Below are 71,557 nucleotides of genomic sequence, written 5' to 3'. Positions count from 1 at the left end.
TTTTTTCTAGGGATAATTACCTTTTCATCGCCTGAACTATCACCCATTTCCACAATAACCCCCTAAACTTTTTTTTGGTACACTATGACCCCCCTGAACTATCAAAATGTTACGATCCGACCACATGGGTTAAGTTAAGTCAAGTTGAGTCGAGTCAAATTAGTTATTTAGCTATCTTTCTGTTTTGAATTTTATTGGATAATCCGCTTGTGGATCCGATCTATTAGGGATCTTACTCCTATAAATAGGAGTGGACATGAGGTGATAAGACTCATCATTGAGAGAAATATGAGTTTAGCCAGTTACTATTCTCGTCCTTATCTTTTTACATTAACCGTTGGATTGTCTTTATCTTCATAGGAATAGATCATAACCATAGATCTCTTTCAAGCTTCTAAACCCTAGCCACCTCCTACCTCCAACAGCCACCCTACTACACGGCCGTCCACCACCCTCCGACGACCGCCACAATGTCGGATATTACTATTTTTCCCTCCCTAACGTATCTCCACTATTTTATTTTTATCATTTTATCTTGACCTCCGATTTAGGTGAAACCAAGGCCATTATAATTCTAACGAATGAGGCTACCTTCACCTAAATTTTCATAATCATCCAATGGACAGATCGTTCCATATCTGGTCCGAAACATTGGTATCACAGTCGATGTTCCTCAGAAGAAGGTTAACACGCGTTCCAAGGCCAACGAGGAGGCATCGACCATGGAGGACCATGATCTCATCTCTGTTCTTGTGGGAGTTAATCTGGCACCCCCTCCAATCCCAGCAATTATCGACGAGGAGCCACCGGCGTGGGCAAATGTTTTTTTTAAAGCATTTTCGAACGAGTTGAAGGAAAACACGAAGGAGAACAAGAAGATCCAAACTGTCCCCAAAGACTCGATCTAGGCCTTGACGGAACCCTTACTAGTTAGCCTCCATCGACCTGCGCTGCCAGCGCCGCTTGCCACGATGGGACAAAGCCAAACTCAGCCACCATTATCAACCCGTGAGGGAGGAGATGAGTCGGCCCAAATCGCGGCCTCAACCCTTCCTCCGACCGCGATGGGGACCCCTCCGGCCCTACAGACCTTCCCAAATGCCGTTGCCACACTGGAACCACCCGCAACAGCGTTTGTGAGATCATCTTCCCCAGCCACAATGGGAACTAGGGCCGAAAACCCTAGCTTCCCACCGGCGGCTGTCTAGACGCTCACGGCCCCTACCGCCATAACAGATCTCTTCCATGAGGCCCCCACACCCGAGCCCAGGCTGCCTTTCGCGCTGGCACTAGCTGGAAGACCGCCAGCCGCAGCGGTTTGTGCTGCAGCAAATCCAAGACTGGTGGTCGCAGGTCCGATGCTCCCACGGTCACTAACAGTCATGGCTGGCTTCCTAGGGCCTACTACCGGCTAGTGGTGGCCGCCATAGCCACCGACGACCGTCGGGTGGCCAAACCCAATAGCCACAACCGCGGGAAGCTACCTCTACGTTAGGGTAGCTCCGCCATAGTTTTCCGCTACCACTGCTCCATTGCAGTGGGGCACTGGTCCCTTCCGCAATTGCCGGGGGTCGGTAGACCGGCCGGCAACATGCGGGGACCGCCGCTGCAACAACTCGAGCCCGAGCTCGAGTTTGGCCCTCCACCGCTGCTCACCACCGTTCCACCGCCACGAGGACCAGCCAGGGGTCGACTGTCGGTGATCCCCGACCGAGCCTAGCCGCCGCTGCCCCCCATGCAACCTATGGCGGCACCCCTAGGCCAAATTCCAAATTCAGCCCTAGGGTTAGGTTATTGGAATGAAGGAGATGAAATACACAAATTTTAAGGCAGGCCAAATTTTTGCGAACCGGTTCGACTACCTCGTGCGAACCAGTTTGGAACCCATGAACAAAACCCCGAGAACGAGTATGAGCCTGAGGATGAATAGTGGAATGAACCGGTGGGCCTGCGTCATCAGGCTGAGCCGAACCTACGTGCAGCCCGGGGGAGACATGAGCCAAACTCGTGGGCCTATGACCCACGAGACTAGCCTCGACCCCGAGATCACTTTGCCCGTGATGACAGACCACATTTTGGGATCCAAGCTCGGACTATCAAGCTTGATTTTCCAAAATTTTCTAAAGGAAACCCGCTAGATTGGTCATATCTAGCGGAGCAGTTTTTCACGTACCATGGCATGCCCGACCATCAGAAGGTCTAGCTAGCCTCATTTCACTTGCAGAGCATGGCGATTAGGTGGTACCAGTCGACTAAGCGGACTCGACCATTTGAGTCTTGGCAGGACTTTATAGATGCAATTTGTGTTCGATTCAATCCGACTCTGTACGAGTACTTTTAGGCCATGTTGGCTAAGCTGACTAAGTCAACAACAGTTCGAGCTTACCGGGAAGAGTTTGAGCGGATATGCAACCGAGTCACTAACTGGTCTGACTCGGCCCTGAAGAGTACCTTCATTAGTGGGCTCAGGCCTAACATTCAAGCTGATGTCAAGGCTTTGAGGCCCACTACTTCTGAAGAGGCCTTCTCCTTAGCTGTTATGATGGAGTCCAAGTTGGATCAACTGAACCAGATCTGCAAAGAGGAGAGAAGAAAGGCAGCCTAAACCCACGGCCCATTAGAGATGGCATCTGCCCGACTTCAGACTACACCAACGGCTCAGCCTAACAGACTGATGATCACACGCCGCTTTGTACCCAACGACTTGGAAGAGTGCTGAAGAAAAGGCTTGTGTTTTTACTGTGATGACCGATTTACCCCCGGTCATAAATGCAGGCATCAGCCAGCCCACATCATGTTCCTAGGCGGACTCGAAGAAGACGAACCCGAATCTACTGATTGGCACGACAAATTATATGAGTACAAGGACGCGAGAGACTAGTCACCTTGAGGACAAGGTGTCAGAAGTGTGGTCGATTGTTACGATCCGACCACATGGGTTAAGTCGAGTTAAGTCGAGTCGAGGCAAATCGAGTCGAGTCAAATTAGTTATTTAGCTTTATCTTTCTATTTTGAATTTCAAATAAATCGGATAATCCGCTTGTGAATTCAATCTATTAGGGATTTTACTCCTATAAATAGGAGTGGACATGAGTTGATAAGAATCAGCATTGAGAGAAATCTGAGTTTAGCCAGTTATTATTCTCGTCCTTATCTTTTTACATTAACCGTTGGATTATCTTTATCTTCATAGGAGTAGATCATAATTGTAGATCCCCTTCAAGCTTCCAAATCCTAGCCACCTCCTACCTCCAACAGCCACCCTACTACACGGTCGTCCACCACCGTCCTTGGCCGTCCACCTCCCTCTGACGACCGCCACAACGTCGGATATTACTGTTCTGCCTTCCCTGATGTATCTCCACTATTTTATTTTTATCATTTCATCCTGACCTCCGATTTAGGTGAAATTAGAGCTATTAGAATTTTACTCACGAGGCTACCTCCACCTAAATTTTCATAATCATCCAACGGACGGATCGTTCCAAATCTAGTCCATAACACAGAAATATCTCACTCTCTTGGCACCGTTGACAAAATCGGTGAATTGACCAAGTTGCCCCTCCATTCAATATAGCGGGTTAATTATGTGGTAGAGCTAAAATTAAATATAAAATTTATTTTTTAAAATGCCTTCATTGCCTTCTACCCTAATACCCTTTTGCCCCAATTTTTTTTTCATTCTCCTCTCTCGCACCCCACATCGATCTCCTCTGAGCACATCCCACCACCCCGACGCCTCCTTATCTCATCTCCACCACTCTGCGCACCTCCTCTCCTCTTTTCCTCTCCTCCCTCCATCTCAAGCACACTCCACATACCTCCTCTCCTCTCTTCCTCTCCTCTCTCTATCCCAAGCACATCCTCATCCCGAGCTGTCCTCATCTCTCGTCTCCACTACTCCAAGCAACATCTCTACCCTCGATTGTCCTCCTTTTCTCTCTTCCTCTCTCTCCTCTCTCTATCTCGAGCACATCCCTACCCCAAGCTTTACTCATCTCTCGTTTCCACTATTCCGAGCATATCTCCACTACTCCACGCATATCTCCACCCAACGTAACTGCTCTCAACTATTTGTAGGGGATATAAAGGAGAATAGACGACAAAGGGTGTTTGGTAAGATGTTCCCTTGCTCAGAACCCTTAATTTATTTTATATTCTTTCTAGGGCATGAATTTTTTTATCATGGCCCCCAACTGTGCGCATGTGTGTAATTATAAATTGGTGTTAGGGATATGTTGCCCAAACCCTACCATTGTGGTCCCTCGCCCTTAATTATAATGTTAACTGACAATCACCTTTGTTCACAGTTGTAGAAATGGTCCCATGGTATATTAAAGCTTTAATTTCTGCTCCTCTTTGGCAGGCAAAGATATTTTTTGACATATTATGTGGTCCCATGTAATGTAATGTGATTTAGATAGTTAATTTTATTATTCTTTGAATGACAAATGGCTGATTGCAGACATAACTTTAGGATATTTTATGGAGGTAAGATGCTGCATGATCCCAAGAAACACTACTTGGGTGGAGAGATATCATATTCTTTTGTGGACCTAGATAATTAGTTATTGAATTTATAGATATAGCAGTTCAATTTGGTTGCCCACCTATTTGCAGAATATATTATCTGCTGCCAGGGACATCATTGGATGAGGGTTTAGTGGAGATAGTTCATGATAAAGATGTTCTTCATATGTTTAGTTCAATTCCAGATTCACAAAGTATTGATATGTACTTTGTAGATAGTACTGTTAATATGGAAGAGCTTTTAAGTCAAACTACTACAACATTGACTACTTTTATTGAAGAAGAATCATTAACTCAAGTCATTGCTGTGAATGAATTAGCTGTAAATGAACCAGCTGGGAATGAAGAGAATGTGAATCAAGATGATGAAGATGATGAATATAGCACTGATGATACAGAATGTGATGACATCCCTTGGATAGATAGCTCAAGTAATGAGGAAAATTAAGAAGATGATAGCAGTGGCGACATGCGTAGCTTGCATGGTTCTGATGATGAATGTGACAAGTCTGACTTTCTAAAATTTAGAGGAGAAAGAGATATACAAGAACCCAACTTTCAAAATGGGATGAAATTTGCCACACCCACCGAGTTTAGGAGTTTCCTAAGGGAATATCATAATAAGGAAGGTTATGAGTTTAAGTTTATTAAAAATAAAACAAGAAGAATTATGGTGGTATGTAAGAGGGGTTGTGGTTTTAGATGTCAAGCATCTCCTATTGAGCACACAAGTACTTTTCAAATTAAAAGTTTGAGAGGTCCTCATACTTGTGGTAGGGTGTATACAAATCATAGTGCCACAAGTACTTGGCTTTTAAACAAATATTAGGATAAATTAGTGGATAACCCGGAAGGAAGTGTTGGATCCATTAAGAGGACAATTTTAAGGGATTGGATGTTGGATGTTTCTACTAAACAAGTATATAGGCTAAGAGGAAGGCTGCCATGTTGAGATTGAGTGATTATTGTAAAATGATAAGAGCAAAGAATCCAAGGAGTGCTGCCATGTTGAAGGTTGATAGGGCTATTTTGGAAAATGCCACTGTGTTCCAGAGATTGTTTGTATCATATGCTGCACAAATCAGTGGGTTTATTGATAGTTGTAGGTCCATAATAGGTCTAGATGCATGTCACTTAAAATGACCTTATGGTAGCCAACTTATTCATGCAGTTGGTAGAGATGGAAACAATCAAATGTTTTCTGTTGCAGTTGCAGTCGTTGAGGCAAAGTGTAGAGATAGTTGGACTTGATTTTTGGAGAATCTAATTTTACTAATTATGAGGCCTGAAGAGAAAAGGTGGTGTTTTATTAGTGATAAACAAAAGGTATAAATTCACTATTTACTATTTTTGTTTTTTGTTTAAGTTTATGTTAGTGTTTACTGTTTATTGTTTTTATTTTCTGTTTAAGCTTATGTTAGTTTTCTATTTTTACGGTTAGTTTAATATTATTTTTTACATGTATATAAGTTTTCACATGTATATAGTTTACTGTTAGGTATGTATGTTAGTTTTTACATGTATATAGTTTACTGTTAGGTATGATATTTACATGTATATAGTTTACTAGTACTATTTATATGGTTAGTTTATATTAGTTTTTATATGTTTACTTTATATGGTATTTCTGTTACTGTTAATGAACTAGCTAATTATATGTTTGCATTATAGGGCTTGGTCCAAATATTTGAGAACTTCATGCCTAATGTGGAGCATAGATATTGCATGCGTTATATGTATGCAAATTTTAGTAAAATTTTTAAAGAAAAGAAATATAGGGACCTGATGTGGGGAGCAGCATCAGCTTACACAGTCCAAGATTTTGAACATCAAATGGAGTTGTTGAAAAATAGGAACAATGATACATGGAATTGGCTGATGAAAGAGGAACCATGCTATTGGTCAAGAAGCATGTTTAACACAAGAGCTAGATGCTCAAGAATTGTAAACAATTTAGTGAATCATTCAATGTTTACATTAAGAATGCTAGGGATATACCAATTGTCACAATAATGGAGATAATAAGAAGACAGCTGATGTTAAGATTCCAACATCTTCTTGAAGTTGGAAAATAATTTAATGGGAAATTGTGTGCTAAAATTCAGAAAAAATTAGAGAAAAGGAAGTCACTTGCAAGACATTGTCTTCATAAGCAGTAGCCTCAGTTCCAGCAGCAACATCTCCATCATTAGCAGCAGTAGTTCCTGCAGCATCTTCATCCTCACTTCCAACAGCAGCAATACCAGTACCAACAGTAGTACCAGAAAAGAAAATTGCTGAACAAGGCAACTTGTACCAAGCACAGGTACTTGTTTACATTAGCAGTTTACTGTTTACTTATAAAAATAATTTAAATTTTATGTTTTTTGTAGCCTTCAAGAAGGAGCCTAAGCCAAAAACAGCTAATAAAGGACAAGGTACTTGTTTAACTTTAGCAAAATTTATTTTATACACTGAATTTTACTTCATATGTATCAAATACAATTCAATTGTCATTGAACACTCGCAGGTATCCGCAAGCATTATTAGAAAGGGGTCTGCTCATGGTAAGCGCTAATCTTGGAGTCATGATATTGTTGGGTACTCATTAGTGAAGTTGGATGTATTTTGGATGATATACTTGATGTATATTTTGGATACTATTAATGTATTTTGGATGGTGCATAATATAATTTAGATATACTTTGTATGGTGGATTATATATTTTGGATGTACTATTGTATGTATTATATTGGTACTTTGGATGTATGACATATATCTTGGATGTATGACAAACTGGCCATTAGTGATAATTGTATGACAAGTTTGGATTGAATGTTAATGAATGTATGACAGGTTTGGATGTATGGCAGATTGGACATATATTTTGGATGTATAACAGACTGGCCATTATTTTGGCCTTGTTTGTAACCAATAATTTGAATAGTTTAGTTTGGTTTTATTAGGATGATTTATCTGAATAATTTGATTTGGATTGAATATTAGTAGTTTAGATTGAATGTAATTATTTGGCCTTGTTTGTTACCAATAATTTGAATAGTTTGATTTGGTTTCATTAGGGTGATTTATCTAAATAGTTTGGTTTGGATTAAATATTAGTAGTTTGGATTGAATGTAATTGTTTGGCCTTGTTTGTTATCAATAATTTAATAGTTTGGTTTGGTTTCATTAGGATGATTTATGTTAATAGTTTGGTTTGGATTGAATATTAGTAGTTTGGATTGAATGTAATTGTTTGGCCTTGTTTGTTACCAATAATTTGATTGATTTTATCATTTTTAAACAATGTAACCTGATGGCTTGTATAGAAATGAAAATTACATATTGCAATATCAACATCATATTACACATTTGATACATATTACAGTACTAACATCATAATTCAGTACCAACATTATATTACACATTTGACATATTACAAGATGAGAATTTGTTTTACAAATTGCATACCCAGAAAATAAAAGCTACTACAAATAAGAAAATGATAAATATCCTCTTTTCCTTTCTCTGTCAATCTTCAATGATAATTTCTGATTATCTTCATCTAGTCTCCTCAACTGGTTATGTAATTCAGTGTTCTCCATTTGTATCATTTGTATGTCTTCTTCTCTCTTTTGTAGCTCAGTATTTCTATTCAATAAAATCTTTGCAAATTCTTTTCCTCTTAGACAAATAGAGGTATCAATCCAACAAAAAAAAATTCACAACCTAATCTCTGCACATATTTAAAATTTAGGTGAAAACCTAACTTAAAAATCAAACTATAGATATGAAATTTAACTTTGAAATAGGCACATCTAAGGAATCTCTTGCTATGATTATTTTCCGTGAAGCTTGTTTGAAGTGCAGCGATCATTCTACAGTAGCATACCACTTCGGTTGAAAGGTACGGCCTTCTTTGACTATCAATGCTACCGGTTAGAGAGCTTAAAGATGCCATAAAAGTGGGAGATTGAAGGGTAGGAAGAGAAGCTTGATTATGTAGGGTTTGGAGGTGGGAGGTTGAAGCTTGAAGAACGAAAAAAAAATTTAACGGAGGTGGGAGATAGGGAGTTGGAAAGATTGGAAAAGGGGATAGGATGCAGCAGACTTTAGAAGAAAAATAATGGGAATCGGGCTCAGCTAATATTGGAGAAGAAGATAGTTTTAATTAGCTATCTAAAGGTATTTTGGTCATTATAAAAATCTATTTTAAGTTGTCATATGAATATAAGGGTATGGCAACTTATGAATGTAAATGGGTAACGGAATCCTAACAGAAGAGGTCAACTTAGATATTTCTAATAGTTTAGGGGTCATAGTATACCAAAAAAAATTTAAATGAGTGATAGTTCAGGGGGTGAAAATGTAATTATTCTTTTTTTCTAAAATGCACACTATAAATATATTATATGACATATTAAAAAGCATATATAAAAATGCAAACTAGCACTCAAATTTAGGGAAGAATCTATGCAACAGATTGGAGAAAGACTGTTATGAAGTCAAAGAGAGCTCGTGAGTCATCTCAGCACATACGCATGACCGCCCAACAAATCGGCTGTGGAATAAACTATAAAATATTCTTTTATCACTCTTTTATTTTATTTTTTTTGTGAGAAGCTATATAACAAAATGATAGAAGTTAAGATGTATGAATAAAATAAAAATAAAAATCTTGAACAAGTATTTGAATGTGTTTATGAGATTCAAAGGTTGTTTGTTTATGGTAAAGAGTTTAGCCATGCACATAGATTGGATACATAATTTTATAGGAGACAACTCTTTACATTGAAGACTTCTCTAGATCCACAGATATGTTTACCGTATATTCAATATTTGTCTCATGCTTTATTTTTATATTTTCTTTTATAGGTTGTATATTATTATAATTTTGCTTTGTTGTTAAGGTCACTCTTATTGTTTATGACTTGTATATTTGATTTAATTATTAATTATTGTTAAACTTGTTCAACATACCCTTTGCTGTGCATAAAAGATTATTGATACACTGGAATACCATTTTTTTATTTGCAACATGGAAGCTGTATAAACTCTGTCAAAGGAAAAAGAAAATGTCTAACTTTATATTGGTTGGATGAGGAGACTACATAGACCCTTATTTAAGAAAGCTAATAAGCTAACAAGGAAACACGTACTAAGATGTGCAACATAATAAAGAGAAAAATTATAAGTTTGTTGTTGTTAATAAAGTTTTGTTATGTATATGGACAAGTAGTGCTCGATCATATACACATAATAATGACTGAGAAATGATTAAAACTCTTTGAAGTTAAGTCATAAATAGGTCGATTCAAATTAGTGTGGTGTATTATGCACATTTAATCCGCATTCATTTAAAGAAGCGAATACCACATGCGTAGGCACTGTTGTGTTGTGTTCGAATATCTAGTAAAATCTACTATAATATCTTAATAATATATTGAGAATATTTCGAAATTAATTATGATAGTATGTATCATAATCTAATAGATTATAGTAGAAGTTTACCATATATTTTAACACTTCGTCTAAAATGATCTTCCTTTCTAAAATAAATTCACTTTCCAATTTTGCTTTATACTAATTTCACTCTCTACAACAAAATATGCTCTACATTTGATTTCAATTTTTAACTACACTAAATAAAAGAATCGATGTGACAAATGTCATTTTTTTCACTAACATATCTTATCTTGTCGTGTATATATATTTCTTTTTCCTTTTTTTTGCTACAAATTCCATTTCGTGTGCATTTTGATAGAGCTGATGACCCAATTACCTAAGAGTTTATAGCTTCCAAATCCGTGGATTTGGTACAACCAAGTTGTCATAGTTTTGGTCGAAAGATGTTTCTAACTGATTTGACTCAGTGACTAATACCTAGGCCATAGTAAATTTCTGCGTCGTCGTTTGGTAAGATGTGCTCTCACTATTTTTTTGAGGAGAAAATCCATATATAATTCATTAACCAGATGGGTTACAAAGTCTATTTCTTACAATATTTGTTTTAAAGAGTGAGACCAACAAAGTTATGAGCTTGCGTGTTGTTGACCCTACTCTATCAAGAATCTTGATAATACCAAACATTGATATATATATATATATATATATAGATAGATAGATAGATAGATCTTTCAAGGTGTGTTTTTATCATAGTTATTAACTATAGTGACTATGGTAATACAATCACGAAAGACCAAACAAGAGTAAACTAGGTCTTTTACGTACAATTTCCTAATGATATGCAAAAGGGCCAAAGCTTTCCTCGTTAAGGCATCCTTGTAATAGACAATGTCGGACAACTTTGTAGTTTGTGGACTTGACCTCTTTGCTGCACATAAATATCCCTACTTCTTTATGAAAATTACTATAACACCCCCCCAAAAAATTGAGGCAAGGAGGCGGGGCACATGTTCTACACGTGCCCTCCCTCACCCCATCTTTCCCTCTGACGACGTGCGCGATGGGGGGCCTCGAGCAATGGGCCACCTCCCATTCCCTTCTCTTTCTCCCTCTTTCTCCCCCTCCACTCTCGATTCACTCTCCTTGTCCCTCTTCTCCTCATTCTACCACTTTCCACCCTCTTCACCATTTGACTATCGTCATGGTTGTCGTTGCCGTGGTCGAAACCGGTGAACTCATTGTTGTTGGTGAGTCTTCCTCCCTCTCTTCCTCATTTTGAAAGTCGGTGCTGGTGTGACATTTCGAGCACAGTGTCCTTCCTTTCCCTTTCTGCCTGAACGGTCTAGCGTTAGTTGGCCGTCAGTGAGGGCCTTCTCTTCCCCTTGTGGGGATAGTGTCTAGCGGGGATAGGGGAAGAGCCCCTCCTCTCTAGTGTAGTGCCCCAGCTGGTCAGGATGATGATTGCTCGCTTGGGTTAGGTGGTGCCAGCTTGAGTGTGCTAGGGCTTGGGCTGGGCTTGGCCTAGCCTGAGCACATCGAGGCGGGTTGGGGTGGAGCCAGCTCGGGCAAGCTCGGACTCGTGCTAGGCCAAGCCCAACTCGAGTATGCCGGGTCGAGCTGGGTGGTGCCAGCTTGAGTGTCATGGTTTGGGGCTGGCCTTGGCCCAGCCCGACAACCCGAGCCCCTTTTTAATATTGAGTTGGTCATGGCCCGAGCCAGATTTTTTGTTGCCGAAATTCGCGACATTTGTGGGATTTTTCTTCCCTCGATTTCCTTCTTTTATTATTATTATTATTATTAATATTAGCATTATAAAATCTATGATATGCTAATTTATTTTCCATTATAAAATCTATTTGTTTAGTATGCTGCTTGACATAACTTCTATTATTTTAATTATTATGTGCATTCATCAGCATGCTTAGATATGATAACCCTTCTTACGATTACATTTTGCAAGTCATGTTTACCTTATCATGCCATTAGCACACATGTCATTAGCACACGAGCATAACCATAAAGGGAATGATCTCTACACCTCGATAGTATCCGACACTTTCCTAGCTAGGGTTAGGGGTGGTATTTATATTATGACATAATAGGGCCCATACTAGAGGTTTTAGTCTGGATTCTAGACAATTAGGCAGTCATTTTGCTAGGCAATTGGCAATTTATTATTAATTGATAAGAGTCAACCCTTTATTGTGTTTAAGTTAGAGAGAAAGTGTATGATAACATAGAACTAATAGTACATGATGACGTAGGGTAAGCGCGTCCGTGAGTCGCTCATGAATTTTCGCATGGTGATGTGATAATGTGGAGCCGCAAGCTCATATGGTCATTTCGATGTGCGATGCTAACTTATATTATGAGCTTACGATTAGGGTCCCTAATTTGTAGTGGCAGATGATCGGTCATGCTATTCACCGGGTGACTGGTAGACAATTCTATCGCTATGGTCTACTCTCACTTAGGGGCCGCTATGTTTTATTGAGCACAGATTGTTGTTGCTACTCCTATTCCTACAGAAATTGCATGCGTCCTTGAAGAGTTCAACGACGTCATGCCTGCCAAATTGCCTAACGGCTTGCCGCCTAACCGAGAGGTGGACCATGTCATTGAAATAGAGTCCTGTGCTAAGCCACCAGCTAAGGCGCCTTACCGAATGACACCACCAGAGCTCGAGGAGCTGCAAAGACAATTAAAGGAGATGCTGGATGTAGGCTTCATCCGACCTTTGAAGGAGCCATATGGAGCGCCAATCTTGTTCTAAAAGAAGAACAACGGAACCTTGCAACTATGCATCAACTACCGGGCTCTCAACAAAGTGACGATCAAGAACAAGTACCTAATACCACTGATTGCAAACTTGTTCGATCAACTTGGCATAGTGAAGTTCTTCACCAAGTTAGACTTGAGGTCATGTTACTACCAAGTGCACATCATGAAGGGCGACGAAGCCAAGACAACATGCGTAACTCGGTATGGTGCTTATGAATTTCTTGTTATGCCTTCTGGACTAACAAATGCTCCAGCCACATTTTGCACCTTGATGAACAAGCTTTTTCGCCACTTCCTTAACTACTTCGTCGTCATCTACCTCGAAGACATCGTCATTTATAGCTAGACTCTCGAAGAGCATGTTGAGCACCTACGATTAGTCTTCGACGTCTTGAAGGAGAACCAACTGTACATAAAGCTAGAGAAGTGTTCTTTTGCCTAAGGAGAAAACTTCTTGGGGCATTGGATCAGCGATAGCGGTCTTAGGATGGACAAGGCAAAGATACAAGCACTCCTTGAGTTGGGGACACCAAAATCAACGATGAACTTGTATTCTTTCTGTAACACCCCAATTTAAAAAGAAAAAACATGACACACGGGCCGAGAACGTGCGTTAGACCCTGCTACCCTCCCCCCCCGTCCTCTTTTCTCCTTTCTTCTTCTTCCTCTTCCTTTGCCGTGCACGCCACCCTCCCTACCTCCATTAATCCCCTTCTCTCCCTTCCCACCGCACCGTTTCTCCTCCACCTCGCTACCTCTCTCCCTCTCCTTTCTCTCGGGTTGCTCCGAGTGCACGGATCACGGTAAGCCTCTACCTCGTCGTTAAATTTTGGTAGCTAGCTCCCTTTCCCCTCACTATCGTCCTCGGCGGCTGACAACCCTGCGTCCGGCCGCTGGTCTGAGAGCTCCGATGGAAGGGGCTCTTTAGTCGGGCTTCAGACCTTTGAGTTGGGAGGAGGGACCTCCATGGCCGCCGCCCATAGAGCACGCCTCGCTGCCCCGTCGGCCACCCCGGCCGCGGGGCGAGCTTCTCCCGCTCCCTTATAGGCGGGGAGGACAGGCGATGGCTCCTCCGCGGCATGGGTTACGCCCGTCGAGCTGAGCCGGCCCTCCTTTCCTTTCCTTTCCTTTCCTTTCCTTCCCTTCCCTCCCCAGCGTGGGTCGCGAGCCGCCGACCTGAGGGCGGGCTGCTGGCGGCATGGGCTACCGGCAGCACCGGGCCTCCGCTTCTCGTCCTCTTTGTCTCCCTCCCTCAAAGGGGATGGGGGGGGAGGGAGATAGGTGTTGGTGGGTTGTAGGCTGCAGCCCACCAAGCCTAACCCAAGGCCTAGCCTATTTGGGGCCATTTGGACCTTATAACCCTGTTTATCTACTTCCACCTGATTTATTAGCCTAACCACTCCCCTAAGGACAAATTATTAGCACTTAATTAGTGTGAATTTTAGGATGACATAGAACTCACCCTAGGGGACGCTTGACTCATGTATACGCATAAACATAAATTCTATAATAAGATAATTAATTATATTAGTTCGCTAATCTTACGTATGGCTTTACTTGCATGAATTAATAGGATTAACACCGCGTGAGGAGGATTTTGGGATTTCGGAGGAGCCGGTTAGCTCACGAGATTTAGTGTACTGTGGAGATCCTCAAGCGAGTAGAGTTTATACAAGTCTAGAATAATGTAGTTATAGTTATTATATTTTTCATGACACTGTAGGAAATGTCGGTATTAATACATGCATCTAGTGTACCATGATATATCTTGACATGTGCAGTTATTGATAATTTACTCATCATGATATTATGAGAATGTTAGCATATGCATTAGTGTAACGATGCTTTACATATATCCTGTATGATAGACTCTTGCATAAATATCTGTTGTGAATATAGAATGTGATGATCATGATGACTATGACATACCTTATACACTCACAAACACTACACCACTTCCACCTATCATTAGTGGTCGGGTTCTGATTAGGCAGTGCCCCTACTCACTCAGCCTAGGGTTAAGGGTAAAGTGTATCTTATATGACTATACTATTAGTGGCCTACACCTGAGGTCGGGAGCCTGTGTGCCATTCAGGTAATTATACTGCATAGTCAGGACTAGATTATGATTATAGAAGAACGTGATTGTGAGGCGGGGATATATCTCTAGTGGTACTCGACGACGTAGGGTTAGGGCGTCCGTTGATGAGTCGAGGGCTCCCGATTCTCTCACTGATGGTTATGTGATGGATAATTTTCTTGAGAGTATCTACCATGTGGTGAATGGTTCAGTGAGCTATGATAAAATATGATTAATACCCTGATGAGCACGAGATGACTGAACTACTCTTTTATTGCTATGCTTAACATGTAAACATTATAATTGAGATTGGTATGAATAAAAGATTATATCAAGCATGATATCTATGTAGACTTATCCTAATACGTTTAGGAATTGGCATGTTCCAAGATAGTAATGTGTAGTCCTTATTGATTATATTGATTTAGTAACTCATGATAAGTTATTTAAACAAGCATATTATTATTACTAGCAACTATAGGCATGCATTGGATATGCATCTGTGATTTTATTGTTCACCTCTTAGTAATATTATTTCAGAGCTATGGGACGTTGATGCGGGTAGCGAGGAGTAGCTGCCTTTTTATTTCAGTATGTCTATTTGTTGTATTGAGCCCCTGCGAGGACGTTATGGTTGATGTTGTATTTTGGATGTGTATCTTGAAGGCTTGTTGTGGCCTGTGAAACTTGTATCCGGACTCTTATAGTTGAGTTTATTTATGGTATGAACTTGTGCTGTTATGTGTCTTGTGAAATCCATGTCATGTGATGTACCGCTGAATGATGTAGAACGCCGCTGCACCGTTCAAGAGAAGGAGATGATTGTGGTAGTGCATTGCTTGCGGACATGGTGTCATTACTTGTTGGGATTAGAGATCATTGTGCGAATGAACAATATTGCAATGAGCTATTTTTAGGCTCAGAAGAAGCTATCCCCAAAGTAAGCGCAACGGCAAGATTTTATTGCTGAATACGACATGCGACTCAAATACAAATCATGCAAGGAGAACCATGTGGCCGATGCCTTGAGTCGAAGAGCGGAGCTAGCAGCGGGTGCCAACTCCAAGGAGATCTTCTCAGTCACATTTGTGTGGGCATGTGCGAAGATCCAATGGCAAAGGTGCTATCCAGGCTCATTGCGGAGGGCAAAACATGACGGTTTTGGCTCAATGATGGGCTTGTTTACACCAAAGGACAATGAATATACGTTTTTAAATGGGGGAACTTGCAAAGAGACCTCATGAAGGAATGACATGCCAAAAATGGGTGGAATATCCTGAGCAAAAGCGGATGTTAGCATTGTTGGAAGCTACGTACTTTTGGCATCGAATGCGTGACGACATCAAAGGTTATGCAAGGACTTATCTTGTTTGCCAACAAGACAAGGTGGAGCACCAATGATCAGCTGGTCTTTTGGAGCATTTAGCTGTGCCAAATCATCTATGGGAGAGTGTCTCCATGGACTTTATCTCAGCTCTACCCGAAATTGGAGACAAAGGCTCGATTATGGTGATAGTTGACCATTTCTCCAAATACGGGACACTGGTCGCAACACCAACGGACTGCATTGTGGAGGAAACTGCTCGCCTCTTCATCACCAACATTGTGAAGCTTTAAGGCATCCTTAAATCAATCGTCAGCGATAGAGATCTAAGGTTCATGAGCAAATTCTAGACCGAAGTCTTCAAGATCCTTCGAACTGACTTGCAGTTGTCCACTAGCCTACATTCGCAAACCGACGGGCCAAGCGAGTACATTAATGATCTACTTGAAGAGTATCGAATGCATTATGTGAGTGCCAATTGGCGAGATTGGGTATATCACCTTGATATGGCCCAATTTTGCTATAATATGTAGCCGTTCAATTTGCCGGTGATCTCAAAGAGAAGAATGACCTTGCGAAGGCCTTCTTAGATAAAGCTGTGGGAAGAATGAAGAAGTGGACTGAAGCCAAGTGAAGGCATCTAGAGTTTGAAGTGGGCGATCAAGTTTTTATCAAAATTCAATCGCACTAGTTTAGGGCCTTTCACAAGGTTGATCCACAGGGGACTTGTTCGTTGATAAGAAAGTGGACAAAGTGGCCTACAAATTAGATTTAACTCTAGATCTCAAAATTAACCCAGTCTTTCATGTTGATTGCCTTAAGCCTTATCATGTAGATTTAGAAGACCACAGTCGCAGAGTGTTGTGGTGTGCCCTAGCAACGATGACATTCGCTCTTGAAAAGAAGTTGAAGCCATCTTAAACTCTTGAACAATGCGACATCGAAGAGCCCTACCAACCACTGAATACTTAGTGCGTTGGAAATGATTACCAAGCAGTGAAGCAAGTTGGGAAAAGTTGGACTTGTTATGGCAATACAAAAGTCTCATCACAGATTTTTAGAATCGTCGCGCAGCTAGGATAACTATGCATTAGGCGGGGAAGAATGTGACCCTTCATCGAAATTTTGGTTGAAATCATAGTACCAAAGATATTAGCAATACAAATGGCTAGGCTGGACCCGAGGGATACTATGGTAATTATGCAAGTTGACCTTATCTACTGTTATATAGGCCTCAAGCTTATCCATTGCTCGATAGATAAGCCTCTTTGATCTTATCTTTTTCTTTCTAAGTATTTAGGAAAGATATTTGTTAAGGTAACTTAGTAGCTAAAGTTTATTTTTTATATAAAGGCTTGAACCCACTACTTGTATATTATCTAAAGTTTGAGTAAATGAAAAGAAGTGAGATTTCATCGAATTAGCTTTTCTTTGTGTTAGTAAAAAAGTTTTCTCTTTTTTTTTAAAAATTTGTGTATTGACTTCAGTTCAAGATTTACTTTATCTTACGAACAAGTTAAAGTGCCACACGAACTTGTCAAAATGCTCAAGAACATTAAGTTCATGATACAAAGCTTGCCTCTTGCCCCGGCCGTAGTGCTATAGCTAAGAGGCAAGTTGTTAATGAATGGTCTTATTGGCTCTAACAAGCCCACACTTGATTTTTGAGAGGAACACCAAGTTAGCTTGAGTGCTTTGGAGGATAATTATAAAATTTCGGACTGTCAAGGCTTCTCCACAACCTCGAGCCAATATTTTCATATGGAGCCGTTTTTAAGGTCGTGTAACGCTGGTTACACTAGAGGAGTCGACTGGTTCAGGTTGAAGCTTTGTTCAGATGGAGTGAAATCTATTTGATTTTCTTTTCTTTTAAAAGAGATGAAAGGAGATTTCCTTGCTCCCAGAAGCAAACTGAGGCCTACTTACTGGCCTAGGACTGACGCAGAGCCTTAGTGAGCTCCCTGTCCACTCCGAAGTCTCCAATTTCGAGACTTTAGAAGACGACACTGTGTTTGGTGCACATCCTCACCCGCAGCACGTGCATGGGGTTCGTCTCCCTCGGTCATCCTTGCAACAGCTTATTTATTTATTTATATATTGATCTAGGTAACCTCCTCGACGCAGTTTATTTTTGTTGCACAATGGAAGAGGCAATAGAAGCCGAGGTCCTATGCATCCCCAACTGCAGAAATTCGCTTCAGTTGGGATACTTGGCAGTCCTTGATTAGCTAATAAACGCAACCAGCAGTAATTAACGTAGTTTCAGATTCAACGGTGGGCCGCCAAGTAATCCGAATTCCAAACTGCAAGCTAATTTCCGAGTCCTCCTGTGACCCGCCTTCCACGTTGCTCGTTCCTATTGGCTTGAAAACAGGACAGCATATTGCTAGTCAATCAACCCATCAACATCACTTTGCGAAGTCGACAAAACCATCGAAGAAGATGACGACCGAACTCCAACTCCCCCACCTATATCTCTCGACAATTCTAATGACCTCTGTTACTCCTCCTTCTTCTCTCCTCTTCTGATCCTCCTCAAAACCTCAATGGTGGGTCACATTCTGAGGTTCCTCCGATGTTCCACCATTGTGTCGGTCTCTCTCAACTTCGCCGTCGCCGGCGCTGGCGCCACCCTCTTGGGGACCTTCCTTCTCCGCTGCGGCCGCCGCGAGGTGGTTCCAGTCATTGCCGCCTCGGTCACCGCGGCCGTTAGGGTGGTGGAGATGGTCGGGACGGGCGTCGTTCAGGGGCTCGTCGCTTCGACCATCGTCCGCCGTTCGATTGGGGCTCCACTTCAGCACGACGACGATGGACGAGTCGTCACAAGGGTAATTTAATTGATCCTGTCTTCGCTTTTGCCCATATTAACCTTTGAGAACTTGGTAATTTATTTGATTACTATATAGTTCTACTGTTCAAGGGAATAGTTCGTGCGTGACGCCTGCCAGAAAGGGTAGGAGTGAACTGTGGGAGTTTAGCTTTTCACCACCTATATTTAAAAGTTATTGCAAAATCTTCCTTTTCACACCCGGAATTCAGTAAGGCAAATTGCAATTTTAACCTAATGTTTCCGGATATTGTAATTACCCCCTTCACTGTGTCACATAATTGCAACATTACACAAAACTACCACCTCTTAGTCATGGCACTATAAAAAGATTTATTTTATGAAAGGGAATTTAATAGTTCTTATGAACGGATAATAGATCATTTTTATCGCATATATTGTTGAAAAAGGAGGTGTTGATTTGTAAATGTGAAAAGGAAGAAGGTTATTTTAAAATAGGCTAAATTACAACTCCAAAGAATAAAAATTATTTAAAAGTAATTACAACTTATAGAGATGTGCAATAATGCAAATAATTTAAAAGTAGATTGTTTACTTTTATTTTTCAGGGTCAGGAGTATCAGAGTATGAACAAAGAACAAGGGTAATAATATAATTTAGCCTTTTTAAATAGGGTAGTATGAAAAAGCTCGTAAAATTTCTTCTGTATCAACGATTGGATCGGCTAATCTCGATCGTCGATTTGGAGAATTTGAAGGAAAATATAACTAAAGATTACTGAAGCTACATTACCGGCGCAAGTCCGACGACTCCTCCAGTGATCCTCCGCCGTCCGATCTTCTGATCTTTCCCGCAACCAAATCCGTCTTTGTATTCCGAGACGTTTACTCCCCCTCTCCTGGAGGCGGGAGAGACGCCCTTCGCCTAGAAAACGTAGTCGACTTCCATCCAAATCGATCCAGACAATGCAATCCATCGCCGAATCCCCCCTAATTTTGTAGCATTCCCTGATTGCCGTTTCACGGAGCGAGGCAATCATGAGGGATTTGGTGGTGGTGGAGATGGCGGCATTGTTCTCGAAGCTGAGGACGGTGAGATGGCTGTCTCTCATCCTAGTGTTTGCTAACGTGGGTTTGGTTCTTATGGGTGGGATTTGGGTGGGTTCGTCCTCTCCGAGCTGCTCGGTTGGAGACAAGCTTCCGATGGTTTTGGTATCACTCGTCGCCGGCATTAGGATGGTTTACATGGTTTGGGCGGGGAGGGCGCAGTGTTCGACAGCTGCGGCGATCGTTAGTCACGTCTCCGACAGCTCCGCCGGAGCCGATTCTACCGTCCGCCGTGAGAGACGGGTAGTCTGATCTTTGAATCACATTTATGATCATGTCCATATGATTTTTCTCTGGAAATTATGCAATGGCATCTTTGATATGAACTTACAGTCTTTCTTGTTCGGTGAACAGATGAGATATAAAAGGTGGCTTTGGTGGACGAGATTTGGAATGATAATTACTGCATTGCAATTCTTTGTGGCACTTTATCTTACATGCATTTTGGCGAAAGACCTTTCTTCCGGTGGATCTTCAAGAATGTGCTTCTCTGGTATGTCGTCTGACTATAATTATTTGTTCAGATAAGTGCTGTGTATTAGCTTGTGCATCATTATACAGTGTAACTTTAATATGAAGATGACTTTTACTTTCAAGATATCATATTGGGGCTTATATGTTATTAAGTAATGCAGTTTTCTTTTCACTAGTTCTGATGAGGCACAATAATGTTAGGAATTAAGATGGATGTGTCATTAGGCAGCTGAGAAAGAAGTACTAGTCCAATCTAAGAGAGCTTTTTACAATTGTCCAAACACACCTACTGTAACTTCTTATATACCAAGCCTCTTAATCAATATATATGCTTGTTTGCCAATCATTTCTAGAAGTAAAATTTCCTCATGTCATATACCATATATTTATAGCCAAGACATACTTTTCGCCTTTTTGGTGAGCTAACACTTTGCCACACTAGTTTCTAACAATCTTTGTCCGTGAAAGGTTATAGAAACTTGAACGGCTGGCTATGAATGATAAATGGAAGAAAGAGAAACTAGGAATAACTGCGCTTTGGTAAAATCTGGATTGACTTCATTTACGCAGAGATTATAATTTTATACCTATCCTATTAAGTATCGAGGCAATTCTCTACTTAACCATAATATTGCCTTTGTTCCAACTTGTATAAAACTTTTAGAAAAGACTACATCATAGCTACCCGTTGATGGGTTCTTGATTATGTTTTTAGATCCCAATTCTTTTGTGACTTCTTTGGTTAAATATTTTCATTTGTTAGCTTGAGGGGCAAGATTAAATTTATTAGGAAAACTGAAAATGATTTTTTTATAGAATACGTGAAGAAAGTATGCCTATCTAGAACTCTAGATGTTACTTAACTCATTATCTGTAAAGAATTTATTGCTGCAAAATATGATGGCTTCACTGTTATGGGATCATAAATCTAAATATGCCTCTCGACTTGATATTTGACAAAAATCACATTAGGCTTTATATATATATATATATCTTCCTTCTGCTTTCCCTTCTAATGTTATTATACAGCTAGAAGCAAAATCATCTTGATTATTTTACTTTCATATTTTTTTTTGTGTTTCAATGATTCATTTTTCTAGGGTATTGTACCCCATAATAACTATTAAGACCTTATATTTCTTGGCCACTTTTGAAATCTTTAATGATCTTTTCTAAATATGAATTTGCTCAGAACTGATACAGCGATGAAATAATTTAAGATAAGAATTGCCATGATAATGGCATGGGGCATGCTGACCCTCATTTGGCATGGCACATTCCTCCTTACATGCCTTGTGTGTTTAGGCATGCACAAGCATGCTGCTAGCACACGGACACAACTTTGGCATGCTCTTAGAGCTTAAGAAGTTTTTAGGGTTAATTTATTGCATTGTGATACCCTCAGCTATGATTAATTTCCAGCACGTCAAAAAAAGAAAAGAAACAAGGGACTATGAAGCATGGATACAGATAGGAAATACAGGGATACAGAGATACGGATACGAGGATAGATAAATTTATAAAAGTAGTCTACAAATATGGCATGGATACGTCAATAAATAAATAAATAATATATTTTCAATCTATTGGCAACTAATATAACATATGGAAAAAAGTTATTATTCCATAAATGATAAGATAAAAGGAAAGAAAGCTACAGATTTAGTATTTACATGCCTAAAACTTTAGAATAATATTGTAACAGAAGCTGATATGAAATTCAAAATAGTAGTAAAACTTTGAAACATAATTCAACTATTAATCTACAATTAAATTGAATCTTTAAGTGGCCTTCAAGTTATATGTTTAATTCATTATTAAATAAATAAAGCCTTAAAGTATCATGAAAGATTAGATAGTCATATATATACATATAAAGTATATGTTTTGTATCATCGCTAGGCAAAAAAAAGGGAAAATGATTAGATGATCAAGAAATATATTGGACCTGTATCGGAAAATTTAAATTAATTATTTTAATTCGGATACTCCTTCAGCCATACTCGATACATATCAAGCTGTATCGCTGCCGTATTGGAGGGGCAAATGAAGTATTTGTGCTTCTTAGACCCTCCTAAATGTCATTAACAGAATGGTAGAATTATAATTCTTCCCCTACTTAGAAGTTTGACTTGATCAAGTGGCAAAAAGAGTAAATAGATGCACACCTTTCATCACTTCCATCTCTTCATCTTCAACCCCAACTATTGGCATCTCAACGGCCACCTTTACTTGAATTAGCACTGGGTTTCAACTTGCTGCTCTACATACATGATTTCCTAGCCACTATTTATTTTCCATGCTATATTTGCTTTTCCACTTCAAAACCCACCTTTAATCTCAACCCACATCTCATTCCCACAAACAGGATGGGGGAAGAGAAGAAGGTAAAAAGAAGAGGAAGGAAAGAAGAAGGAAAAATGGAGCGAGAGGGAAAGAGATGGAAATACATTTTTTACGGTCGCAATTGTTAGTTTATAGGTGTACTGAAGTTGATTTCTATAGTTCTTATTTTTCTTAATCTCTAATACACTAAGTGTTTCCTGATGTTAATCTACTTATCTCCACTTGTATAACGAGTTAATGATTGTAAATTACAAAAACATTGTTAAAGTTACTAGAAATCTCATGAATCTTTTGATTCTCATATTTGTGCAATGAAACAAATACGTGCAATTGTAATGGATCTGCTAAAATAAGTAACTTTCGCTCATTGCCAGTGCTTGTAATCTTTTGGCTTACACGTGTAGTGGAAACCTCTCCCTTCTCAGTCCTTTATATTTGTGGTTACCTTTCTATATTTAGACAATGGACAACAAAAACTCTTCTATCTTATGACCATCATTGCACCTTACTGATTTGGATATGTTTCTAAATTCTCTTAGGGCAGGATCCTGAAGGCAGAGGCTGGAAACTCAGATTATCAGTCTTTTTTCTTGTCCTTGTATGGCTTGTGGTTATCATTCAGTGTTCAACAGGTTCTGACGTATTAAGATGGAGATCATTTTATGCTAGTCGTGATGCTGCATGGAAGGCTCATTACAGAGAGGTTTTTGATCATGGTATTCGTGAAGTTTTATGCTGTATGGGACGCACGAAGTACCTGTATGTTTCTTTTTTCAAATTGACTGATATATCATAAACATCTTAATAATCATTCTTCAATTTTTTTATTTGACTATTTAGAAGCGTCCTGGAAGATGATGAAATTTATTCAGTGGCAAGGTTATTGGGTGACCTCGTGGCATATCGTGCATCAGGCACAGGACATCTAGAGCTCTTGGCAGGTTCATTTTCGTTTTCTATATACAGGACTTGTCTTATATCATAATAAAGCTCTTTTTCTCTATTACCATGCCTCAGTAATTGAGCTCTTCTTAGTGCATATTTCCTTATTATCTAACTTGACATTATAAGTATTCTATAGATAAGTGCCTGTGAAGTACTGCTTTGTTTTCTGAAACATAGGTTCTTATGATGTAAATGAAACATACAATTATCATCAATGAGATTCAAATAAGGTTTATTGGGTTCAAAACTTCAAGAGAGACCATCACAAGTAAGGATTCTTGTGTTACACTTTGTTGGCCAGAATGAACAAACCCGTATCATGTCAGTAACTTTTGGTGTAGATTGATGCCTCCTATATTGAGTGAAAAAGAAGGGATTGAAATAGGGATAGAGACGAAATAGAGATGAAGGGAGACATGGAGATACAAAGGGGTTGACTAATGAGAAAGTTCTCATCACCCATTCCTTAGGAACCTACATGGTTTAAGAAGAGAGGAAAAGGATGATGCATCAATGTACATAGAACATGATGAGGTGTTTATGTTTGGTTTCTTAAATCTAGGCTAATTTTTTTTTATGAGCCCGAAGACTAGATTTGGATTGAACAAAGGGCCAACCCTCTCTATATATAGAGGCACTTAAGCTCCACCAAATTTTTAGCTATCTAATCTAGGTTTCAAGCTATATGCGTCGCCGAACATTTGTTCTGAATCAAACGCCGTCGAGACCTACTCCAAGCCGTTGCGTTGTCAAACTGTTCTTCTAAGCTAAATGCACTGCTGAGTCATTAACTGAATCAAGCCGAGCCACTAAACTACCAATCACTAAATAATTTCTCCATAATATTATTTGGGGTTGGAGTTGAACTCATGACCTCTTTGGTCATAGACAAGATACCTACCAACTCTATTGGAGTTGGTTAGTAAATCTAGGCTAATTAATTAAGGCTTAATCTATTTTGAGACTAACGTCTAAACCAATCAGGTTAGAATATCCTGTTAACTAGATTTGGTGGGACTAATATTTCAATCATCTATATGAGATGTGACCTCAGGATCAAAGAGTTGACACTGAAGCAGGTGTCCAAGTAGCTAGGTCTTGAGCATGTGCAGGAACTTCTACTGGGAAAAGATAGCATCATTTGTTGAGGTCTAAGTCATGATTCATTTGTTCATGCTTCAGGTGAATCATGAATTTCCATCCCATGCCTAGCACCGTATCATAGGCACAAGTGGGCATCATGCTTTGTTGGCACAACGTGCACCGGGACATGTGCTCTGTCGAGCTATGCTGGCATGACCTTTGATTACAACTTACAAGAACTGGTACATACTAGTAGAAAGCTTGGCTATTGGTACATACCAGAAGACAATTAGCAACTGCCTATTTGCTATACTAAAAATACCTAACTGTATGGTTCCTTGATCCATAACACTTGATTCCAGAATAAAAAAAGAGTCAATTAACAATTGTTTATTGATAACTTACGACCATTTAACAAACTCAATTTTTTTCTTAGGGCTTGCACTGTTGCAGAAACATAAGAAACTTCCAATCACATACACAGATATTGTGGAGGCACCAGAAATTCTTATTCAAGAGGCTGCTCTATTTCATCAATTTGCTGAAGCTTCATATACAGTATGTTTTTCAAGGCTCCAACCTTCCTTCTATTTCATATTAGTTCACTTGCGTGGCTCTTGAACTCATTCTTTATGCAGGGACCTCTGTTAGATTTTGGAAGGAATCCTATTTTGTTTCCATGTGTGTGGCTCTACAGACAAGAGGCTTTAACTCCCTGGACACGTAGCAGGTTGATAATTTGTTCTTTGTGAAACTTCAATTGAAATTATGCTAATTGGTAAAAACATCAGGTGTTATAGTTATATAGTAACACCGATAATTTTTAGTGGCACCGTACCCGGATAGTCTCCATCATTGTCCAAAATCCATTTCACCATACTTCCACCATAAGATGTTATATATATAAGGATTATTGTGCCAAAGGCATGGCATGTGCCGATCAGCATGCACTAGCATGTTTTGGGACGTCTCTAGTATATTTTAGGGTTTTTGCCTTTTTTGTTTGAATTTATATATTTTAGCATACATTTGAATAACCTGTGCTTATTGGCATGGGTCGGGTGTCACCCAAAATCCAATAACCCATTAAGGGTTAGTTTTAACAGCCACTTTACTAAAAAAAGTGGAGGTGAGAAAAGGTGGATGAGAGGAGAAAAAGAGGAGACTAAGGAAGAAATCAAGATTTCTTCTTCAAATCCCATCAACAGGTAAAATTTACTTTATACTTTAAAAATTAATTTGGAATGGACAACTAATAGGACTAACTCAATTATCTTTCGTAAAGGTCTTTCTATGAAAATACCCTTTAAAATATAGGAATCAAAAGGAAAAATTGATTTCCTTCAAAAAAATTTCCAAACTTTAGAAATTTTAAAATTAATATGTCAAATTCATTCATATTGGGTCAAAAGTAGTATAGTCATACAGTCTGTGTAGGGTGTTAATACTTCATCAGCATGGCAAGGGTTAGTTGGCACAAGGTATGCTAACCGACATGTTCATCCTTGTATGTATGTTTGTTACTATGGAGTATGAACATCCAAGTGAAACACAAGGTGAGAATGCAACTTTTGAGAGGTTTTCATTCCATAACTAATGGTTCCCATTGCTATTGAGATGTTATTTATTTCTTGATTCTAGCAAAAACTGCCAGTATTTGCAAGATGCGCTATTTAAGATTCTCCTTTAGGAGTTACCTATGGTTAGATAATCTTGATAGTATGTAACTAATAAAGGAGTTCCTCCACACAATCTATTGAAATGTTCTATGAAATATGAATGATATATCCCATAATATCTTTGTAAGTATTAGTCAATAAATCGAATAGAATAGAGTGATGGTTCTTATATGCTAGTACTTCAGGACAGTGATCAGGATTGCTATGTTAAATAGCAAAACATGGCCTGGGCCACAGTGAGCCTTGATGTTTCTCATGTGATTCAATAGCTTATTTTACTTTCTAATAATCTACGGTGACCAAAAGTATGTGAGTCTATTTTCACGAGTACTCTTTCTTGTCTGTTTCATGATATGGCTTGATACTATAGTTTGTTTTATTTCAAGGCGACCTGTCCTTGAAGGTGATAACTGGTGGAGAGGTCATGCGGCAGCTTTTTTAAAGTATGTTGATTTATCCCCGGAAGCTCTTCGACAGGGCCGTGTTAGTCAGGTAGGAAAATCCTTTTAGTAGAGTGATACATCACCTTTGGTATCTGCAATGTTAGCCTACTTGTTGGTTATGTATGTGCAACATAATTCGTTCAGGTATCTGATTTCTTAATGTATAAAACAAAATGAATACAAATTAGATACATCTCAATATTGGGAATAAAGCAGCTTTGAATTCTGCTAACTATAATGTGCCATTTGAAAGGATGAAATTGAGGATCATCTATTAATAATATGTTTAGATATTTCTTGTAAATGATAAATTCTCCGATATGTTTTGTTTAGTGATGTGGTGTTTGACTATTATGGGTTGCAAACCAGAAATCTCAAACTTATGGACATATGTACAAATTACTATGAGCTGTCACCCTATGTATCTTATTCTATTTTGGTCCCACAAATAAAATAGATGTACTGGAACAAAGCTTTATGCCATATCTACATCCTTGTATCATACATATTTGCTGATATACTTGTAAATTTGGGAAAATTTCGACATTGATATTTTGATTACATGATTTTGTAAAAGTCACTGGTGCCAAAGCAAACCACTAGAGGTCCTTTTTCTATAGCTTCAAAATAATTTGTCATGGTATGAATTCTCTCCCTTCAAAATGTTGCTTTTCAGCTGTAAAGCTAAGCACTTCTTCATTATAAATAATGAAATATACTTGCATTATTGACCAGACCATTATATTATAGGATTTTGAACATGTTTCCCTGAAAGGCTGAAACCTCTTTTGTACTGATCATGTAAGCTGGTTGCTGCACATGCATGTGTGTGATTATTGAACAATAATGTGAGATCCTAGTTTGTCCTTACAAAAAAATTTGCAAACTGAAGTTGTACACTCCAGTGTCAAAATGGATTGCCTCCAATGGTTGTAAATTGGTTGCTGTTTCAGTTAACTGTACTTATCTCATGCTAAAGGTCTGTTAGATTCTTAAATAATTTTAATAAATTGTAGGAAAAATGCAACTTCCATAAAATTTGGCTCTATCTACAGTTGCTTAAAACTTCAAAGAAAAAAAGAACAGATAATAGAGAAGTCATGATGGAAATAACTTCATATTCTGATGTCTTTAACCTTGCACTACGCTAGAATTGGTCTACCTAGATTTTAGTAGTTTACCTCATAAATTGTGGTATTGTTATAATGTGTTGTGTCACTGTGAAATGAACAATCAGTTACCATGAATCCATGATTGATGATTCACACACTTGGATTTTCCACACATTTACCTGAAACCATGTAACATGGCACTTGGTTGATTGTGATAGGCAACCACTATAATTGATCAAAAATCCAGAATAGTGTTGATTTGGATAAACTACTATAGAAATGCGATTCCAGAATTACTGTTAATTAATGTCAGTTGTTGCAGCAGTTTTTCTTTTATCATATCTTCCATAAGTGAAACTTTGCCAAGAGGAGAACTTATTTATCATTTGCCTAAGGCCCTAAGTTTAAAACATTCAGGAGTACTGAACCACCAACTAAGTAGGCAGCCACATGAAAATGTTGCTTGAGCATTAGTTTAAGAGATATGCCCTTGTATCTCCTGATCTAGAGACCAACATGAGCATCTGGATTAACTCTCAAGGGCCACAATCCCTGGAATATGGGTTTCTCTGAGGGAAAATGGATAAGACATTTATACTTTAGGTTTTCACATTGCAAACCTAGACTGGAACACAGCATGAAGCATCATTAAGCCTTTTGTTTTGGACAACATGTGATTTTAACACACTATCGTTGGATTTCAGTTCTTTATATCTTCAAAGCAGAAGATAGATGTTTCTTCTTTCTGTTAAATTACATGCTGAAGATTTAAAAAAGAAGATTTAGCTGTGTTTCTAAATGCTGTTTGAAGTATACATTTAGTTTAGCAATTTAATCAACTATATGCCATGCTATCCCCATAAATTCCCACAAAGTTCTTATTGAATTTTAGAGTCACATACCTGTTTTCTGCTATAGAATTAAAAACTAAGGGTAAATTCATCAGTTAAAACGTTAGCTTGAATGTAACAGTAGTTGTGTTGTTGCAGGTTCTTCATAAAACACTGAAATACAAGTACTCAATATACTTGTGCAGGAGAAAACAAAGTTCTATGCTCTTTGACTTCAATGTTACTTCCCTTCGCATGCATGAACTCCTTTTAATAGTTTAATGAAAATGAACGTCTCCCCTTTTTCTTATTTCAAGTATCAACACAAGTGAATCTGCAGCCGGTTTTCAAAGCAATGCTGCCCGTAAACTTTTAATATTCACCTATACAACTATGTTCATCTAAATATTATGTATTACTGGACTATTATTGAAGTATTTTCATTACATATGTCCATATACATCTTGAAGTCAACTTTTAAGATTATTGCAATTCATGCTTTTTTTTCTGGAAGAATAAACTTTACAATTAACCCTCACCTTTGTCTTTCTATCCTCGTATCTTCTCTGTAACATAACCAGTATCCAGCAATAACAAGCTCCAAATCTCTCCCTAATGGTTCGCTATTCTATTTCCTCCTATCCCCTAGTCCTTCACTTATTTTTGGCAGACAACAGCAAGAGGCGCTTTAAACCTTCAACTATATCCTTCCCTCTAATGCTCCCACCTCATGTCCACTGGATGACAATCCTCTTATCCAATCATTTTTCCTTGTCTTCTTCCCTGATCCATTTATCTCATTTTCTCATCTCTCATCAGATTGGAAACATAGTAAAAAAGGCTAAGGGTTGGCTTGAAGGATGAAGGAAGTGGAAGAGAAGAAGAGCACTAAGATTGAAGATGAGAGTACTTTAGATACTACTGAACAAACATGAATTGCATATTCGTGAAGATCTAGTAGATTCAATGTGTAAACATACATTGATTTTTCTGGCATTTACATAGAATCTTCAGTGCATACGAAATATCCTTTTATGTATTTTAACTTCTTCCGAGGTTTAGCTTCCTTTGGCTTGAAGGATGAAGGAATTGGAAGAGAAGAAGAGTGTCTCAAAGATTGAAGATGAGGGTACTTTAGATACTACTGAACAAACATGAATTGCATGATTGTGAAGATCTAGTAGATTCAATGTGCAAATATATATTGATTTTTGTGGCCTTTAAATAGAACATTCAGTGCATAGGAAATAACCTTTTATGTATTTTACTTCTTCCGGGGTTTAGCTTCATCATACAGATCTGAACTTGAAAAATTGTATTTGCTAAGATAATGTCTAGCATCTCAGATCAGCGACATGACTCTGAATGGATGTTTCTATTTTTACATTGTGAGCTAGTAATATTATGGCACAAAATCCCGATACTTGTTTATGCTGTGTATTCACAGATTCAGTATGGCTCATATATCCTTCAATTGTAACCATGCATATGGCATCTTTTGTTAAGCTTTAAATCCTTTAATTATCTACAGAGGATTTTAACAATTGAGAATATCCAAGATCCAATAGGTTCCTGCAAAACAAATTTGGATACTGATTTTCTGAAACTTCTTTGGCCTCTAAGCATGATGTTAATGACCTGCACACTAAGCTTGTTTTATCCTCCTTCCACGGATAGACAAGGACATTCTTTTTAGCTTCTAGATCACTGCCGTCCCATCATTTTAGGATATCATAGATTATGTCTTACTGTTCTTCAAATGATTGGATTATATCTTCTCTCAATTGGAAGTTATTATTATTATTATTATTATTATTATTATCATCATCATCATCATCATCATCATCTATCAAGATACTGCTTTATAAAATTAATGGTACAAAATCAATTTCTACAAAAAAATCTTCATCTAACATAAAAGTTGGTATATCCAGGATCTGTTAATCATTGGCTGGACAGTGGTAATTTGTTGACTTTTTAATTTTTATTTTCTTCTCTTTTTCCTGCAGAAAAAGCGTGAGGCTGCTTATTTTGTTGTTGTTTTACATGATCTCAAAACTATAGTAATTGCTGTCCGTGGTACTGAGACACCTGAAGACCTTATTACTGATGGTTTATGTAGAGAGTGCTCACTTACCGTTGATGACTTGGATGGGTTGATCAAGAAAGTTCCTCTCTCTCTCTCTCTCTCTCTCTCTCTCTCTCTCTCTCTGTGTGTGTGTGTGTGTGTGTGTGTGTGTGTGTGTGTGTATGCTTTAGTTACTGCTGTCCACTTTCCAAGTTATTGCTTAATCATGTGGTTGCATGTACCCCAATTTTTGTTGATAATTGACATGGAATTAGAAAACTTGATGTTCACTTTGACAAAGAAAAAAAGAGAAAATCATGTATCACCATCATTTTCTCTTAGTGCATGAAGATGACAAAATATTCTTTTCAATGCATTTACAGAACTTGATGTTGTGCTGGTTGGCCACATCACTGTCATGAGCAAGACACTTGGTAGTCCAACACATAACATGTATATCTGATCCTATATATTTGCCTAATAAAAATTTGGTTCAAATGATGATCTTGGAACTCATGGCTACAGTAGACTCGAAGTGGAAGGAGTTATGACTTTTGACCTAGCTATCATAACATGTTAGCCTTGCAAGTAATGTGGATAATATTGGTATATGTGCACTACCATAATCTTAGGATCACCAACTCTTACAATTGACAAAACTTGTATAGTGGCGCTGTTGTATTATATAACTAGCTTATTCATAGTTAATTTATCTTCCCATAATAATCAAATGCAGGAGTATGAAGACTATATTAATCAATATTGCATTGTGTAAAAGTTCTCAATTCTGCATGCGTCAAGATTTATGTTGATTATCAGCTAACCCCTTTGTTTTGATACTTTCTTTAATAAAATGATATTTCATATTGCCATGCATTAATTTAAACCATGATCAAGAAAAGGCAGATAATTCTACCTACAAAGTACCAACTACCTTATAGCTTTTCATGACAAGAACCTTCTTGCCTGATTTTACTACAGTTGAGAATATGGCTCCAATTTCTAGTGGTTGATGTTTCATTGATGGCTAAATATTAAATATATAAATTATTTGGCTGCCTTATCATATCTGAGTTGTGCTACAATTGACTCTAAAATTCTAATGTGTATATTGTTGGGAAAGAACAATGGTGGATGATGATAAAAATGACATTTTACCATTCTAATAATTGGTACCCCAAAATAATGAATCTGAATGGTTATTTAATATGACATATTTATGTTTTACCCTTTTCACTCTTCATTGATTTGCTTTTGCTTATCCTCCTTTTCTAATTCTGTTTCAACCTATTTGGACCATTTCTGATATTGCAGTAATGATAAGTTGCCCTCTGATGTGAGGGAAAGCATTCTCTCCTCTTTTCCACATTATGGGCATTCAGGAATTGTTGAATCTGCTCGAGAGCTTTTCATGAAAATTGATGGGCAAACTGAGGAGAGAGGTAAATTTTGCAACCAAAACTCATAATGTTATTTTATGTTTGTTGTTTATATCTTGCATTGTTGGAGAATGGTATCATTGCTTGTGGTTGAACTCTATTTTCTCTTAAACCTTTTTTTTGGCCCTCTTTCTGTGTAACTGCTTTCTTTGGTTCATGTTTTTCTTGTTTGCCATAAAGACAGAAAATGTGGGAATACTCTGTCAAGCTTTCTATATAGAGCAATTACTTTGCTAAGTACTACAGATTGCCTATAAAATAAATCACGTATATCTTACATTATCCAATACAGCTTTATAAATTGGTTTCCTGAAATATGATTCACTGCCAATTTCTTTTCTGTAACCTCTGAATGTTGATGCCCAAATTACCTTTGCCATGAGAGAAGTCAATATATTTGGAGAAACCATAAAAGGAAAGGGGTTGGAGTGCCTAACTTTCCCTTCTGTCATAAACATACATTATTTGCTATTGCAGAAATTTATATGAAAAATACCTTTTCTCAGTAGAAAAGTTCTTTCCATTTTTCTCTGGGAAAGAGGAGCTGCAAAATGAACATCTATGTTGCTTGAGTGCGATGCTATCTGTATGGTGTTTGGAGCATGAAAAATGGCTCGTAGCTTTCTGTGATTGTCCTATCACATTTAATGATATAGGATAAATAATATATCATAACTTCCTATGAACCACTTTTATTCCCAAACTCTCAAAACCCTAAATTTCCTTAAATTTTTTCCCCTAAATGTCTGAAGAGGAATAAAGAGATCTTCATGTGTTACAGCATATTGTGGCATGTTGAGAATTTTTGCTTCTTCATACGCATGCACCAGATTACGATTACCAGTCAGTAACACTTGTAATGCATGCATCTGTAGATGAGTCACAATCAGAGATGCCTGGACTCCTTTCTTCTTTGCTGGGAACGGGATGTGAGTGTCATGGATACAGTATACGTATTGTAGGGCATTCACTAGGAGGTGCTGTTGCAGTACTGCTTGGGATAAGGGTAAGTATTTACTTAGTGAAAATCTATCTGTAAGCTATATGCCCTATTACTTTGCAATCTGAGGAAAGCAATGTAATATTGATCTGGATATGGTTTCTTATTGAAATGCAATTTCTTCTTTATTCATTCCCATAAATAATTTATGAAGATGCAACATCTAAGTTGCATATGCAGTCTATAACTTTTCATCCTCTGTCGTCGCTTGATCACTTGTTTCTAATTTGGTACCAATTTGTCTCAGTACCTATATGTTATCTCTGGTTTCTAAAGGCTATGACTAAAAGTAGTTTTGTCTTGGATGGAATGACAGAGTTTGGAAGACAAGAAAACATTCTGAACATATTTTGCAACAGGAGTAAGTGAGTAGATAAGATAATTTGGAGAAAAATAAATAAAAGGACACATATATGAAATTACTGTCTTAATAAAAAGTTACTCTATCATACCAATCTTTGTCACTCCCCGAAGATCCAATATCTGTTGACACCTAAATAAACTCTTAAACAATATCTACTGATGGCAGGAGTCTCGACTTACTACAGTGAATCAAAGACTTCAACCTACACATTATGATTTGAAACTAGGATACTAGAATATTAAATAGCATTAAAGCACATAACTGTAAAATTAAAAGCACTTGCAAGATATTAAATCGCATACTCATTTCTGGGTAAATTGTTAAATTTTTTTTAATCCATTTCATTAAATGGCTGCTAGTAATCTATCTTTTGGACAAATCATATGTTTTCCTAGCAGCTTCTAGAGAATAATGACTTCATGTGCCTGTGAAGGTGCATCTGGCTAGTGCTAGTTATTAACGAGATATTATACTAGCTATGTATGAATATGATGTGATAATTACATTGACATATACAATTTTAGCGAGCAGATTACTCAACTGACTTTGATTAATCAATCCTCCAGAAATCAGTTAAGTGGTGGTCCTTTTAGGACAAAGGCAATCCCTTGGACCCTTTCTCAGGATTGAAAGTTTACTAGAAATATATATTACCAAATAATCTAAAAGAATAGTAGGTTAATAACAACTAGCTAACAGGCCTTGCCCTTAAATGCAAGCCATCATCTTTGTTTAACAGACTACTTGATTACCTCTTTTCAGTTTGTATTGAAAGCTAGGTATTAATAATAATTTTTCTTTGATAAATTGGAGAAATCATGTCACCTAAATTTATATTGGTGCAGTTGTACGGGCGCTATCCAAACTTACATGTGTACTCATATGGAACTCTTCCTTGCATAGATTCTGTCATAGCAGAAGCATGCTCAGAGTTTGTTACCAGGTAAATCTGAAGAAACATTTGTTTCATTGGGGTACTTTATTCCATTTATAAGATTTCTTCTAATCTTTCACATCCTTCACAGCATCGTATACAATGATGAATTTTCTGCACGGTTATCTGTTAACTCGATCCTTAGACTACGCGCTGCTGCTATAGGGGCTCTGTCAAATGATTGTTCAGAAAATTCAGCAATGATGGCCAAACTTGCCAGGAGAGTTCTAAATGTCAGAAAGTATGATGAGAATGGGGAAGATCATAGGGCTCCCACTCATCTTCATGGAGAAAGTGAGGTAGTGGAAGGCAATAATCAAATCCCCAGGAAACATCTGAAGTATACTATCTCAGGTGGAGTGTTTCTATGTGGTCATGCAGTTTCCTGCATGATACGTGCACCTAATCATCGAGTTTCATCTAATGGCATGGGTAGTTATGAGTTGTCCTCAGATAGAACATCAGAGCCCAATGCACTAATTAGTGAAGAGAATTATATACTCCCTGCTGGTAGGATGCAACCTAATTACAGGCTACATAAGGAGTTCTTATCTAATGATGATTCAATAGTCAATCTGAGGGAAGGGATCACTACATTGAGAAAATCTGAATTTCTGGAAAATCGTTTCCATGAATATAATATTGGGAATGCTGGTGATATCTTGTCATTACCGCACAACGCTCAAGCTGCGGTTAATTCCTTGTCCCCCATAAATGTTTCAGAAGGAGAATCACCAGAGATGTATCTGCCAGGCCTCATCATTCATATAGCCCCAGGACAGAGGATCACTTCCCCTTTGTGGAAAATCTGGATATCAAATGATAGAAATCGAGATTATAAGGCATTTGTGGCAAATAGGGAAAGCTTCAGAGACATTATTGTCTCACCTTACATGTTTCTTGATCATGTACCATGGAGGTATATTCTCATCTGTTCTGCTGGAATGCCTCAAGTCTAGAACCATATGAACTATCTGATACTAAATTATTAATTACCCTAGATACATGACTTCTACAAAGGATCTTCAAAGGAAACCATATTGGATCTTCAAAGGATTGAAATGTGTTAAAAAAAACTTTTTTTGTAGTTTTACTCTATATATATGTATATGTGTGTGTGCGTTCGCATTTCTTTCAGCATCAAGTCATTACTATTAAATGTTATTTTAGAAAAACCATCTAAAGCTCAGTTTGCTTGACTATAGCTGTGTTTCCTTTGTTGCCTTCTCTTTTCTAGGTGTCACTATGCTATGCAAAGAGTTCTAGAATCCCGAAGGCCAAAAGATCAACTGAGTTATGATTTGTCCACTGGAGAGCATCTTGTGTGAGCTCCTAAAAAAGCTGCACTCCTTCACTCAAACATTCAATAGGATCTGGATATAGCAAGACATTTATGACATAAATCAATAGCTTCATTTATGTCATAGCTCTGGGGTTCATACTTTGAGGAATCAAGGATTGACGCAGGCATTCTTTTTCCATCGGGCAGACAACTTTCCATCGTGTATATATTACTGGGTATTTTGGGCACTTTAGTATCCATACCAAGTTCTCTGCTGTTTGCCAATCACTGAAGTTGAAGCACACTACGAATTCCAAGGTCTCAGAATGCTGTATATGCAGGTCTGGCCAATAACAGTCTCTTTTCTCACGTATTTTACAAACTCTTGCCTTGTTGGCTAACTTGATCATCAGAGTGAGGAAAGAAAAAATAACAAGAATGTGAATATATATATATATATATCCATTTATCTCAAGGTTACTCATCATTTTGCAAGCATATTGCTCTTTGCTTGATGACATTCTGCTGTAGTCTGATCCGCTGATTTGCTTGATGGATTTTCTTCCTACTAATTTTTTTTATTTTCAATTTCAAATTATTCCTTTGTCAATGGGTATTCAAATTGTTCTCTAAGCAAGGTATTTTGATAACTTCAGAAGTTTATTTTCTTGTAACATTAGGGTGATATGATGGTAATAACAGGGTGTTAATTGGATTTTTTTTTTCGGTAGAAAGATAGAGTTTTTATTTAAGAAAAAGCCACAAGGTTGTGTCTGAACCATAAAACGTCCATACTGCAGGGTTTTTTTTTTTTTTTTTGAAAATTTCCCTAAATATTATATAGGTTGATTTGAAATGGTTGCTTGCTTCTAATTCCTCAAGTCTTGCCTTTCTTTTCCTGACTATTCACTATTCATCAACTGCCGAGATGTGATCTACTAAGTACTGCAGTAACCCTAACCAGTCCATAGCTGGTTGAAGTTGGCCCCTGTGGGTAGGAACCATTGGATCTTTAGAACATCTAGTCTAATTGATTCTCCAAAAAGATTAAGCACTGCTTATTCTGTTTTTATACATAAATTATTCTCTTTTATAGGAGAGAGCTGCAAGTTGCAAGGTAAGTTGAGGAAGTGATACCTTTTGGCCTCTCATAAGAATGTACAATTAACATATCATCCAAAAGGGTCTATCCAAATTACATTTACCATGGCAATTTTTACTACCTTCTTGTTCCAGGAAAAACAAACCTACCTTTCAAATAAAAAAGAAAGGACGGACAAGGTATATTTAGCATGATTGCATCAACTTCCTGTTCTTGGCCTTCTCCTGGAGGAGCACTCTTCACTCAGTTACCCTTGCCTATAAGTTTGTTAGAAAGCGAGGACCCCTCTGAGTTTCTCATGTCCCACAATTGTGAGGCTTTTATTATCATTCACTCTCCTCCATATGAATATTTATCATTTAACCCCTCTATTTTATTTTATTTTTTTGAGTGGAAGTCCATAAACGAAATTCATTACTGAAATTCTAGAACATTTAATCCAATGGTGGTTCAGTCTATTTCTTACAAGATTTTTTTTGAATTGCAAGACTGAATAGAAAGTGAGCAGTTAGATTATTTTTCCAACTCGAGTAAAGCACCTTCAAAGAGGTAAAGAGTCCAATTCACCTATTGCATTCTTGAATGATAGGGATAATACGCCAATTGACTTCAGAGGCGTCACTGTTGAAGGCATGGACAACATTTAAGCGGTCGCTAAAAATTATGGCCTTGGCTTGATCTCCCTGGTTGTGAAGTTTTTTTATACCTAACAATAGAGCTAGGGCTTCCCCAATTAGAGCATCCTCACAATGCGCCAGATATTTATACTTATAGGCATTAGGTACCTTCGAATAACTAGAAATAAAAATACCTATGCCTCTGTCTACTCCACCTCTCCAAGTAGCATCAACCTAGCAGAATTTGGTATCACGATCTAAAGAGGTTACGTTGAGATCATTGTTTGTAGGTGCATTGGATGGGTGATCCTCTCTGGCAAGAATTTATGCAAGCTTGGTGATCTACCTGAGAGCTTGGTTCGGACTAAGGTGAGTCTTCTGGAACACATGGTTGTTCCTTGTTTTCCAAATAACCCACATAGTGATAAAAGCATACCCTAGCTGTTCTTTAGATAGCTTAGAGCTATAATGCAATATCTAGTCAGCTATGCTTTGAACTCTTCCATATGTAGCCCTAGTCTTCTAGCAAACTAGATAGCTCGCGAGAAATTGCAGTGAAGGAGAAGGTGTTCCACTGTTTCGACATGGGAGTTGCAAAAAGGGCACTCACTATCGATTTGAGGAATCCTATGATTGAGGATTGCACGGATTGGGAGAGCTCCTACCACACCTTGCCAAATAAAAAATTTTATCCTTGGAATGACTATAGTGCCCTTCCAAATGACTTTACATAGCCTTTTTATGTCTAGGCTTGAGGTAGAGGAGGACCAAACCCCTTTAGCCAATATTGCACGAGCATATTTAGAGGTAAACTTGCTACAAGAAGTTGGAGTTCGAACAACCTTATCATGGTTATTCAGCAATGGTGCACTAATAAAAATGTTAGAGATTCTGGTAGAGATCTCCACTGGTAAAAGGGAGTTGATTAGCTGCATGTTCCAGGTAGCGGTTTGCATGTTGATCAAATCTGCAACTGTGATGATATTGTGGGGGATATCAAAGCTTGGGACCTAAGGGTCATTCTTGATAGACGTCTTCAAGACATTGTCGATAACTACCCTAGTAGCTCTCTTCAAGGTTTGTTTTAAAGTCGCAATGGAACTCCATACCGAGGAGGCAGCTCATCTTTTGCTAGGAGCCCAAAAGGAAGTCTTGGGAAAGTATTTTGCCTTCACAAAATCAGCCCACATGTAGTCTTCCGCAGTGATGAGGCGCCAAGCAAGCTTAAGTAATAAGGTCTGATTAACCATATGGGAGTTACGAATGCCCAAACCACTAGTCTCAAGTGGGCTACAAAGTGACTTCCAGCTCTTTAAGTATATCCTACGGTTCTCATCATGCCATCCCCATCAAAAGTCTTGCATAAGATTATCCATTTGTTTAAGAGTTGCTTTAGGAAAAAGGACACTAGACATGAAGTATATTGGAATGCTGTTGATAACCAATTTTATAAGGATCAGTTATCCTGCATGGGATAAAAGCCTTGCCTTCTTGCCTGCCAACTTATCTTTGCATTTCTCTACTACAAAATTGTAAGCACTGGCCTTTGATCTTGGAAGGATCAGAGGGTTTCCAAGATATTTTTCTTGCCCTTCCAGGAGCTTTGCTTTTAAGATAAAAATAATCTAACTTTCACACGTATTATCGACCTATTTGCTAAAGAAAATAGTTGATCTCCTATCGAGAGAGGGAGCAGTAAAGATCTATAGAGGACCTTAAGCTGGCTGCTTCATGATTGTTGGTTTGTCCAAAAAGTAGTAAATCGTTAGGAAACATTAAGTGTGATAAAGGGCTTCCTCTAGAGATCTTGATGTCAGTGATCCTCTTGAGGTGAAAGTTGTTCTCAAGTAACATGGAAAAGATATTAGCATCGATTATAAAAAGATAAAGGGACAAATGGTAGCCTTGTCTTAGCCCTCTAGAAGGCTTGAAGAAGCCTTCCATAGAACCATTAATGTCAACAATCATGCTTGTCGTGATTAAGCAGTTGAGAAAATTTTTGATAAACCGGTTCAGAAAACCATGGAGCTTGAGGTAATCACACAGGAACAATCATTCCATTATGTCAAAAGCTCATTTACTACTTTTAGTTATTTTGAGGTAATGGACTGCTTCTTGAGCTATAACTTGATTATTAAGGATCTAGCGGCCGAGAGTGAAGGCATTTTGAGTCTTAGATATGATATAATTGAGGTAGGGCTTGATCCTCGCAGCCACTAACTTGGAGATGACCTTATAGATTGTGTTACATAGGCTGATCAGCCAAAAGTCTCCAATTTTCATAGCTTGGTCTTTCTTTAGAATTAGAGCAATGACAGTTTTGTTCAGACCTCTATCCATCTCACTATCTGTAAAGAATTTTCTAACCGTGGAGCATATATCATTCTTGAAACACGGCCACAAGTTCTGCATGAACTTGGCATTAAGCCTATCAGGGCCTGAGGCACAGTCAGGCACTAAATTTTTGAGGGTGGCTGTAATGTCTTCGTCTGAAGGGGGAGCAACTAAAAGTTCACCTTCACTTTTAAGAATACGAGGGCCTAAGTGCATATTGGTTAGCTCACAGTCCAAAATAGAAGACGGACTGGTGGGCTTAAAGAGATTTCTGAAGTAGGAGACAAATGCTACTCTTATCTGGCAACTATCATGAGTCAAAATATCATCCTCTAGCTGGAGCAACTCAATGTGCTTTCTTTTGCTTCTAGATGTAGTAGTAGCATGGAAAAAATGGTTGTTACGGTCGCCACACTGAAGCCAACAAACCTGGGCACGTTGGTGCCAGAATTGTTCATCTTTAAGCATAAGGTCATCATGCTCACTCCTTAAGATTTGCTCGCTGACCTGGTCTTCTTCGGATATAGCTGGTTTAGCTTGGATATTAGCAATGCATTCTTTCACTTTCTTAATATCATTCTGAAGGCTGCTAGCACTATTCTTAGCCCAGTGTTTGATCTGAGATGCTAGGGAGCTTAGTTTTACTAAGGTGGGTCGATTACTATAGCTTAATCCATTCCAAGCTATCTTCAAAACTGAATAAAGTCATCTTTTAAGAACCACCAATTTTTGGTCCTGAAATGCCTTTTACCAATAGTGGTGAGAAGGGAGGGTGTCCATTAGTAGGGGGCTAGGATCACTAGAAACGGGAGGGAGATGGAGAATTCGAGTTTTGGAATATCTATTACACCAGGCAGAGTTAGCAAGCCCTCTGTCTAGCTTTTCTCTGATAAGCCTGCATGCACCTCTTTGATTTGACCAAGTGTATGCCGGCCCAGCAAAGCCAAGATCATGGAGATCAGAGTTGTTTATCCAGTCATTCAAAGCTTTGATGCGGACACCGTCCGAGGTATTGCCACCTTCTTTCTCGGCTGCACTAGATATTTGGTTGAAGTCTCGAAGGTAACATATAGGAATAGCTGGGTTTTATGCAAATGAAGTTAGATCATTCCAAAAGGTGGCAGAAGAATGATAAGGGTCCCTATAGACACCACAAAACAGCTAGTCTTGGCTAGGGTTAGCGCCATGAACCTTAGTGAGAATTAAGGTTTCATAAGCTATCAAAATGTCTAGGTGGATGCTCTCATTCCAAAGAAGCCAAAGTCCACTCGTAGAATGGCAAGAGGGAACCACATAACTATTCTGAAAAGGTAGAGTGGGGATGGCACTAACCTTGTTCTTATCATATTTTGTTTTCGATAGGAAGGCAAGGTTAGCGCTAGTTCTACGGAGGATCTTCTTTATATTCCTGACTGTTGAGGTGCCTCCACACCCTCGACAGTTCTAAGCTAAAATTTTCATTTTTGGGCTTGCGGCGCCTTAGGCCATTGCATTGTGGCTCTTGCTGAAGAAGTTGTTTCATTATGTTTGAGGGGCGAATGGGAAACTTGCTTGGCTTTGGAGAGGTGAGCTTGGAGCTTTTCCTTTTCCTAGGAGGAGATAGCAAGAGAGTTGAAGGATTCTCTATGGAATTGTTTAGAATTTCTGTAGGGGATAAGTTGAGGTAGGAGTTTGGGGGGGGAAGAGAGGTCTATTATCACTTTTTCAAGAAGATGGTGAGAAAGAGAGGGGCCAGTAGTGTAGGCTAGGGTTTGCATGGGGCTTGGATAAGGAACTAAGTTTGTTGGGCTGGTGAGGTACATATCAGCAAGGCTTACATGAACATTAACCAAAGCAGAGTCTCCAGTTTTGATGTGGGGGTGTAGTGACAAGCTTTTTGGAGCTAGAGGAGTTGGTAGGATTTCTTCACTAGCAAGGTTTTTTGGGATGGGAGATAGTATAGGAGTGGTAAGATCAGACATGTAGGACTAGGAGTTAATGCTAATAGCTTTAGTCGATTAGCTGAGAAGCCCTAGGGTTGACACATAAGTGGTTTTAGGTACCAGCTAGAAAGATTGATGTGAGATGTCATTATGACCCTTGATTTGACCTGGTGGAGGAAACCTCTCTATTGAAGGCAGCACTCTCCGGTGAGTTCCGCCGAGTCCTCCTCCCCTTGCATCGGAATCGGGGGAGAAGCTAGTTGCTAGCTAGGTAAATCTGGGATTGAGCACGTGACTCACGCTAAAAAATACCTTATAAGCATAGTGGTCATTTGTAGTATATAATAGGGTTGTCAAGGAGATAGTTGTAAAGATTACATTAAAAGGATACAAGGAGATACCACGTAGATTACTACTGTTTATAAAAAGTTAAATAAAAATAATAAGCAAGTAAGATAAATTGGGAAGAGAGTAAGTAGGCATCGAAGCTCTCTCAGAATATTTAGATTTTATTAGTTTTTTAAATTCAATCTTTATAACTCAATTTAGAGGTTTCACATCCCAAACCCCCAAATCGGATGATTTAGCATTATAATATGGAAGAAAATTTTAAAAATATTTATCGACTTTTTTATCACTTACTAAGCATGTAACTAGTTCTATTTAGCCTAGTCTAAGGTCAACGATATACCCGGAGGCAATAACATAGCAAAGGATCAAACTACTAATAGAGACTATCTTATCCAAACATAATTATATAAATATTAATTATATAATTATTGGGATATATAAATTATGAGATAGAATAAATCAACCTTTAAAATTATACAAGCATTTCAGAATTACAAGATTGAAAATAAAATAGAAAATAACATAAATAGGGGAGAGGCATCCCCTAATCGCGCCAGTATGATTAGCTACTCATAGTAGCTTCCTTCTTTCTTTTTCTCTCTTTTTTCTCTTTCTTTCTTTTTCTTGTCTCCTCTATTTTTTATATTTTTCTAATATCTTTCTATCCTTTTTCCACTACCTCTATCCCTCTATTTATAGAAAACTTTCAAAAATTACTATTGCAGGATTTCCTATTTGACCAATTGCACGAAATTCGTGCAACAAGGACATATGTCAATTTTCATGCTATGCGCTAAGTGATGACGTCATAAAAGATGGTTTCTAGTTGCATGAAATCGATGCAACTGGACTGGGTGCAGATGATGGGCTAGCTGGCGAATGGGCTAGTGGACTGCGCTGCTGCAGGCGGGCGCACGTGGGCCAGGCCACTGCGGCTGCGGGCGCGTGTGGCCTGGCGGGCTAGCGCGTCCAACCTGTTTATGGTCCAAAAATTATGATTTTTGCAACTTTAGCGCATGCAGTTTTGACAGAATTTCTCTAAACTTCATTTTAATATTAAAATATAATTTTTAATTAATAATTTAGCATTTTATAAACTGAAATATGAATTTAGAGAAACCTATTTAAACAACTAGACGCTTATAGTTTAACAATTAAACTAGTATTTTTAATATTATAAGAGTATTTTTATGCACTTATCAACATGGCCATCAACTTTTGGTGGACGCTTTGAGGGTATTCCAGATTGATTCTACTCTCCAGCTGTTCTCTATGAAGGCATTCATGGTATCCATAGCTGATGCATCCACAGAAAACACAGTGGCGAGGTAGGCGTTCATACTTGACCTAAACATCTATAGAGGCACCATTGAGCAAGGTAAGAGATAAACTTCTAACAAGTGGCTTTCTTATATCCACTCTTATTCAGATCCTTATAAACTTTGCCCATTTAATGTCTTCTAGAGTGTCACTTGAGTTGAGAGAGCCAACTCTCTTGGCTAGTTTTGTAGCAGTGGTATTGGACAAATTTCAAGAGGTAGCCCATAGAATTGGACCTAGAAATCACTAAGAGAGAAGGTCCAATTATCCACTTGCAAGTTTGGCTAGAAGTGATCTATAACGAAGAGGTCACGGCTAAAGGTCCAAGGAGAGCCAACCAAAACCTGTCTTTTATCCTTCTCATTTTCAAATGTAATGAGGAAAACATTTTTGCCTACCTTAATAAATTCAATGGAGCCATCTAGGCACCAGCCTTTGGTTAGGGCAGCTTTCAGACCTCCAGCATTGATTGGTCTGCCAGACAACAACTTCCCAATCATGGATAAGCTTGGATTGCAGCTTGGGACAACATTTTCTAGCTGCATCGGGATGTTTTCTTCCATATCTTCTCCTTTAAGTATATCTGAGAATTTATGTAGCAGTTCCTCATTCGTAGCCATGGGTGAGGCCTGTAAACAAGAGAAAAAGGAGTAGGAGAGAAGGGATTTTGACAAAGGAAAGGGTGAGAAGATGGGAGGGAAGATACTCCTAAGAGAATGAGAGGAAAGATATCTGAGAAAAGAGGAGAAGAGATCTGAGAAGCCAAGTCCCTAAAGAGTAGGTCCGGGAAGCAAGTTCACTGAAGAGAAAAAAAGAAGAAGCAAATAACTCCTTCCCTCCCCTCTATTTTACTTAAAATACCTCAAAAATATGTTATCGTTACTTCTCTTAATAATCAATTGCCATATACATGAATTAAAGTAACTATAGATGTAAAATAATCTTAATAACCTTGAATAAGCATATTAGGTTAAGGTAAAAAATAATGAAAAACTATATTTTAAAGTCAAATATGGAGCAAAGGTATTATAATAAGATAAAAAGGGGAGTTATCCTCCATTTGTCAAATGATAATTTTACCCTCAACACTTAAAAATACATTTGAATGAAAGGCATATTCTTTATTATAATCATTTAGATGTATGTTGAATAAAAGTTACCTAAAAGTATTAATCAATATTTTTTTAACCAAATAGGAGGTTGATCATTTATATTCACTATGTGAAGTCATTGGACTCTTCCAAATGGCCACACTTCATCAAGGTTCGTATTCGATTCAATATGTCTAGGCCAATCATTGGCACCCTATCTGATCAACAAAAGCTAGGTTGAGGTGCAAGTTCACCATAAGTGCACTCTCCGGTATTACTCCTTCTGTAGGGATGAAGCAGTCAATCCCACTCTACCTCTTGCACTAACACTCGTTAAAGCTATTAATGTTGGTCACAACACTTACGGCTAATTCAATCGATTGTACTTCCACTATTCCCTCGGCACATAGTGATGCAAAAACTCAACAAATATATAACATCCTCATCAACATGTCGACTCTATATTAGGCATCTAAAATTTAACATCTACCTATACACTAAATTCTCCCCATGCAAGCTATGCACCCTCCTTTACCAAAGCTCTTAAAAACCCTAAATATTCCCTTTAACCTCTATTTTTCTCTTTCTTCATCCTTTGTAAGTATTAGCTCCCTCGACAAGAAGAAAGTCATCTAGTGGTTGTCTCCTCTAGCAAAGAGATCATCGCCATTGAGCTCGCCACAACAAACTTCAAATATTTCAATGGATAAGGCTAGCTCGAGATGACAAAAAATGTCATGTGCTCTTAAATGAAGATACTAGCCTAAAATTGTTGAGATTGTTGAGGTGCCTCCACTATTCAAAATGCCTTTATGATCCTTCATATCACCAACTCTCTGATCGCCTCTTTGTCAAATACCAATTACAACTGAGACATTTGTTTTAGCTACAGTTTATTGTCCCTTCTAATAGCTTCATCAAAGGGCTTGGCTTCTTTGGGACTACTTCATCCAAACTCAAAATATTGGAGTGCAACCACAACTTCATCTTTGCCCTCATCCTCAATCCTCCTCCGACCTTGATTAGGTTTTTGCTGGGTTTGTGGGGACCCACACCACAATGATAATAGTCTGTTGTTGGCTAGAATAATATTTTTTTTGTCAGCTCTCATCTCCCTCTCAAATGTATGGGGGCTTCAACACCATTTTCTCACTTATTAAAACATCTAATGACCTTCTTTGCATGGAGCAACTCAATAATTTTCTATTCATGATTAATTGGTTTGAGCTAATACTATCCTTGTTTTATAAGTATTTATTTTATTCCTATATTTATTTTCTTATCCTGCAACCAAATGAGAAGTTACTTTATAAGATTATATTATCTATTAATATTTTCTTCTCCTAAGGGAAATAATTTCTTCAACTACCAAATTTTTCCTCCAAATTTTAAACATGACGACTGAAAGCTCTGGACGCCGATTAGTTCTAGGACTAATGAGAGTTTGGGGACGAATGCTTTTGTTGTTGGAGCTACTAAGATCTCCAACGAGGGGAGGAACCTTTGGGGAAGGAGGTTGGTTTATTAACCTTATAGATTTGACCTCTCCTAATGCTACAAACAATTTGAAGAGCAAAGAAAGGGTTCCTGACCTCAACCAAACTTTGAGGGTCCTCGGGGAGAAGAAAAGCTAGGTGTGGGCAGTGAGTGGCATAGGAACCAGTTCTAGAAAGGGTCGAATAGGGCTGATCCCTAAGATCATGGAAGAAATTGATTAGTGTGTCTTTCTAGATCTAGAGGTGCTTGACAGATGCAAAGCAAGGTGGATGCTTCCTAGTTAACTCTCTTTCCCTTTAAAACCCTTCAGGTAGTGTAAGTCAAGCTTTGGGCTTGACAAAAAGCCTCTTTATATCTAATATGGTAAAGGGGTTTTTCATTTTCCAATTCTTTAAGGAGCAAGACTTGCCTTACATCTTAATTGAGGGTTCCTAGACCATTAATGGTCGAGTGCTAGATTTAATCTGGTGGAAGGATGGCTTTCGGTCATTGCTAAAAGCTTTTCAAGTTACCCATATTTGGATTCGATAATATAATTTACCTATGGAATGGTGAAGATTCAAGCTCTCATCCTTTTAAAAGTCAAAATTTGGTTAGCCTCTTAGGGTTGATGAAATCACTTTGGATAAAACCAAAAGTTGTTAGTGTACATTGAAATAGACCTAGCCAAAGCTAATAAAAAAAAAGGCTACACGACATAGTAAGAAAGGGAAGAAGGTTCATCAAAGGGCTATTTACGAGAGCATTTCAATTTTATGTTATAGATATGAAGTCATTTGACACTAATAAGCTATTCTCTCTCACTCCAGTGTGGGAGAAAGGTGGCGCAAGAGAATTTGGAAGCCCATAACCATCAGTCTAAATATGAGAACTAGGGAGATAGCTACTAGTTAAGGTAATTGAACTGAAAGATTCTGGTGCATCTCGCTTAGTCACCACACTTACCAGTATCTAAAATGTTAGAGGAGGCATCCTGTGAGCCAACAATAATAGCTTAATGAGTGTAATCCACTTAAAAACTAAATATATCAGGATCCATAAATATAACTTTAAATAAATATAAGTCTCGCGATATATAATAATAATCTCACTAAGCATGCTTATAAGAATATTAATAATAATGATATAAGTAATAATAGAGTAAATTATATCTCATAACATGATTAGTATTAACATACTAAAATTTTCTTAATAATAATAATATCATGTCTTAATTGGGTCAATTTTCTATGGATTCACATCAAATAAAAGTCACTTCGAGATGACATTTAGATCTTTTCCTCATAGTTGACCCTATTAGGCTCACTAGAAAGTGTCACTTTCTAATAAACGCACTATGTCTCTTTTTCTAAGAGTCACTATGAGGTGTCACTATGTGATAAACTCACAATGTCTTTTTTACTAACAACTAAAAGATATTAGAGTTAAAACAAAAGGTCTTTCAATCTAAGCTATGAGTGTTTCTAACTCCCGCCTGAGTCATCTAAGAAAATTACTACAGTGATCTAAAATATGACTTTCCCCAAGACTTCAAGATAGACTTGAGTCACAACGGAAAGTCATAAGTGATTTATGATGGAAATGTTCTCTAAGTCATATCAAATATCAATTATAGATTTCACTAGTATTCATGATCATTAAAATATCAATTATTAAGTTATATATTTTACATAAAAATATAATATTAAATTTGCACACAAAAAACAAAATACATGATCATGTAAATAAATATAAATACAAGAGGGATAAAATGTGAGTGAACTAAGTCACCTAAGTTTAGGCCAAATGACTAAAATCTCTGATCTACATGCTAGAATAAATCACCACCGATGAATTGTGTGGCAGTTTCTGATTGCTCTGGCAGTGCCCCGACAGTCCAATTATACGACGTGACTCAAACGAGAAAAAAAAAGAAGAAGAAAAGAGAGGGAATACAGGAGATGGGATGAGAGAGAGAGAGAAGGAAAGTAGGATTTTTATATATAGAAAGAAACATAATTTTGATTTCAATTTAGATTCAACTGAGAAACTTATGGCCACTTCATCAAGTAACGGTGAGGGAGAGGGTGAAGGGTGTGCACGTGTAGTAATATCGTTAGAAACTCCTAGATTTGTTTCACAGTTCTTATAACTATTCTCAACAAAAAGAAATTTTATCCTCGAAATTAAAATTAACATAATAAAAGGATAAAGTAATATCGTAATAATTACGTTGTAGGCTAAGGAAACAGTTTTGGATGCTTTTCCCTTCATCTTCACGTTCCCAAGTTGCTTTTTCCAGCTTGTGATTTTTCCATAAGATCTTTACGAATATGATTACCCTATTGCAAAGAGTTCTTTACTAAGTCTCCAGGATTTCTACAAGTTGTTCCTCATAAGATAGATTTTCTCAAATCTCTAAAGGCTTAAAATTGATTACATGCACTAGGCACATACTCTCTTAAAATAGACATATGAAAATATTATGGACCTTGGCTAATCTAGGTGGCAATACTACTCAATATGTCACCTCTCCAATCCGCTCTAACACCTCAAAAGGTCCAATAAAATGAGAACTCAATTTGTCTTTCTTACCAAACCTGATCAATCCTTTTCAAGGTAACACTTTTAGAAAAATCATGTCACCCACATGAAACTCTAGATTTCTTATTTGATTATCAATATAAATCTTCTAATGGCTCTGAGCTATCATAAGCTTTTTCTTGATTTTAACAATCTTTTGAGTGGATGCTATACCATATAAGGTCCCAATAACTATCTCTCACCAACCTTATACGAGCAAAGCAGAGATCTGTATTTCCTGTCATACAGTGTTTTGTTTGGTGCTAGTCCTAAACTAGAATAATACTTATTATTGTAAGAGAACTCTATGAGTAGAAGATGATCATCTCAATTTTCTTTCCACTTCAAGAAATAAGCTCGCAACATATCCTCGAGAGTTTGGATAATCCTCTCGGATTGTCCATCGATATGTGAGTGATAGCTGAGCTAAACTTCAATCATGTCCCTATTGTTGAATATAGACTCTGCCAAAAATTAGAGGATCTCGATCAAACACAATAGACAAAGGTACTTCATAAAGTCAAACAATTCCCCTAATTTAAAGCTGTGCAAAATAATCTTGGGAGAAAATCATACGAATGGCCAAAAAGTGAGTAGACTTAGTAAGTCTGTCCACATAACCAAATTGCATCATGATTTGATCTAGTGCGAGAAAGTTCTAAGATAAAGTTCATAGTCACATCTTTTCATTTCCACTCAAGCAAGGACAAAGTTTTAACATTCATGCAAGTTTTTGATCTTCAACCTTGATTTGCTAACTGATGAGATATCTAGCCACAAAGTTATCTATGTCCTTTTTTATGCCATCCCACCAATAATTCTCTCACAAATCTCTATGCATCTTTGGACTGCTTAGGTGAATATAAACTATAAACTATGAGCCTCTAACATGATTTTGGTACTTAACTAATCCTCCATTTGACCTTGAGTAGCCAGAACCTTCTTCTTTTCCTAATTTAGTATTTGGATGCGATCTAAAAGTGTAGGTCTAACCACCAACTGGCTATGGCTGCTCTCTCCTAACGCGATGTCATCTCTATCACTAAACATTTAAATACATTAGTAATGCACTGCTAACAAGTGAGTACTACTAAATATCTCTCTGATGATTTTCTACTCAAAGTGTCTACCACCACATTCACCTTCCTAGATGATAATTGATATTGACATCAGAATCCTTGATCAACTTTAACCACCTATATTGCCTCAAGTTAAGCGCATTCTAGGTGAAAATATACTTGAAGCTCTTATGATCAATAAAAATTTCACAAGATTCTCCATAAAGATAGTGACGCTAAATCTTTAGTGTGAAATCCACCATAGCCAACTCAAAGTTATAAGTAGGGTAATTCCTCTCATAAACCTTAAGTTGTCTGGATGCATAAGCGATCACCTTCCTAGACTGCATTAAGACACAACCTAGACTCTAACAAGATGCATCACTATAAATCACGAAATTATCACTCTCTGTTCGAAAGTAAATGGATAGGAGCTGAGATCAATCTCTACTTTAGTACCTCATCTATCAAATCACCTCCATCACACCCCTCGAGTGCCTTGTTACACATATGCATCATCTAGGAGTGAGTACATGAATATACGGACGCCGATTGTTCCCCTATCAGATGAGCCTTATAGGAACTAACACAATTTCTCATTTAAGATTAGATCTGTTCTAATTAGTGTGAACCACATTTGAGAAGCAAGTTTTTCCCACTAGAGATCCCAACCTGACATCAATCCCACCAACATTAACCACTTCGGCACGCAAGGGTTGAGTAAAGTATCTAGTAGAATTCGAGGCATCAAGGGATGGGACAAAGTCATTTTCACAATTGTGCTTCTCACCAACCCCAATACCACCTAAAGGAGAAGGGTCACAAGCATCTAAAGCCATCCTTAACCTACCATGTGTAGGAACCTATGTGACTAGCTCTACCCTTAGGAAGGCTCCTTTACTAACATCTACGCCAACATCAGAGGCATTATTATGATTTTTGAAAGAGTCATTGGAAGCATTGACTTTGGTACCTTGAACCATGTGCCTATCCATGCTTCGTCTTGTGGGGTCAAATGTTCGAGATATATCAACTGACTTGGCTTAGCCCCCGAGAACTTCTAGTTACATTGAACCAAGCCATTTTGCTCAACCTGATTAATCTGAGTCTAATGAATTTAGGTCTAACCTACTAATTGGTTTGAATAGGTTTGGTACCTCTAGCCCGACTGTAAACCCACTGGCCATAGTTAGAGCTTAGAGGCAGCTGAGCACCACCATCTCTCTTCCTTCTCTACAACATGACTCGAGGGTAGGAGTGGAAACGGGTTAGATTAACTTCGACCCAACCTGACTTTGCATCCAAATTGGACCAGATATAGGTGCAAATTTGCTACCTATTTCAGATTTGGATCTAGATATGAGTAGAGGTGTATAAAAATATTCGAATTCAAAAAAATTTTAAATTGTCATATTTAAATTATCATAATTATCATAATATTTTATAAACTATCGCAGTTGTTAGGGGTGTAACCAAGCCAAGCATTGTCGAGCTTAGCTCCGATCAAGGTTGACTTGAAAATAATTTCAAACCTAAATTTTTAATCAAACTTGAATTAAAATTATTATAATTTGAACAAAATTTTAAACTAAATTCAAGCTCCAGCCTAAACAAGCAAATTAATAAGAAATTTTAAACTTTAATAAATATAAGTCAAATTAATAATTATTATCATTTTCAAGCCTATTTTGAATATCAAACTCCGCTAAATTTATTTTTGACTCAAGTTCGAGCCTGCATGACAATTTTGACATTCGTACTAGTTGCTACTAAATTTTTTGGAGTCTTTTAGAATTGCAATGGAATATTAATTTAAAGATTATTGTTGAAGTTAACAAACATAAATAAATTATTAAAACAACTTTCTTTCTTGAAGTTTAAAGATTATAAAATTTGAAAAATTATATTCCAACCCCTTTTTAGTTAGGCATAAATTAAATTCACCTCCATATAGTTTAAATTATTTCACCCTCTTACTGTGAGACTAAAATATAACTATTATTTTTATCATATTTGACACACCCACGAGTCAAATTTAAAAATACTCATTGGATACAAAATTATAGAGTATTGAATTAACTTTGTATTATATCTAAAATAATATGATTAAATTTGAAACGATGAATATGATAAAAATATACACTCATTCAATATATTTTTATATATCTTTATTATTTAAAATTTAATCAAAATTATTTTAGATGCGTTCAAAAGCTTATTCAATCTTCTATAATTTTATCTTTTATCTTTAATAAATATCTTCATCGTTCCCTATGAAAGTGACATGAATAAAATTATACAGAGATAAAGTGAATTTAGGCCTGATCACATATGTAAAATATAATTTTCTCATAAAATATTTATCAATCTTCTATAATTATTGTTGAAAAAATTATTTAATTATTTCGTCTAGGAGTAAGTGACACGAATAAAATTATACCTAGGTAAAGTGAATTCAGGTCTGATCACATACGTAAAATATAATTTTCTCATAAAATATTTATCAATAGTTTTCATCTCGGATAAATAAGATTTTTTTTCTAATACAATAGTATAATATCGTAATGTTAACAGAAAATGTGGGTGGTTTTCCAACTACGTTAAATGATTAAAAAAAACTATGTTAAATGATTTATATAAGAGCAAAATGATCTTTATAAATCTAAATATTGTTCAAATTTAGATATAACCAACATCAACATATTTTCTACCTGGCTCAATGATTTTGGTGGCAAGTACGATGTTTGAAGATAATGGTTGTAATTATGATATTTAAAAGACATTCATAATGACCTCGATCGGCTTCTTTGTCCCTCTCTCTCCCCTCAGATCTCTCCTCCGGTCAACATCCGACTCTACGCCGCCCTCCGTTCTCATTTCGCCGCACCGCCGGCTGCCGCCGGAAAGCTTTCGTCGCTGCCAGGTATCATTCTCTCCTCTCCATCTCTTGCATCAACGGTTTGCTACTTCAGATTATTTGATTCATTCCTTTGCTAGGAACCCATAATTAGGTGATTGTGTATTCTAAATAAGGGATTTTCTCTTCTGAAGTGTAATTTTTATACCACACTGTTCTTGGTCATCGTAATTTTTTTCTGATTCTTTTGTTATTTATCCTACCTACAATTTGTGTACAACTTAATCCACCTAACGGTAAGCTCATCATGATTTTGTGGTGATTAGGTTTACACATTAACAATCATTTATGTTTCAAACAAGATTCCGGATTGATTGTGCCCGGTGTTTGTGCCCTAGCTTATCAACAAGTCCTGTTGTATGAATTTTTCTGAGACGAACGTTTGAGTAGTGACTCCACTTAGACTTGTCTAGTTGAGATTCGTACTTTAATCAACTAGGAGTTCCCTAAAGTATGGGATCCCATCTAGTCTACTGGCAATAAGAGTAGTTTGTCCTGCAACCATGATGGACAGTTCCAAGATTATGACTATGCTTATAAGAGAGGGAAGATGAGTTTGCAAGCTGATAGAATACTGGTTTAACTTCCTTCCAAGTGGTTTCTACTATTCCTTATGTAGAATTATTTGTAATCGGTTCTGACATCTTCCTTGTGCTTTCGATGGTCTATATCATAAGAATCTTTTATTTGTGATATTTACTATACTAAGATGTACAATTACTGGTGTAATTATTGGCATGGTTTCATGTTTCGTCCAGAACCGAGATGTTTTGCGATTAGCATTCAATCAAAACAACCCTAATATACTAATGTAGTTTTTTTTTTTCAGGATAGAACTATCTGAACCTAACTAATGTTTATTTGGATAAATAAGCTTCTTTATCAAGCTCATCCCATTTGTCCGTATGACTTGAGAGCCAAGCTTGGACAATTTGTTGGACATAATATTTCTTTAAACTTTCTGGCCTGGAAAATTTTGTTCATTATAATTTATAGGATTCGTGCATTGTAGTTAAGAAAGGTTCTATGTATTTTTGCCGTGTTTCACAAAGTTTCTCTTTAATACTCTTACAAATAGCAATTATTTTGAAAACAAGACTAGCTTTTAATATTTTTTGGGATATATGATATATGTTCATCACCATCATCAAATTATCAGTCACATGCAGTAATATTGTCTTCATAGATAAAATTCTGGAGGAAACTTTTGGCCAAATGAAGCATATACTAAAGATTGTGGCATTGCTGGTGTCAATCTCAGCTATATGGATTGGCCTCCTAGAAACCTCTGTTGTTCCCCATAATTATACTTGGTTGGTCAGTTTCATGACTTCATCACTTTCATGTGATATTCTTTAAGGTGTCATGTTCTCTTTTATGTATTGTTTGTGATAATCTGTATCCTTTCTTTTCTTTCGGCAGCTTCCAATCTACCTAATTTTGTCGCTAGGGTGCTATGGTCTTTTGATGGTTGGAATAGGTCTGATGCTTTTCCCAACATGTCCTCAAGAAGCTGTACTACTGCAACAGGTTAGCTTTTTCCATCCTATGGAACAAAGTACCCCCTATAGCTTGTTTAGTTTGTGGTCCATCAGGATAGAAGATCTTCTCTTGGCTTTGCATAAATGTTGTCACTTGTCAGATTAACATGTTTTCCTGAGCATTGTCAAAGAGCACTAGATCCCTGTCAAATTGCCAGCTAGTTTTGTGATAATCATCTCTCCAGCCTATATTTTCCTTGTCTCTGAGTCCAGCGCTAAGATTTATACCATTTTAACATTTTGTGGCATCTAGCTGTGCAAAAAATAATAGTCAAACTAATGGAAAAGATTCTTGGATTCTTGCAAGCAAAGAATTTGGAGTTCTATAGTATATGTTTTCCCAGAGAAGTGCATTTACATGGGATCTGTTGAGCCTCCAAATAGGAACCGATACCAAAAGTACGCTTTTGCAAGGATGCTAAACTTTGCACATATTCTTTTTTGATCTTGGTCCTGGGTAAAAAAATTTGGAGGGACATGGAATGTAGCTCCTTGGGAAGATTTATAGAATATGGTTTTTCACTTTTTTGGAAAATTTAATACTACCCATAACTTCAAGATCACATATACCAACATATATACATAGTTTATAATCATTGTTTGAATTAGGTTTCCACACTCTACTTTAATATGTTTGCTAGTTGTGCCAAGTATCTTTACAACTACCATCTCTTAGTTCAACCAGAAGGTGTTGTCAGAGGTGCCCAGTTCAAGGCAAATCATATCTTCCACCGTGTAGCATGCTTTCTGTGGGTTTTTCAGCATTAGAAATGTTGTTCCGTGGTCGTGTGCTTTTTCTTTCCCAATACATGTTTATATGTCCTGATTATTGCTTTGACTTGGAATTATGAAGAACTAAATTCTTGATTCTGGAGTCTATTGTCCTCATATCTTGATTTTAAGTATAAACTGAATGATTTATGTCTTTATGCTTCTGAAAGAAATATTCTACAGATATAACAGGCAAACAATGTCTCAAATCCTTAGTTCGTTGACATTTTTTTCACCAAGCAATTATTACTCATTGAACTCATCTGTACTCTTAGCAGTCATTGCTCCTTGTATATTGTTGATCATTAATTGAAAATATATGTTTTGTTCTTAAAACGAACTGAGATTTTACTTATTCCAGTCATCATAAATCTGAATAGAAATGCTCATTTTTCATCCTTTCTGCCCACTTATCCAATTAGCTATAATAAATCCATCCAAATTTTATAACGCCTTAGTGAAAATCCATAGTGAAGCTGAACTATCTTATCATCATATGGATCTCCGGTTCTGAACTTGACTTCTTTGTGCAGGACATTGCAGAGGCCAAAGAGTTCTTGAAAACGAAGGGGGTTGATATGAACTCCAATTGAGATTATTTTGCCCTTTGCATTGACCAGTTTGTGAATCGTTTCTTTGTTTTCTCCACATAATGTACTCTTACAATAATATAACTCAGAAAGTCATCTTACATGAGCGAAACATTGTTGCTTCTCATCTTACTCTAGAAGTTTCTTAATACTTTTTTTCAACAGTCATCAAAAAATTTGTAAATCAGGTCATATCATCACAAATAGATGAAATTTTTACATTTGATACTGGCATGAGGATCAGGTATGCTGAAGATATGTAAGAAGTCATTCTATTGCATGACTTGCTGATGCACAGCTCATAAGTGTCCTCAGTCCTCTGTCATCTTTCATGGTATATATGTAGGAGTCTTTGACCAAACTGTCAGAACCATACAATGACTTTTAAGTATAAGTTATTTTTTGGTTCAACGACATACATGGAAAGTTGAAAATCACTAAGTGTTAAGGAGGTTAATTTTCATATATGTTATTTTTCGATTCAGCACTTTATGTGAAAATTTATACTCCACAAGTCATTAAAACGGAAAGCGATTAATATTTTGCAACTCAGATGATTCTGGTTGACTTATGTAATCAAAAATTTGTGCATGTACTTCTTTACCGTCAGCCATAAAATGCTGTTGAACATCAAGAAGTATATATTTCTTTCATCTGATGTATAATTATGTCTAATGGTTCCACGTAAATAAACAAGCATTTCGAGCTGCATTGGCTTTTGTTCGGTAAACTTGGTTAAGATGGTCACTCAAAATATTCTCCATGTAAACTTTTAATGTTCTTCTAAAATTTTAGAACCTGCATGACCTTAGTGATATGGGTGTAGGAAAATTTAAGTGAGCCAAGCTTAATTAGTCTTTATCAGGCTCCAAATTATTTCAAGCAAAGTTTAAAAGAAGCATAATGGATCCAGATTGTAATTATATAGGGCTCTGCTGTAAAATTCATCAAATGAGAGGAGTTTGAAGTCATGAGGTTATGACATTTCTCATGGGTTGGTAAATGGTTACTTTTCAATCAAATAAAAGATTAAAGTAAATGGTTAGTGTTATTAAATGGAAATGTAGGATGTAACTAACGATATAGGTCAATTAAAAAAAGAAAAACAAAATTACAAATAAAACCCTCTATTTTCATTACTTTCAAATAGAACCCTCTATTCGTCAAAGATAACCCAAGCTAAATCCTAGATACAATTTAATCCTACCATCAGATTAACCAAAACATAAGCTTCTAAAATATTAAAATCTAGCCAAATGATTCAATAAGAAATATTAATTTCTCTCTCCGAATTGAACAGTTAAGATTAAATGATACCAAATAAAATTAACCGAAAGTATCGGTCATGTTAGTACCGGTTACTTTTCTAAATTATAAGGATAAATTAATCATATTTTATTTCTCTTTTAGCTATCTATTTTTCATATAAAAAAATAATAATAATAAATTAGTAGAAGTTGAAAGTCCTATTATTAAGAAAATAATTATAAAAATAAGTAATAAAAAAATACTTAAATTCTAATTTTTTTATAGATTAATTTAAAGTGTCTTATATATTTTTTAATTTATCCGAGGATGAAAATTATTTTCAATAACTAATTGATTAGTATAGAATGATTGCTCTAAAATCTAATCTAAAAGATCATATTAAATATAAAAAAAAATATCGTTTAAAATAGATTAAAAATATATATATATTCTACTACCCGTTTCGTTGTGCTTGTTAAATTATAATTAAGTCGGGGTTGTTGCGAGGTGTTTTCTAAGAAATAGAGGTTTAATTTATAAAAATAAAAATAAAAATAAAAAAGAGAGAGTTAGAGGTTTATTCATAATTTATTTACTCCCTGTTGATCGTGACTAACTTCTCCATGAATTACGTATTTAGTATGCGGAATGGATGAATAATTTGGACAGCGCAGCCCACGGACGGAGAAGAGGGGAAGGGAGGGCAAGAATCTCGGTTTTCTCTCGCTTGTTTCACTCATGAAGCGCAAGAAATGGACAGAAGCAGAGGAGGCAACCCTCCTCCACTCCTACTCCTCGTCCCTCCTCTTTTTCCACTCCACCACTCGCAAGAACCGCTTCTCCCCGCTCGCGGAGCGCGTCAACTCTCTCCACCACCACTCCGACCCCGCTTCCTTCCCCTACCTCTGGTCGTGGCGCGACGTCTCCGTCAAGATCCAGAACATGCGCCACCAATTCCTCAACGTCAAGCGGAAGCTCCTCCTCTCCTCCTCCGGTATCGACCTCGACCTCGGCCTCGGCCTCCACCTCTGGCCTAATTTCCTCCTCTACAAGCAAGTCTTCGGCGACCTCCAAGACGGCGGAGGAAATGAAGCGGAGGAGGAAATGGGATTGCGGTTACGGTTCCCGAGGAAGAGGATGAGGAGGTGGGAGGAGAGGAGGGAGGAGGAGGAGATGGAGTGGAGGGAGAGGATGATATGCGTGCAGATGGAGCACGAGAAGCAGGTGATGCGGATGTACGCGGAGGCGTGCCAGGCGCAGATGCAGATGCTCGGCGTTTTGGTGCGAGTTGTTACCCAGTTCCTTGGGGCCGGGGGGAGCGATCCGCTGCAGCGGCGGCAGCAGGAGGTGGAGGAGGAGACGCCGGAGAGGTTTGGCGCGGGGTGATAGGAAGGATGCTGAGGATTTTTCCGCCACTCTCTGTGAAATTTTTTGGGGTAATTTGAAGAATTTTAATGGAAGGACGGCTGTGCAGGTGAATTGTCTTTCCTTGCCCTTGATTTGTTTATATATTATGCCTATTCTGGAATTGTGAGATTGAGATTTGTTTGTGTTTAACTTCAGTTAATATTTGATACGCATCTTGTTAAGTATTGAGATGTAGAATTGATGCTCAAGAATATGAGTATATGGATGCTGTGAAATGGATTTGATTGCTGGGGAAAAGATAATGCCGATGGTTGGATTATAGCTGTATGAACATGTAGATAGGAGGAAGGGAGCTGAACAAAGTGTTATTTGATCTACAATTCATATTGAAAATGGTGAATTTCATCAAAGTGTATCATATCACTAAAGCAAAGAGACATATTAAGGGCTCAAGTTGGCTTTACCAAGACCAGTTTATGTACAAATACTATATGCAGTTGTACTTAAGACTATATTCTAGGAGCATCAAATGTTTCTAGGTTATATTCTCATAAAAAAAAAAGAAAAAAGAGAGGTTGTATGAGGTCATTGGATTCTCAATTTTCATACTATGTTATCCTTTAGCACATCAGGTGATAGGCACCATTACATTTCATTCTGATACCACTCTTTTCATGAGCTATATAAATTAACTCTTGGAAAGTTTTGCAGGGTGTGATAATCAGAATGATCTTGATTTTGAATGGTCTAACATTACTTTCAAACATTATCATGAAGATTTAAATATTTATCTAAGTTTAACATTGTGCACCCATTCCTCTCTACTTTTTGATCTTGTTATGCTTTTGCAACAAGCTTATATTCTGACGAGGATAAAACATGGCTGGAATTAGTCACAACTGGAATTTTATCCGTTATTTTGTTAGTCAATGTAACAACTCTTCTGTTATGGCTTATTATTGATTGCCGATTTTGAACAGGTTCATATTCTCCGCTACTTTCATCCAATTTTTATTCTCTCTGAACTTCCTGCAAGAACCCGAGAATACTGAAATTCTTGCATTTCTTTCTGCAAACAAGGAGGCTGGCTGTGCCTGGTGTGGTTCCGTTGATAGAATGTGATCTTGGATGCTCTTCAAACTACAGTTGACAGTTTTTCTCAGAAGAAATAAAGCAGATATCTTTTGAAGTTTAACAACTGCTGCGGGGCAATCTCCTTGATGCAGAACAGGGTTATTCATGCTCTATGTATACTTTTATGTTGAACAGATAGTGCTCCCTTTGTACTCCAAAGTGTTGCATCTTGAGTTTCTACCATGGTGTTACAGTCACCTGTCATTTTGGTTTGTGGTATCTTTTTTTTGTCATCCCCATTCACCAGACAGAGTCACCAGTCACTTTGGTTTGTGGTATCTTTTTTGTCATCTCCATTATGAGAAGGCTTAGGAATACAGGTCATTTAAGACCTCATTGAGATTAAAGGAAAATCAAGAATAGCTATTCTAGATTCTTATTCCTAAAGTTGTATCTCTAATCTCGAGTTGGATATTCTAATGTTTATTTATAATCTAAAATAGTGGTATAGTAATTATATTTGATGGCATAAAGTTGAGGTAAAATATAAATAAGAAGTGAAAATTAACTATAAATGCCCTTAATTTGATCTATAAATTAAATGAAAGAGTCCTCATTTATTATAGGTATGCATTGTTTTATTGAAGGTATGCAATGCACAATATAAGTGCATAATGAGATATGTGAATTGTAGGAGAGGAGATAAGTGGGAAAATTGAGTGGGAATTTTTTATTGATGGAATGAGTTTGGTGGGTTGTAAGAAAAAGGAGAAAAGATTTTAAATAACTTTGGTCATATTAAGAGTAATTATAATTAGGCTTATTTTTAGAATGAATTGAAAGTATTTCTAATCTAGAATAGTGATAATTTAATATTTACTTTCTAATCTAGAATAATTTTTTCTCTAATCTAAAATAGAGAAAAAGATAACCCTCAAGAGAATGAGAACTAATAGAGAACAAAGTGATCAAAGTAGTGATATAATACGGAGTAGAATATTACAATTAGATGCCATATTGATTGCATATAAGTTCGAGAGTGTGAAGTGAATTCCTCTTCAAGAGCCTCTTGTGTAAGTTTAATTTTACTTAATTCTTCTAATCTGAGAAAAAAACAAAGTCTATTTTACTTGGTAATCTCTCTTGTTTATAAAGCACAATGACAAAAGAGAAAGATTTGGAAATTATAGTTTTACCAACCAAGAATTAACGACAATAGCAAGCAACCAGGGACAAGCCAACGGCTAAAGCAACAAGCATGTTAGACATCGTTTGATGGTCTACCTCAGTTCAAACCTACTCAATGTAAAGAACTAAAAAACCAAGATGTACAATTAGATAAAATTGATATTTTTATTAGCTACTGCTTTTGATGGAACTCAATAGCAAACTCCATCAATTGCTATATTTTGAAGATTTTAAATATAATTCACTTGTTAACATCTTATGATGATCCCCTTCACTTTCTGAAAAGATTAAAAGAAAACCATCTATATCTATCACAAGACTACATTTCGCGCGTAAATCCAACCCTTAAAACTGCAACTATTTTGGCTTCCTAACCATCTGTTCTTGCCTCCCTATTGAAAAAAATTCCATAAATAGTCTCCTTGATTTAGCTTTTGATCATTTCCATGCTTATTTCAATGAAGAAGATAGCCTATTTGGTTGATTCAGTGGAGGCCAAAGACTGCTGTTTAGCCTCAGTGGAACTAAGGCCATCAGGTTCTGTACTAGACCCTTGAACCAAATAGCCTACTGCAGCCTCTTCATCTCTTATCTTCTTCTGTTCATCACTAGCCCCAGCAACTTGGGCTGATTGCTCACTCTCCTTGGCTCCTCTGTATTCAAACATGTAGAAATTAGTGAAACTTTTATAGAATCTTAATATCAAACAGTTATTTGAATTGGTATATCAGTAAGCGGTACCTCGAGTATATTAGGAGCCCAACTGCAACAGCTGCGAAAGCTATAAAGTACATCCAGTCAACCTGCAAGGTCATTGAAATTCTTCACCCACGCATTTAAGATTAGATAGAAATTATGAGTATCAAAGGATTGATTGGGAAGAACCTTTTGACGATAAGCAAAGATACGGATTAAAACAGCCCACATGTCTGATGTTAGTAGGGAAAGGTTTAGCAATGTCGCTCCACATATCTGCAAGAGTCGATTAAGAAAATTGAGTTATTTGAGAAGTTGCTTTAATTTATTTTAGATAGGGAACAGTTATTTTGAAAAGTTGCATCATCATTTTAAAATATAAGTTATTATTATCCATACCAAAGAATGAAGATGATTACTGGTAAAATTCTAGTAAACAATAGGAAAATGGCATTATATATTTATATATAAAATTTGGCATACCTTAAGAATAATAGGGACCGTCGAATAGAATAAGAACATTGCCAAGGCAAACCCAAGAAATGGTAGCACCTGAAATCACATGGTCAAAAGTCACAAGGAATTCTATCTGGAAATCCCATTAGCATTAACTAGGGAATAGAGAACTTTATAACTTCACAAAGCAATATGCAATAGGCTTTATTTTAATTAGTCTTGTAAACAACTAAATGGCTACACTTCCATATTATTGTTGAACTTTTTTGAGGTTCATTCAGACTTGGAAGGAGTTGATCTTAGCATATATATCTCAAGACTATATGTAGGAAACTACATGCAGATCTTAACATTATAACTTACCCTACCAACTTTTTCTTATATATAATTTTTAAGCAGCACCGCTGCACTGAATTCAGCTTTCCAATAAAAATCTTATTCTTCACTTTTTAAATATTAACATAATTACCATGCATATATCAGCATGACTATTCTTCAAGAAATAGGTATCAGCATGAGGTCAAATAATCTAACAGCCAATGCAAGACATCTTTCTGTCTATGCGCCACAGACCCACATCCATAGAGAGAGAGAGAGAGAGAGAGAGAGAGAGAGAGAGAGAGAGAGAGAGAGAGAGACTTACTGCACCAGTAGTCCATTGGATAGATTTAAGCTCATGGCGCTCAAGTATGCTTCTGAAAGGAATATCAAGGAGATCACATAGTGCACCAATAAGAATTACTTGTGATTTTATAGTTGGAAGAATCACAGAAGGGCACCCCTTAAAATGTAGGTAGAGAAACATGACCACGACCACTTTGCTTATAAAAAAAGTAAAATTGAGCAAGATGATGCACATGTAATAATGAATTGCTGAATAACTGTCCTGGGGTTCTTGTGATTTCTGAAACTTCTTTAAAATGTATTAGTGATGTGGATTATGAAATTATGCATCACTTTGCAGTCAAGGATACATTTGACAGGCACTGACAACAGCCCCAAAAAGTCCCAGCATTGCCATCAACTCAATTCTATCTCCTTTCTTTACGACATATTCCTGAAGAAACAGAGAAGATGTTGAGCCCCATTAGGTGTAAAGTGATTATTCTGACTGATATCAAACAAAGCCTGCAGCAACAAACATACAAACAGAATAAAGACTAGTCTTTACTCATAGATACATCCATGAATTATTAAGAATGCATTGATAGCACTGAGAAGAAGCAGCTACTTTCAAATATTCATATACAAATCTTTCTTTTCCATTACCTGGCAATCATGAAGTTTATGAACTAAAGACAAAAACATTTGAACACTGCATGTTACATCCCACTATGGGAAGGTTCTAACTGAATGTCAGGTATCTTTTGCAATTATGAAAGTGACGAAATAATCAACAAGGAATGTCATACACTTTTTCATGATACATCAAAGTTGTAAATCATATATGGTTGCAAAAAGGTGTACACATCCATGAGAAGAAGCAGCTTCTTAAACAAAATGTTACTGTTGCATACCTCACCAACATTACTGACTGCATAAAGCATGGATCCAGCAATCACAAGCATATCACCTTTCAAAGGTTTGGGCCCTCCTGTAAAACATTGAGAAGGGGACAGAAAACGATAATCAAAAAGAATTTTGCAGCATCTACAAAGTGAAAACTAAAGAAAAAGTACTGACAATTTTTCGTTAAATACAATGATAGAAAAATATGTTCAACAGAAATCTAAACTCTTCAAAAAGAATGGCCTAAATTGTTATTTGGAACTAAGCAAGAAGTACTTGTTCTGAGAGCAATAGGCTAGATTTTGTCTAAGCATAAGTGCATAACATTGGATTAAAGGGCTTAAGCATCCTACAGGTTTGTGTAGAATTGTAAAGTACATAATGTTCAAAGAAAATAGCATATCTTCCTTAATCTATTAAAGCAACAAATGAGTTAATTGTTTCTGCAAAATGCATTACATGACAGAGATTAAGAATAATAAGCTGTGGCCTTGACAGACAAAGGATGGTATATATGATAAGAAAATAATCAACACTGAACATTCATTATAAGACAAAGATGATATAATTGGCATCACTAGTGAAAATCAAGTTGAACATAGTCCTATGGTCTTACTTTAAGAAAAATTATTCTTCTGCAATGTACATATCCAGCTACAGGGTTCCTAAAAATCAATAGATATAATGACAATCTATATTGTAGAGCTATAATAATTGAAACTAACTTGATATATTAAGCATTATGTTACCTGCACGATCACCTGCATGCACATCTGAGAATACAACTAATACAAGGCCACCAACACAGATGGCCACACCAATAAACTTCCTGAGTCCATATTTTGTGTTCAAGAACAACCAGGTAAGAAATATAACACATGGAATCGTCCAACAATCCAGAAGCATGACACTTGTCAAGGATGTGTATTGATATGCCTTAACAACTGCATTCAGAAAGCAGATTTTTTAAGTACTCAAGAAAGGATTTGAAACGGGAAGTTATAGTACAATAAGAAAAAGAAATACATTAATTTGATAAGTACAATATTCTGGCATTCATTATAAGTGATAGGCAAAAAATAAAGAGAAGAAGTTTAAGTTTGTGCCAACAGATAACTTATCAGAATAATAATAAAAAATGAAATAGTAAATAAAGTGACAATAATAGCAGCATCTCAATTAAACGTTATCACGAAATCTTATCCGCCAAAGTCAAAAGGATGGGACAACCAAAAGATAAAGTTTTAGAAGTAAACAAAGCTTACTTTCCCCTTCGAGTATGACCATAAATTGAGTTTGAAAGAAATGACCAAACAATTATATCTTTGATTCACAACAGGTACTCACCAAGAAAATTGGCTTCCACATCAATGATAGCAAGCATTATAAAGTAATACCATCTTATCTGTCACAGAAAAGCATAAGTTAGTATGTCATCTTTCCAGCTTATTTTACCAACAAAAAGAGTCAAAGAAACTTTATGAACTGGAGAATCAGAACAAATAGAGAATAAGGCATTCATAAAGCTAGAGTATAAAGTCAATAAACATTATTCGCACACTTCAGTTGTAACATATGGCACCAAACAGTGAAAAAGCATCAGCTGTACACGATACAAATAATTCTTCCGTCAATCATAGTTATGCATAGTTTAAGAAGATAGTCCAAAAGTCCAAAGAAATGACTGTCAAGTGACCATTCTAAAACTTCAATATGAGAATCTCTAAAGTAGGGGCAAATGAGTTGTACTACTTGATTTAATATAAGTGTAATGCACAATGCACCTTCAAAGCGTATTACTTAGCTTAGAAATCCCAGTAACAGTTAGACATCATTTCGCTACATTTATAAATCCTGGTTAATCAAAACTTCAAATGTAACAGCTGGTCCTTAAAAGTCTACTTACAGGCATCAAGTCAATAGAGAAGGCCACGGAAGAAATAGGAATCTACATGAACAAAAGAAAATCCTTAAAGAAAGGGGAGTAACTAAATCAATCCTTGCAGCTGCAATTTCTTAGAATTGGTCCTTCTAATTTCTTATAATATAGAGATCCTTGTGGTTAGCAATAACTTACTTTTAGTTATTACCTATTACCTATGGCTCTTCTTCTTCTTTTTCTGATTAAACTAAAAGTTGCACACCACAAGGAGCATCCTATATAGTTGCAGACAGAATCTCTAATATAAAATTGAAACCACGTAAGACCAAGTTGCATAACGCAGGGATTGATTTAGTATTTTTCTTTTAAAAAAAAGACATGGGATTCTTCGTAACAATATTATCTTCGTTTCAAATGCCATCAATTCAGATTGATAAGTTTCCTAATTATTTTAACGCACCTTGAGAGGTTGCCTGCGATGAATCACGACGGCTCCGTAGACGACCGCAAGCAGCACGTAATTTAAGAATGACTGCGACGTTGGAGCATTGATGCCTGAATTAAACCATCAATCATGAGCAACAAATCCGAGAAACCCATCAACCACATGCTCAAATCAACATCCAAAAACCCATCAAAACACTAACTTTCACTCCCTAAGAACCAGAAGATCGAATCTTTTCACCTTGTCTGGAGAGCTCGGAGGAAGAGAAGCCAGTGGAAGTGATTAGGAGGGAGACGAACTGGCCCAAGACCAAGCCGACGACCATCTTTTTCGCCTTAATGGCGTCGAGGGCTTTTCCCATTTTCACACGAGCCGAACCACGAATCGAATCCATTGGCATTCGTTCCAACTACAAATGCCAAGAGAGGAGGAAGAAGAAGAAGAAGAGTTGTCTCTCTTGTCTTGTCTTCTATCTTTAAACTAACTTTGGATTTGGACTTGCATACGAATTTTTCTTTTTGGTCCCCCACAATCGAACGGAAACGAAGGAGAGGTTTGTTTACCGCCGCATAGCGTAATGATTACTGGAAGAGTATCGAATGGTCGTGGTGCGTTGTTGACATCCGTGAAGGTGAGACTTCGGCCGTTAAAAGGGCGTAATTTTTCTTTTTTTTAATGATAGAAAATAGAGAACATTACAAATAACACCTCATCTTTTAATTATATCTTCACAAGCAAAGCTCTATCTTTTCGTTATTTACAAATAGAGCCCTCTATTTGTTTTAAAAAATAAAATATTCCTAACAGATTATTTATTAAACACATATAAATAACTAAACTATCCTCTCTTTTTCTTAAATTTCGGAATGTAAATATTTATCAATAATTTATGTCTCACATAAAAGAAGATAATTCCTATTATATTATATGATATCGGGTAGAATACAAGATAGCATTTAAATCATTTTAAAAATTTATGCAGGGGTAAAATAATCTTTTTTTTAATCTAGTTCGGTCTTTGATATTGATTAATTAAATTGAATTAATGGAATGGCATTCTTAAAATACACGATGATTTCCTTAGTAATTATGATATTTTGGAGGTGCTCAGTGGTAATTAAGTAAAAAAATTATAATTTAATTATTAGATTAACTTAATTATAGAACCGAATTAGGCCTCAAAAATAGCTTGGAGATAAATCAAAACACCAATTTTCAAAAATATAAAAAATAAATAAAATGGATAACATATATATTCTACCTTTTATTCTCCTCTAGGTGCTCGTTAGAATAAACTTAATTTAGAGTATTTTTCGAATTTTGTTAGGTCGGAGGCTCTATTTATAAAATAATGAAAAGAAAAGGCTTTATTTATAATATAGTTAAAATACAGGGCGTTATTTCTAAGAATAATATAGTCATATCCTCCACGGACCTATCGGCTATGGCAGTACAATAAAAATAAAAAAAGAAGAGCTATCACAATAATTTACTGCATATATTCCGTAGCATATGAGAATGTATGGGCTAATGTTGTTCACTATATTCTCTACTACCCAAACATTTTTTAGTTATCTAAACAAACTAATGTTAAGAGTCTCGTATCAACAGAAGCAAAATAAATATAAATATAACATTCTCATCTGCATAGTATTTACTGCGACAACTTGCAATAATTGAGTGATTGATTTTCTAAAGGATACGAAATATTTTTGATATATTAGAATACTAATTTGGTATAAAATCAATCTCTAATGTCGATGGACTATTGTTCGTCGTATTCTTATTTCTGTCATATCAAATGTCAGTACATCAAAAGTAAAATAAATATAAATATAACATTCTTCTCTGTATAGCATCTATTGTCGACAACTTGCAGTAATTGAGTGATCGATTTTCTAAAGGATATGAAATATTTTTGATATATTAGAATACTAATTTGGTATAAAATCAATCTCTAATGTCGATAGACTATTGGTCGTCGTGTTCTTATTTCTGTTATATTAAATATCGGTACATTAAAAATAAAATAAATATAAATATAACACTCTTATCTATATAGCATCTACTATCGACGACTTGCAGTAATTGAGTGATCAATTTTCTAAAGGATATGAAATATTTTTGATATATTAGAATACTAATTTGGTATAAAAATAATCTCTAATATCGATAGACTAATGGTGTCGTGTTCTTATCTTTATCATATTAAATGTCAGTACAAATAAAAATAAATAGTTTAGCTAGACGAGACATAAAATATTCTATTTAGACAATCAGTAGAGTTTTAGATGAGATAACTTTGTTGCGACAAGCTTCTCAAGAAAGCAAGAAATGAATGGTAGAGAGAGAAAGTTTGTGATGTCATGATTAGGTGAACATGACTGGAATCTATTTACTTTTATACAACTAGACATGTAGGGATCGGACTCGGTCGGAACTTATACGTCCGAGTCCAAACTAGTCTGAAAGCTGGTCGATCTGGCTCGACACCAAACAGGCTACTCTTCGCCCCGGATCAGAGTCAAAGTTTGAATGCCTCGGGCTAATTGAGGTTCAAATTCAAGAAAGAACTCTACAAAAAATTAAGCTTTAATACGGTATTAGATAGCAATTGATTTAAAACATAAGTATTAATTAATGGATTAATAAATATCTATCATATTAATTTTTAACACTCGTGGATATTCTAACAACGACGGAAGAATAGTATTACCATAAGCTACTCATTTTTAGTTATATCATTATGCAAAATTAATGTAAATAGTTGTATAGAAAAGAGAGATTTATCTTAACTCTCGGAATCATTGATGTGATATCCACATCATAGTAACTATTCTACTTTGGTAAAAGTTTGAAAACTATAGTTGGATGGGGTGGTAATAAATTATTATCAAGTACACTAAATCAGTGATAGAATTTAGATTGGATCATACCGTATTAAGTCAAAGATAGAGGTCAAAAATTCACAGGATCTTCCCGATCGATGCTCTCCTATTAGAGCACCTCGCAAGCGAGGGAGCTATCCCCTACTATACCTCTCCATGCCTGAACACTTCGACGGAGGCACATATAAAGCAAGTCAAAGATGAGAGATGAAAGGGAGAATGGATGAGAAGAGAGAATGACTCTTAACAGTGACGATGAAGCACATGGAATTGTTAGGAAGACGATCTCAAGGAAAAAGAGAAAAGAAAAGAGTCTATCTTTCGTCCACTTACCAAGAAAGCTACGCGAGGGAGAGGAAGCAAAAGGTGTTGGAAGTGATAAGGAGTTAAAAGGACGAAATTCTAGCATAGGTGCACCATTTCTAGATTGATCATGTATTGTGCTTTTACCTCAATTAATAGTATCATCAATCTTCCTATGTATTATTACACTTTTTATCCATGCCACATAAGATGTCCTTATTAATAAAATTTATAAGGGCACTGCAAATATGAGGGAGGTAGGATGTTATTTTTAAGAGGGGAAATTCTATGAAAATATTATTTGCTACAATTTATCTAGTTGAAAATATTTATGTATAAAAAGGACAAAACACACATATACACACACACACACACATATATATATATATATATATAAAGGGTGATAAATTTAACCAATAACCCTTAAAAGAATAAAATATAGCATAGAAATATAATGTTATCTACAAATCTAAAAATTAATATTCTATAAATATCGTTACTATATTTCTTCTTTTTCTCATAGCCCTATTCCTACATTATCATGCCTTATCCTTCTTCTTTTTCTTCTTCAAACATAGAGTTGATCGTCAACTCTGGTGATCGTAAGCCAACTTGACGACAATGAAGAGCAAAATCTATCATATGCTCTTGTACCACATCTATTATATTTTCCCACTTTTGATAAACAAGTAAATATTTGCCTAATATTCTTGTAAAATGCTAGAAAGTCAGCTACCTCAAAAGAGGTTACTTGGGAGAATAGTGAAGATAAGATAAATTATTCTTATTGATATGAGTTACTCCTCAATACTCTCGAAAGAGTGTAATAGGAATTTCTAACCCATTCCTCCATGATGTCTAGTTAGAGAGGGTTTTTCTCTTCTAGGGCTCTCTAACTAGAATTGAAAACATGAGCTAAAAAAGATGAGCAAGGTATGACTAAAATATCTTATACAAATGCAATTGGAAGTTTAATATTTGTAATGGCATGCACAAGATCAGATATTGGATATGTAGTAGGTGTATTTAGTAGATTTATGAAAAATTCTGAAAAAAATACATTGGTAGGCTACAAAATGAGTGCTTTGGTATTTGAGTATTACATATAGCAAGTGTTCATCTTCTATGCATAGTTTTGTTGATGCTAACTTTGCGGGTGATCTTGATAAAGGGAGGTCAACCACAGTATTTGTATTTTGATTTGGAAATGGACCGATGAGTTGGATGTCAAGATTACAAAATACCATAGCATTGTCTACCATGGAGGCGGAGTATATGGCGGCTACGGAAGCATAAAAAAAAACAACATGGCTTCAAGGCTTAATGGGTGAGATCGATGTTATATGTAAGCCTATAGAGATATTATGTGACAATATGGGTGCAATACATTTAGCTAAGAATCCCATTCATCACAAGAGGACAAGACACATATTGGTGCAATATCATTACATGAGTTCGGTTGGTGAAAGTGAAGACTAAAGACAATTTGACGGATATGCTTACAAAGCCGGTGCAAATAGAGAAATTGGAGCGAAGCCTCATTTCTCTAGGTTTCAAGAAAAATTGAGCTAAATGGTAGAAAGGCAAGCATATGTTTTTCCTATCAAGGTGGAGATTGTTATGAGTGATTTGAAAAATTAAGGGGCAAACTTGTCTAATATTCTTTGAGGACTCTTTGATCATTCTCAAAGAGTGTAATAAGGATTTCTAACCCATTCCTTCATGATGTCTAGTTAAAGAGGGTTTTTCTCTTCTATGGCTTTTGATTTTAACAAGAGAGAAAGAAAGAGGGTAAGAGAGCTTGAGTTTGAATTTCCTTGGGTTAGAGAGAGATTATTGGTGCTCAAGGTTTTGAGCATGATTATCTTGCTTGGCAGAAGATGGTGGCATTTTCTCATTTGGTGAGGAATCTCTTCTCATTCTTATAATCTCCATGGAGGTAACCCTAAATAGCCTTCTTTGTAAGCTTTCTCCCTTTAATAGTGAATATGCTTGCCGGTAGATTGTGGATGTAGCCTAGATTTGGGTGAACCACATAAATCTTGTGTTGTAATAATGTGATGCTCATTTATTGCTATTCTCTAACAATTAATATGCATTGAGTATAAATCTTAGATGTCTATTTAGAATTGGTTTGTTCATGAAATTGTGACAAGCCTAATCTAAATAGGTTGAAGATAAAGAGGTCTCATTCTTTCTTTACACTTATGGAAGAGGTAAGTGTAAGATTCATATCTCCATAACAATAACAAAAATAGAAATTGAACGTTCTACCATTGTTTTAGAAGAAAGATAGATATTGCTTGACTGCTTTATATTTTTATAGTATTATTAACATGAGTAGAACATTCTATCTTTATAGAATGAGTATTATTCTTCCCATGGTGTGATGACATTAATTTCCAACCAATAGACTTGAAGTATCAGCTCCACAGGTTTGAGTAGAAGTTAAATATTATTGTGAAAATTAGCTAGTTAGTTACAACTCTTGCATTTGGCAATTTACTTATTATATTATTGTTTTGTATTAACATGGAGTGAGAGTAAAACTGGAATATCTTTGTAAACAATATGTAATAGGTATATCATATTGTTGGGTTTCACTTAACTAAATTGGTTTGGGCTAACCTCATGAAGTGACTTACTTGTTTAATAAATGATTGAGTTAGACTTTTATTTTATGGGGAGGCTTTTGATCATACCACTTAGTGAAAATAGAAGAAAACAAAGACAAGAGAGTAAAACAGATTTCTCTATATACAATAAGGGTTTGTAACTACATAATTTCTTACTTGGGATTAAGGCACAAGGATTTTCTTCTTCACATCTACAAG

At 36.8% G+C, this 71,557-nt stretch overlaps 5 protein-coding genes and 1 long non-coding RNA gene across 9 annotated transcripts; 4 read left to right on the top strand and 2 right to left on the bottom strand.

Moving 5' to 3' along the window:
• The first annotated feature begins 3,637 nt into the window (after nt 1-3,637).
• Nucleotides 3,638-7,351, top strand: LOC140791670 (uncharacterized). 2 transcript variants are annotated; one of them, XR_012109611.1, is made up of 4 exons: nt 3,638-4,116; nt 6,636-6,835; nt 6,903-6,947; nt 7,040-7,351. It is a non-coding gene; the product is annotated as an uncharacterized lncRNA (long non-coding RNA). The 2 variants fall into 2 exon arrangements; XR_012109612.1 differs by having other exon boundaries at nt 3,664-4,116; nt 6,202-6,835.
• An 11,224-nt stretch (nt 7,352-18,575) lies between these two features.
• LOC140792900 (uncharacterized) lies at nt 18,576-36,491 on the top strand. Its single transcript, XM_073144126.1, has 13 exons — nt 18,576-18,928; nt 20,349-20,487; nt 23,354-23,573; nt 23,655-23,755; nt 25,279-25,400; nt 25,481-25,572; nt 26,908-27,013; nt 30,916-31,070; nt 32,289-32,416; nt 33,289-33,419; nt 34,623-34,720; nt 34,803-35,630; nt 35,949-36,491. The coding sequence occupies exons 1-13, from the start codon at nt 18,647-18,649 to the stop codon at nt 36,037-36,039; spliced, it is 2,493 nt and encodes an 830-aa protein (XP_073000227.1). The 5' UTR covers nt 18,576-18,646; the 3' UTR covers nt 36,040-36,491.
• Nucleotides 36,492-39,854: 3,363 nt separating this feature from the next.
• On the bottom strand, nt 39,855-50,686 carry LOC140792213 (uncharacterized). The gene is made up of 4 exons (XM_073143067.1): nt 50,480-50,686; nt 44,097-44,268; nt 40,895-41,125; nt 39,855-40,741 (listed from the first exon to the last, which is right to left on the bottom strand). The coding sequence occupies exons 1-4, from the start codon at nt 50,684-50,686 to the stop codon at nt 39,855-39,857; spliced, it is 1,497 nt and encodes a 498-aa protein (XP_072999168.1).
• A 1,848-nt stretch (nt 50,687-52,534) lies between these two features.
• Nucleotides 52,535-55,887, top strand: LOC140792498 (dolichol-phosphate mannose synthase subunit 3-like). 2 transcript variants are annotated; one of them, XM_073143541.1, is made up of 4 exons: nt 52,535-52,770; nt 53,951-54,081; nt 54,187-54,294; nt 55,610-55,887. In XM_073143541.1, exons 2-4 carry the CDS (start codon nt 53,980-53,982, stop codon nt 55,667-55,669), a joined length of 270 nt encoding a protein of 89 aa, XP_072999642.1. In that variant the 5' UTR covers nt 52,535-52,770; nt 53,951-53,979; the 3' UTR covers nt 55,670-55,887. The 2 variants fall into 2 exon arrangements, with proteins under 2 accessions (XP_072999642.1, XP_072999643.1); XM_073143542.1 differs by having other exon boundaries at nt 52,587-52,770; nt 53,924-54,081.
• Nucleotides 55,888-57,524: 1,637 nt separating this feature from the next.
• LOC140792439 (uncharacterized) lies at nt 57,525-59,803 on the top strand. Of its 2 annotated transcripts, none has more exons than XM_073143443.1 (2): nt 57,525-58,388; nt 59,263-59,803. In XM_073143443.1, exon 1 carries the CDS (start codon nt 57,653-57,655, stop codon nt 58,298-58,300), a length of 648 nt encoding a protein of 215 aa, XP_072999544.1. In that variant the 5' UTR covers nt 57,525-57,652; the 3' UTR covers nt 58,301-58,388; nt 59,263-59,803. The 2 variants fall into 2 exon arrangements, with proteins under 2 accessions (XP_072999544.1, XP_072999545.1); XM_073143444.1 differs by having other exon boundaries at nt 57,559-58,388; nt 59,363-59,803.
• Nucleotides 59,804-60,690: 887 nt separating this feature from the next.
• On the bottom strand, nt 60,691-66,147 carry LOC140793014 (uncharacterized). The gene is made up of 11 exons (XM_073144324.1): nt 65,773-66,147; nt 65,548-65,642; nt 64,553-64,610; nt 63,955-64,149; nt 63,214-63,290; nt 62,671-62,753; nt 62,340-62,391; nt 61,724-61,792; nt 61,430-61,516; nt 61,286-61,347; nt 60,691-61,197 (listed from the first exon to the last, which is right to left on the bottom strand). The coding sequence occupies exons 1-11, from the start codon at nt 65,930-65,932 to the stop codon at nt 61,017-61,019; spliced, it is 1,119 nt and encodes a 372-aa protein (XP_073000425.1). The 5' UTR covers nt 65,933-66,147; the 3' UTR covers nt 60,691-61,016.
• Between the last annotated feature and the right edge of the window lie 5,410 nt (nt 66,148-71,557).

This window comes from Typha latifolia, chromosome 7 (assembly GCF_019914945.1).
Source record: "Typha latifolia isolate L0001 chromosome 7, TyphaL0001v2, whole genome shotgun sequence".
Lineage (NCBI taxonomy): Eukaryota > Viridiplantae > Streptophyta > Magnoliopsida > Poales > Typhaceae > Typha > Typha latifolia.
This window is presented reverse-complemented; position numbering and strand designations above follow the sequence as displayed.

Excerpts from the sequence above, each read along its gene's own strand:
- LOC140792900 (XM_073144126.1), top strand. The coding sequence starts at position 18,647 with ATGGTGGGTCACATTCTGAGGTTCCTCCGATGTTCCACCATTGTGTCG. Across the intron at positions 25,401-25,480 it reads TTGCTGAAGCTTCATATACA|GGACCTCTGTTAGATTTTGG; the intron begins GTATGTTTTTCA and ends TTCTTTATGCAG. Across the intron at positions 34,721-34,802 it reads TGCTCAGAGTTTGTTACCAG|CATCGTATACAATGATGAAT; the intron begins GTAAATCTGAAG and ends CATCCTTCACAG.
- LOC140792213 (XM_073143067.1), bottom strand. The coding sequence starts at position 50,686 with ATGGCTTTAGATGCTTGTGACCCTTCTCCTTTAGGTGGTATTGGGGTT. Across the intron at positions 44,269-50,479 it reads AAACTTGCTTCTCAAATGTG|GCCTCACCCATGGCTACGAA; the intron begins GTTCACACTAAT and ends TCTTGTTTACAG. Across the intron at positions 41,126-44,096 it reads CAGACCAATCAATGCTGGAG|CTATTCCTATATGTTACCTT; the intron begins GTCTGAAAGCTG and ends CATAAAACCCAG.
- LOC140792498 (XM_073143541.1), top strand. The coding sequence starts at position 53,980 with ATGAAGCATATACTAAAGATTGTGGCATTGCTGGTGTCAATCTCAGCT. Across the intron at positions 54,082-54,186 it reads CCCATAATTATACTTGGTTG|CTTCCAATCTACCTAATTTT; the intron begins GTCAGTTTCATG and ends TTCTTTCGGCAG. Across the intron at positions 54,295-55,609 it reads AAGCTGTACTACTGCAACAG|GACATTGCAGAGGCCAAAGA; the intron begins GTTAGCTTTTTC and ends TTCTTTGTGCAG.
- LOC140792439 (XM_073143443.1), top strand. The coding sequence starts at position 57,653 with ATGAAGCGCAAGAAATGGACAGAAGCAGAGGAGGCAACCCTCCTCCAC.
- LOC140793014 (XM_073144324.1), bottom strand. The coding sequence starts at position 65,932 with ATGCCAATGGATTCGATTCGTGGTTCGGCTCGTGTGAAAATGGGAAAA. Across the intron at positions 62,392-62,670 it reads GTTGTCAGTGCCTGTCAAAT|AAGCATACTTGAGCGCCATG; the intron begins GTATCCTTGACT and ends TATTCCTTTCAG. Across the intron at positions 61,348-61,429 it reads TCTTTGCTTATCGTCAAAAG|GTTGACTGGATGTACTTTAT; the intron begins GTTCTTCCCAAT and ends ATGACCTTGCAG.